General features: G+C 48.3%; 1 protein-coding gene across 2 annotated transcripts; it reads left to right on the forward strand.

Moving 5' to 3' along the window:
• Positions 1 to 6022: 6022 nt before the first annotated feature.
• Positions 6023 to 56122, forward strand: Lzts1 (leucine zipper tumor suppressor 1). 2 transcript variants are annotated; one of them, XM_038327486.1, is made up of 4 exons: positions 6023 to 6196; positions 48478 to 48843; positions 50754 to 51551; positions 54608 to 56122. In XM_038327486.1, the coding sequence occupies exons 2-4, from the start codon at positions 48499 to 48501 to the stop codon at positions 55250 to 55252; spliced, it is 1788 nt and encodes a 595-aa protein (XP_038183414.1). In that variant the 5' UTR covers positions 6023 to 6196; positions 48478 to 48498; the 3' UTR covers positions 55253 to 56122. The 2 variants fall into 2 exon arrangements, with proteins under 2 accessions (XP_038183414.1, XP_038183415.1); XM_038327487.1 differs by lacking the exon at positions 6023 to 6196 and adding an exon at positions 17444 to 17524 and having other exon boundaries at positions 48458 to 48843.
• The last annotated feature ends 15207 nt before the right edge of the window (positions 56123 to 71329 follow it).

Here is a 71329-nt window from a genome sequence, read left to right on the forward strand (position 1 = left end):
AGATAAAATAAAATGTGAAGAGTGATAGAGGAATACTCTTCTTGTCAAGTCCTGGCTTCTGCACATATGAACACATGTGCATACACACCTACGCGCACACATTTGCATGAATACATACATGCATCCACCACATACACACAAAGCAAACTGGTGTTATCAAATTTTCTATCTATTGAAAATAGATAGAAGGCAACATTAGTTAAGGTAGGTAGAGCTCTTCTGGATATAAGGCACAGCTCTCCTGTTCTGACTTAGTTTTTTGCTGGGAGAAAATACTGTAAGCAGCCTCAGAGGTTCCTCGTGCAACTACCCATTGTGTCCTCTCCTGGCCCTTCTGTGCCCTCTAATATCAGATGATCACATGACGTCCGTTTCCTCGGGATGGAGTCAGGTCTCGAATATAAGCGAAATATAAGGCCGCAAATGGGGCATTTGGTCTTTACAGTTAACCCTAGAGGTATCAGAGAACTGAGACACCAGCTCAGAGCCTAGGGACTGCGGCAGCTTTGTCAGAAGGCAGGAGAGCAGGATTCCCAAGTCCAAGACAGCCTGACTTTTCCCTCTCCTAAATGGCCACAACCCTTAGAGAATATTAGCCTCCCAGTCTGGGACACCTATGGCAGTGTGGCAGACGATACTGAGTAAATGAGTAAATTAAATTGAGGCGCACTGGGTCTCAGAACCCTCTGTTGTTTTCTTAACTCCCTTCTGGGAGGAGGAAATGAATGTGCTAACATTCCCCACAGGGGAACTAAATGCTTTCTCAGAAGCCATGGATTCATATGCGCTATTTGTGTAAATGAGTTTAGGGCACTGAGCAAACGTGAGCATGACAGGGCCTATTTGAAAAAGGCCTCCCTCAGAACTGACAAGGGTCATGCCAACTCCTTTGTCTGCATGCCATTCTTCAGCCCTGGGGAGAAATGAGCTCAAAGCCAATTAGCCCATTACCCACCAACCATGTGCGCAGGAGCAAGCTGATGTCACTGGGTAAGTGGTCTCCGCATTCCATGTTTGTGGAAAGCCTGTCATACGTGGAGCATTGAGCTGAGCACTTAAAATCTAGTAGGTGGCTGGTTCATGGTGTAATGTCAGCGCTTAGAAGGTTGAGGCAGGAGGATTTCAATAAGTTTGTAGTCAGTGAATTCCTGGGCTACACAGTGAAAAACTGTTTTGGGGTTTTTTGTTGTTGGTGGTGGTGGTGGCGGTTTTTATTTTTTTTACGTTTTTCTCTTCTTGTAATAAAACATCATGACCGAAAGCAGCTTATGGAAGAGTTCGTTGACATAATATTAAGCAACTGTGTTTGGCTTGTGGTTTCATTATAGTTGGAAAGCGGAAGGCATGGTGGCAGGATCAGGAAGCTTTAGCAGCAAGCATGAAGCAGAGCGTGACCTGGAAGAAGGGTGAAGCTTTATATTCTCAAATCCTCCCAGTGACAAACTTCTTCTGTCAAGGCTATACCTTCCTACAACCTCTCCAAGCAGTAAGCAGTATACCGATCAAGTGCTCAAATGCCTGAAACTATGGGGGACGTTTCTCATTTAAACCCCCACAAATCTTGTCAAAAAAAGAGCATGTACTCTAGGGAACCAGATGTTTGGTTTGAGAACTCTGAACTCTGTCAAGCAGTTCAGACCTTCTTGTCTTGGACTACAGATAGCTCTGGAAGGCTCACTCTGGAGGGCTCTAGCTCGGGAAGGTTGGGGAGTTCTAGAGAGGCTGTGTAGAAGGAGAGAGCACAGGCACTGGATGGACCTTCTACTCTATGTAAAGTGCCAGATAGACAGAAAAGTGGCATAGTTTGGCCAGACAGGAAGGGTACTTTGCTGCATGGCCGTCCACTTTTTTTTTTTTTTTTTTTTGGTTTTTCAAGACAGGGTTTCTCTGTGGCGTTGGAGCCTGTCCTGGAACTCACTCTTGTAGACCAGGTTGGTCTCAAACTCACAGAGATCCGTCTGCCTCTGCCTCCCGAGTGCTGGGATTAAACGCATGCGTCACCACCGCCCAGCTCGGCCGTCCACTTCTTGACAGCAAAAGTGATGATATACACAGGTATAATCCAATCTCTAGTCAACCTCCTTCCTCAAAAGACGGGATAAAGTCAATGCAGGTAACTTCCTTGACTCTTCCATTCACTTCTAGAAGAGGTGACTGAACCTGTTGGGTGTCAGGGATGGTTTTATTGATTATAAGAAATGCTGGAACAAAGACCTTTTATTTCTCAGTCCAACACAGGTCTTGAGTGTGACAACCTGATTGATAATGTCAAATTGTCATCATGAAGCTACCATTTCTAGGGCAAAGGTCTGACAACTATATAACGGGGGGGGGGGGTGGGGAGAAAGATTGGAGTCCCACCATCACTCTGAAGATAGACCCAAGCCAAGCATCGAGTTAGGTGCTTGTTAGTTCCTGATAGGTTTTCCTATTGTTTAAGCCAGGTTGTATTGGCCTTTTTAGCTACTTGTAAATGGAAACAATCCCAGTGATTCATAGCTTCAAGCAAATTTGTCAAAACCACTGCAGAGGAATACTTTGTAACAGGTGACAGGACAGGACCTTCCTGAGCTAGGATGCTGAATTACAAATAATGTACTACATCCTACTGGAAAGAAGAGAAGATGGAGAAATTTACCCAGGCCTTCCCATTTCTCTATAGTCTGGCTTAATCTTGCACTTACATGAAAAGGTTTACTGAAGGATGATCACCCCATAAACCAAGCCCCTCATTATTTTAGTCCCAATGCTTGGGAGGTGGGGCCCCGGAGAATAAGAAGTTCAAGATAACTTTCCTGACAGTTATTAGTTCAAAGTCAGCATAGGCCACATGAAACCTCATCTCAATACTAATAACCATAAATAAAAATAGGAAACATTCTGGTTTTAAGGCACACTACTCATGAACCCCCAGAGGATGTCAAGGACATACCTCTAAAGCCAGAGGGTGACTTGATATGCATGAAAACCAGCCTGTCATGTTCCTTCTTGAGGCAGCTGGGAGACAAGGGGAACACAGCCTGTGGAGCCCTTAGATACTGGCTTGCAACCTTACATATCCTCTCTTCTACTTTTGGAGAGTCCCCAGACTCACTTAAATGTAGATAGCCTTTTTCATCTTACAACACAAGGCCCCGGAGTTTAGACTTAATGTAATATTAAGTGACTATGTGACACTTTCTATTCATACCACCTTTGATTTTATTCATTTTTACAGTATCCTCATGGACAGAAAGATAGTGCAAATGTTATTAGACTTATTTTGCTGATGGAAAACTGAGTTTCAACAAGGTTATGGCAAGACTAAGATTGAAGCCATAGCACTTAGATGTGGGTCTTCTGAATTTAACTCCAACCACTCCTTTGAGATATCATCCTGAACAATACACTCTTCCCTTAACAGTATTCATATAAGAATTTTGTGTGTATGCTTGCTATCTACATATGTTAGATTTTAAAGATTTGATGCTAAATTAAACGGATGCAGTCTTAGAAGAAGAAACTTACAGATAAGACAAACTACTGGTTTAACTGATCTGGGTCCTGGTCCTATGTGATCAGTTATGGGTTCTAGAGAAGAAGAATGAGATGCCACGTCAGAACATGGAGCCTATATGTTAGAAGACAGGTGAGGTCAGGTGACTTTTCTAACCAGGTGTTTTATATACCAGGTTGGCTTAGAACTCAAAAGCTCCCTGCTCCATCCTCTTGAGCATTTGTCTACCGACATGGACTATCATGGCCAAACATGACAACAGACTTTGTGACCCACCTTTCTAGACCTGACTCAGGCATAGGACACTGTGATGGATGTTGCCTTAGATGGATGAGGAAGAGTAGGATTAACTCTCAGAATCCCACTGGGGCAAGAAAGTAGGCACATCTAATCATTCCCTTGGAATAAGAAATTTACTATTCTTTTTCTCTTGCTGAAGGTCATGTTCTTTAGGTTTTTAAGTGTGCAGACATGTTACACACATACATGCAATGTATCATCCATCACAGGTTTCCTCTCATCATCCTGCCTCCTCCACTCTCAACACACTTCCCTTTACCCCCGAAGCATCCTTTCTTTAAGATGCTTCTGTTGTCTCATGACACATTCAGTTCCAAGCACGCACCCAAACACTGCCCGCTTTCTGCCTAACTGGGTCACAGTAAGATGGTATGGCGAGCTCAGCGTTCTGCCTACAGTGTCTCTGACAGAGATGCCAGTGCTGCGGTAAAGGTCTCTCCGTCAGTCACAGAGAATCTCTTGCAATCAATCCTAGCTCTCCGAAGGAAAATCTCGAGCTCAATCAGCCTGGATTACTTAGGGAAAATAGGTCTCAAAAAGGAAAAAAAAAAAACCTGTCATCTAAACCACCCACTTTTCAGAAGAAGAAACTGAGGTCTAGCCAAGGCTGTGACTTGTACTCTAGTGAACAGACAGCGGTAGAACCAGAACCAGGAAGCTTACAGGCTCCTTTGCCCAGTCCTCTGGAATACCACATTCCATGACAAAGTTGAATTTGACTGGGGACAAAGTTGAGTTTGGCCAAGGTCAGGAACCCACTGACCCTCTAGTATACCTCCACCGTCTACAGTTATCTTCAAGTGACAGAGATTGTTCCTGTATCCTCCTATTCAGCAAGCTGCCCGAGGCCACTTTCATCTCTGAGCAGGCAGGCTTATGCGGGTTGTTGAGTGGGACGCAGAGACAGCAGGAGGCACCAGTCGGCCTGTGGTGGTTGCCGAGCTTTGAGTCGGCACTGTAGGTCTGAACATTTGCGGTGCAGGAGAAACACTTCTCAAATGGAGGGATGATTGGGATGAAACTGTTAACTCTCCTTTGTCTCAGTCTCCCAAGTGCTGGGATTACAGGCTATCTGGCTATCTAGCCTCCCCCTCCCCCATTGCTGTATTCAGGAAGCCTAGAACTAAAGAATTAAGTAAAACCTAAAATTAATCCAGGATCAAGACGAGGAGGCAGCGACAGGAGAGTGTCAGAAACATTCTGCCCCCCACCCCCATTCTATTAGTGACTTCTCCCTTCCCCCTCCCCTTAACCTGCCCCTTTCAGACCTGGACTGATCCTTTCTGGGACGCACCTCCACTTTTGGCTGGCCTATTTTTCACAGTTTTACCCTCAGTGTACCCTCAGACAGGAGGTGAAGAAGTGGGTGAATGGCTGCTTTTCTCTACTGGGGATGGAAACTAAGGCCTCAACCTTTACCACTGAACTACTTTTCCATGCCGCCCTTCTTCATATTTTCACTTTATATTTTGAGACAAGATCAAACTTCGGGGCTTAGGCTGGCATTGAACGTTGTGTCCCCACGCAGTCCTGGAACTTAGAACCCTCCTATTTCAGCCTCCCAAGCCGCTGGGATTACCGGCTTGCACCACCAGGCCCGGTTTCCGAAGTGGCAAAATTTGAATTGAAATTGTTGAGGAGTGGAGCGCAGCTGCTCTAGGCTCCAGCCTATAAGCGCAGCTGGGTGAAGCCATAGCCTCGTAAGCCTCCTAGGCCGCTAGTTTGGTCCTTGAACCATGAAATCCAACCTTTTTGCAGGGCTGGGGCAGAAGTACTGGAGAAATCACTGGTATGAGGTAGCGGTAGAGAGGAATGTAGAAAATGGGTAAAGAAAATGCGAAGGCGAACAGAATGCAGGTAGTGAAAGCGGGAACCGAGGAGATAGTGCAAGGTGGGAAAGGCATGAGAAAGGGACAGAAAGGCTGAGCAGACGGGAGCTCCCGAGTGGGGTGTGATGAAGAGAGAGCGAAAAAACTGCAACGCCGGACTCGCGCGGGCTGTGGGCGCAGGGGAGCCAGGAGGTCAGAGCAACCCCAGCTGTCAGCCGGGAACAAAGGCCGGGGAGAGAGCAGGACGGGGCGCCGGCAGCACGGGCCAATGAGTGGCTGCGACGCTGGCCCCGCCCCGCCCGTGCCCCGCCCCGCCCCGCCCCGCCCCGCCCTCGGCTGGGGACCTGGCGCTGAGGCCAGCGCGCCCGAGCAAGCGGGCGGGCGCGGGCCGGCTACGACGGGGTTCCAGTCCGAAAGTTTCTCTGCCCTTCTGCTGCTCCTGGAAGCGGGACTTGAGCGCTGGGTCCAGCAGTTCTACAGAAAAAGAGACAGGGACACAACACAAAATACACCGAAAAATCAAAATCTGCAGCCATTTGCAGCTAACCCCAAGGCTCAGGAGGACAGACAGGTAAGGTGCGGGTACCCGGGGTCCTGTTCCTCCCCCGCGGAGTGTCTGCAGCCGTGCCCGCGGCCCAGACTCAAAGAAAGCTGCGCTCCCCGCAGTATGCCACTTCGGGAGTGCGTCCGCTCGTCTGTCGGTCTTTGTCTGTCCGTGCCTGCGTCTGTCTAGGTGTCTTTGTTTTTGTACGTAACTGTCGGGTGCGCGGGGGCGGGGGGGGGGCGGGGGTCTTCTCCCCTGTCACTGCGTGTGTTGCTCATCTGACCCCAGCTGGGGGAAATGAGGTGCGTCAGTCAATCATTCTGTCTTTGTCTCTGTCAGACGTGTGTGTGTGTGTGTGTGTGTGTGTGTTTCCTCCCAAACCTGAATTTGATCTTGGAGACATGTGTTAGGTAACATGAATGTGGAGGTGAAGAATTGAGAGGTGAGGAAGTGAGATCACAGGCACTGAAGCCCCCGAAAGAGGATCCAGCGGTTGGGGACTGGCTAGTGAACTTTACCTTGCGAGTGGAACTTTGGAGGTGCGTTGTGTCTCTCTGGAAGGAAAAACAAGTAATAAACTTGTACGGAGGGGCACACAGGCTTCAATCCACTCCTTCTCCACAGCGGTCAGCCCCCCCCCCCCCCCCCCCTCGCCGCAGCTCAATCTGCTCTAGCTTAACTCAGTAGCAACAGGCAACCAAGATCCAGGTGATGGTTCCTTTCCTGCTCCAAGGGGAAGCGATTAAACCGTGGGTCATGAAAGTATTCTGCTCGCCCTTGGATTGCCAGGCCTGGGGAAAGCGCTGCAGACCTGTTGGCTTCAGTCCTCAATTTCCCAAGCACAAGGGATGTTTAGGAATCCAAGCACCTATGCTTTCTGCCTTCAGCCTTTCCACACTGCCCTCAGCTTTTCCACAAGGTCTTTGAGCTGCTGTTCAGCCAATAAGGTGTGCCACGTTCTGGGGAGCCCTCACCGGGGCTTCTCCAGCACAGGGCTTCTCCACCACAGGGGCTCCGCATTTTCCTGGAAGCACAATCTATTTAGAGTCTCAGAGCCCATCCACAGAGAGATAAGCCTCCTGCATGCAATTCTTCCAGCATGCAGACTCTGGCTGCTGGTAGGGGCATTTGAGGGTTTGTAACCTGAGCTTCCTTCAAGTTCAAAAACAATTTTCTGCAGGAAGGCTGAGGGAAAATGGAGGTGTTTGAAAGGTATACACACATGGGTATTAGAGATAGCTTTTATAGGGTCAGAGTGTTCAAGGTTGGCACAGAGCAGAGTGTGGGCAGGAGTCTGTGGGCAGAGAATACACCCTAATCAGGCATGGTCCACACCTTGTATTTATCCAGCCCTTTCTTCTGACTATTTTCTGTGCATCATAGACATTATCTCATTTGTTATCTCCTTTATCCTCACAGCGTAACTACCAGGTTAGCATAAGATATGATTTACTCTGTGTCTGCCAGGTAAGAAACTGAGGCACCAAAAGGGAAGGGTATTCCCCCAGGTCCCATAGCTAATGAGGTCCGAAGAACAAGCTCTCACCTGCTAGAGGTGAGAAGAAAAGTCTGGAAAAAAGAAAGAAGAGCATCTTTCTAGGGAGCTTCTCTGCAAGCGGAAGGACCAGACATTCGCTTTTGTTCAATATTTTATTTTTAATATTTTTAGTATTTCTACCAATCTTGGTGCACTCTGCAAGGCAAACCTGCTTTAACAATTCAGTTTGTGCACTTCCGTGACTGAAGGAGATGACCTGGTCTGTGTCTATCTACCTACGACGGTTGGCAGGCGCTGAGGCAGAAGAAGTGTGCTGGGTGGAGTGGGCTGGCTGTGCCAGTTCTCTGAGTGTGAGAGTGCACAATTGCCATGCAGTGTTAAGAAGCCACGTGTCTGCATGGATGGGTGAAGAAGTAGATGGGCTAAACTAGATAAAAATGGCCTGCTAATCTTGAAAACTTATTTTTATGTGTTGCACTTGTTTAACATTCATTTCACAAATTTTTGTTGGATGCTACAAAATGCAAAAGGCTCTGGGACCTGCAGTGAAGCTGAGGAATGAATATCATAGGCTGGAGATATAGTTTATTGAAAGAGTGCTTACTTAGCATGCAGGGGCTCTGGCTATGAGCCTTAGCACTACACAAACCTTCATATGATGGCACAGGATTATAAACAAACCTTGTCCGGGTGGTGGAGATAGAAGGATCAGAAACTCAAGGCCAGTCTTGAATATAGGATGTTCAGGATCAGCCTGGGCTACTGGAAACAATCTCAAAAGCAGAAAACAACTAAAATGTACAGTGAATAAACTAATGATAAATAACCAACTTTTAAGCAACTTATTGTCACCTCATGTGTGAACAATATTGTAACACAGTTTAACACCCTCTACTGAGTGCTGTCAGACCATTGCTTTAACCACAGGGATCTGCCATTGTGGGATAGCCCCTAACCCATCTTTTCCTTAGGTTCAGCTTTCATACCTTCTTCTGAGATATTGCTTCCATTTGGAACTGTTACCATAGCTTCCCAAGAACCACCGAGTTTCTGAGACAGAGACCATACAGTGAATCCCAACTCAGGGTATAGCGTCTGGCTGCTTGGACTAGGCCCTTAGTGATTTCTCGTTTAGAGAGTGTTAGCAAAGCGGGCTGGTCAGGAGCTCTGGTTCCGGGGTAGATTCCTACATGGCACACTTCACAAGACCCTCACTTCCCTTGCTATAAGGCTCTACCTGGACAAGCTTACTCCGTCCCAGGCCCTGGTCCTAACAGTTTTAAGAAACAAGAAAACCCTCACTTTACCTACTGTCTCTTTTTGTTTATCAAACCACTAAAGCCCATGTGGTAGGAGGAGGTACTAGACCTGATTGAGACCTGGGGTCTGGAGTTTGTACCTTCATAGCTTCAGGTCAAGTAGTTGCAGAACAATGAGGAGGGTTTTTTTTTTTTTTTTTTTTAAAGTTTTCAACTGCCTGGGGACTCTTCAGTCCATTTACATCTTAGTTCTTTGAGTTTGCCTTTGAGTGGGTCTTCTTGCTGCTGCAGTTTGGACACTCTGGGGCTTCTCTGAGGGCTGTGAACTAACTGCTGCTGTTTGGCCGAGCTTTATCCAAGGCCAAGACTAGCTTCCCATGCCATGTTCTTAGCATTGTCGTTCATTACGTCTCCTATTGTGCTGGCCACATATGCTCTCAAGGGCCCATGGTCATTGCCATTTCTCTTTGCAAGATCATTACTCAAGCTTGAAAACCTGCATTTCATTATTATTTGTTTGTTTAAGAATTGTTTTTGAGACAGGGTCTCGTGTAGGCCATGCTGGCCTGAAATCATTATGTAACTAGGAGTGACTTTGAATTCCTGTTCCTTTCAGAGTACTTTGATTATAGGCACATGCCTGAATTCAGTGTGAGGGATCAAGCCCAGGTCTTCACGCATGCTCTACAAACTGAGCGATGCCCCAGCCCTTATTTTTACCGTTTGTTAAATGTCTTGTCTGGGTGAGGTGCTAGAGAAATGAGCGAGACTTTTGAAAAAGTGACCTAATCCTTGGAGGCTAAAGTTGGTGATGGGAGTTAGAAAGAGAACCTAGCATTTACAAATTAATGACAGTCGCACTGAAAATGGGGTCACACTGTCTTTAACACAACAGTTGCATCAAGATGGAAGTGAACTGGAGATGCCAGAGAGGAGGCAGGCAGGCAGGCGCTCAGTCTGGAAGATGAACCTGAGTGAGATGTAGAGTAGGTAGAACAGTTATAGGTAAGGTCAGTCAGTCTTCCATGTCGTAGCTGAGAGCTGGAAAGAACCCTCTGGGGAACCTGCCACCTCCCTCCTGGCAGGTGAATGAAAAGTGGTGGGTACTGTCACCGGTAGGCCTGCAGCTTGGCGGGTGACTGTCTCTGGTAGGCCCACAGCTTGGCAGGTGACTGTCTCTGGTAGGCCCACAGCTTGGCAGGTGACTGTCACTGGTAGGCCCACAGCTTGGCAGGTGACTGTCTCTGGTAGGCCTGCAGCTTGGTGGGTGACTGTTTCTGGTAGGCCCACAGCTTGGCGGGTGACTGTCTCTGGTAGGCCTGCAGCTTGGTGGGTGACTGTCTCTGGTAGGCCCACAGCTTGGCAGGTGACTGTCTCTGGTAGGCCCACAGCTTGGCAGGTGACTGTCTCTGGTAGGCCTGCAGCTTGGCAGGTGACTGTCTCTGGTAGGCCTGTAGCTTGGCGGGTGACTGTCACCGGTAGGTCGGCAGCAGCTTGGTCCCCAGAGTTACTCCTCTAAGGTTTAGGGGAGTGGGCAAGAGACCTTGGCTAAACTCAGGCCTGGCTGGGCTGGCCTGCTAGACTCTTTAGCAGAGTCATTTCTGTAGGCGGCTGCTACCTCCTTTGATAGTTCCAGAGCACTGCTGAGGAGTTTGGGAGGTCTTACCAACCGAGAACCTGGAAGTAGACAACTGCCTCAGAAACAGCAGCTTATGTTAAGACTCATTGAGTGGTTTGTGTTGTTGTTGTTGTCTTTTGACTTTTATGGGATAGGATCTTGTGTAATCCCCAGAGTTGGCCCTGACCTGTCTGTGGAACCGAAGATGATGTTGAAGTCCTGCTCCTCTTGGGCCAGCACAGGTCTTGGGCCAGCACAGGTCTGCTTTTCAGCGCACCCAGACTCCCCCAAACAATTATTTTACAGATCTTTTTTGGGCATAGAAGCTCCACTTTAAAAGAGGACTTCCTGTTATTGTCACTGAAAACCTCCCATTGCCCTATGCTGTTCCTTTACCCTCTGGCAGGTGAGGGAAAAGTCAAGGAATTCACCCAGGGTTTTCACCTGAGTGTTGAGCCCGAAACCCAACTGACTCGAGTCCTCGTTGCAGCATAGTTATGAGGTTATTGGAAGTCATTGATGTTTATTTTCTTCTCCTTTTGAGGGGAGGGAGTAGTACTGGATATAGAACCCAGGGCCTTGCCTGTGTTAAGACTGTACTTTAGCCTGGAGCTAGTCTCTCAGGCCCTGGCCTTATGAATTAAACAGATGTAGGCTCCCTAAGTTATTGACAAAAGCATAATAAACAAAGAAAGAAATGTCTTTAAAATTTGGGCCAGCAGGATGGTTTAGTAGGTAAAGGTACTCGCCACCAAGCCTGGCTACCTGGGTTTCACATGGTGGAGGGAGAGAACTGACTCCCCCTACAAGGTACCCTTGGCCTCATAGCATGTATGCCCCCAACAAACTAACAAACAAACAAATGTGGTGAAATTTCTTAACTGTAAGAGCTCCGCTACTCTAATAACTATTGTAAATTGAGGATGATAAAGACCTCAGTTTTTTTTTTTAGCTTTATTGTGCTTCTCTTAACTCCTCCCTGCTATATATGTATATGTCATGTATCTGTTAAGCTTAAATCAAGCCAGGAAGTAGCTAGGAATAGGATATCTGTTCGCGGTTTACTTTAAAGAATGACTTTAATGTGTTAGATTTCTCTTTAAAATTAGTTAATTTATGACATTTATTGATGAGTCCACTTTAGAATAAATGCTTCTTTCAGAGAAGCTACATTAATCATACGTAACTGGCCTGGCAAGATGCATGTTTTACCTATTTTACCTTGGACATAGCAGCTAAGTTCCAGAATAAAACATGGCCACAACTTCTTTGCTGTGAGTCAACACCCTGTGTGGATCCAGACTCCACAGTTTATCAGCCATGTGGGCTCCCCCAGTTGAGGGTGGAGTGCCTTAGGAAGAAAGCGTGGGCGGGAGAATGGAAGGAGATGGCGTAGAGAGGGGATTGTCCCAATCAATACAGTAGAAGTCTAATTTTCTTACTAAGTCACAGGCTAAATTGTCACCTACATAGATGTGATGTGGGTTATGTCCTCTACCTGGAACAAAGGCTGCCCCCTGCAGACCACCAATGGCTTTGCCTTGTCACACTTGGAGATGACTGCCCTCTCTCTCTCTCTCTCTCTCTCTCTCTCTCTCTCTCTCTCTCTCTCTCTCTCTCTCTTTCTCTCTCTCATCCCCCCTCCAATTTATTAATTCCCTGCCATTGCCTGCTGCCCTTCTAACATTAGCTTTCCTGTGATACCATGCACAATCTCGCCATGTGACACAAGCCTTCAGTGACTCCCACGATCCTAAGACCCAAAGGTCCACACCCTGTCTTCCTGAGTCGCCACTCCGTGGCAGGACCTGAGGTGTGCTCAGTCAGCCCACTCCCTAACACCACAGAACCTCAATCCCCACTATCCCTAGAGCAGTTTGGGGGTAGCTATGGGTTCTTCACAGCTGCATTTCCTCCCAGGGGAGGATCCAGTCTGGTGGAAACCCCCAGCTTTGAGAAACATACAAGAAAGGGGTCCCTCAAGTAGAGATGAGGTCAGGGATGGGAGTGGCTTTTGCTCTTCGCTTTGAAACCCTGTGTGTGCCTCTCAGCCAGGAGACTTCCAGGTGGCTGGTGCAACCCGTGCCCCAGGCACTCAGGGCAGGGCTGTGTACTTGGCTCAGTGGCCTGCTGGCTTTGGGGGCAGCTTCACTCTCGTTGCTGTTGCAAAGCCATTTGATGCTAAACCACCCTCCTCCTGGCACCCTGGACTGCTAAATTGGTCTCGACTTGCTGTACTTCCACCCACCACCTTAGTCATTATTCGCTGGCAGCGCTCAGAGTGGGTGGAAAGCAGCCGCACATTATATTCCTGCTGTAAAAGGGAGAATTGAGTAGAGACATGCATGGAGTGGGGAGAGAGGAAAGGAGGTAAGAAGGAGCCAAAGGGGGCAGGGAAACAAAGCTGGGGGGTTGCCAGCACCTTTTCCTGGGTACCCCAATGACATTGGGTGGTGGGTGACCCACATGTCAGGGAGATAACACATCTGAGGGCCTACTCCTGCTGGTCTAGGAGGGAAGGGCAGGAGCCACAAGGAGAGACTCCCCCCTACACACACCTCCTATAGCTCTGTTCCCTGAATTCTACGGTATGCTCCTAGGAAGTATTTGTTCTCAGGTGTTAAGATTTAGCTTTACCGCTCTTGTCTTTCCTCCCAGCTGAGATTAGAAGTCCTCTGAAAGAGAACGAGCACCGTGTCCAGTGCTCTGGGCACAGGCTGGATGCAGCTGGATGACTGAGACAGATGGGGGCCAGGCTTATGGTGGCCCTCTGGGTGTCCTGTGCTATCCCAGGCACACAGGAAGAGGACAGTAATGTTGAGGAATCAATCTGAAAGAGCTTGGCTCCTGTTTCAGGGAGGGAAGGAATTACATAAAGACCAGACATGCAGAGAAGCAGAAACCCTCAAGAAAGTCCCCCAAGGCAGAGACTTCCTCCAGGACATGTCTTAGGCCCGGCATTGTTCTGGGGTTTGCAGGAACCAGAGAGCAGCATCTGGGGCTGCAGTAGACCAGACAGAGCACTCGACAGGAGTTACTCTACGTGGCTGATGGCGTGGGTTTGGTCATCTGGGGTAGAGGAACACACTAACCCAAGCAGGCTTGAGAGCTACTGTGCCCCTGGACCCAGGATCCTTCTTTCTTGCCCTCTGCTTCAGCAAGATAATAGCGTGATACTGAGGACAGGAGCCTGGACACAGCTAAAGAGCACTAAAACCTGTCAAGGGAAGGAGACAAGGAGCCCCAGGGCTGCGCCTGACCTTCCACTTGACCCCATCCTGAGCTAGGTCCACCCAGCCCTTGAGCAGCAGGGTCCCGGGGAGCAGTGTTCCAGAAGAGAAGCTGAATATACAGGGCCGCTGTCTTATTGTTGCAGCCTTCAGAGATTTATCCCCGGAGCCCCTGATGGAAGGTGGAAGGGCATCTCAGCAGTCAAGGGGAGGAGGAGGGAGGATTGTACTGGGCTCACATCTTGAGGCAACACCCCCTCTTTACTGATCAAATTCCCCCAGCCTTAATGCCTCTGTGGCGCCAGCAGACAAACCGCACTGCAGGCAGGTGGGGGAAAACAAGAGAAGCCCAGAAGCACACCCCCTCCTCCACCTGCACAGTAAAGGGAGCTGGTTACCCAAGGAGCCCGAGAAGAGTTTCCAGCTGCCTCGGGCTTCTCCCCTGGCCAGACTTGCAGCTGCGCTTGCTCAAAGTCTCAACAGCCACAGTGGCTGGTGGGCAGGTGTGGGCACAGTGGTTGGTGGACAGGTGTGGGCAGCACCCATGGCTTTTCCTGAGCCTTCATCTTCTCATCTACCAGATCAGGAAAGCTGTATGCACAGCCTCCCTGGCCCTTCTAATAGTACCTCCAGGCCTCTGTTGACTTAGAAACCTCCTGCGGGCACTTTTACACAGGACCTATCAAGGATTCAAGTCTAAGTTTCCAAATTGTTCAGAAACTAAAACACCTGCCAGACTTCAAGGATGGAAGAATTCCTAAATAGCATCCTATCCGTAGCACCCGCTTCTTGGCCTGCGCCACCCCAAAACAGTTCTTCCCCAAGTCGCTTCTCCTCTGCTCAGCTCTAAGAAGTCTTAGTTTGGACCCCCAGAGCCCAGCTGGTTTCTGTATAATTCCTTTCTTAAAATCATAGAAGAATGGAGATTCTGGAACACAGGAATATAGACATACATCTAGCATCGAAGCACCCCACCACCCCACCAGATGACAAGTGCACATAACCACGACACCTAACGTGGCGCTCCAACCGTGCCAGGCTGTGTGTCTCCAGAGAGAGTTCCCCGTGCCCAGGCAGCAGCCTGCTGTCTGGCAAGAAATGAGCTCTAAAGACTTATGTACCAACTCTGTGGATCAGGTTGATGTGATGAAAACACAGGGCGTGGAATCAGGCAAATGGTTGGCAAACCAATTGTGATATTAGTTTAATTGTCAAACGACACAGTCTGTAATCACGTGGAAAGAGTCCCAGTGAAGGATTATCTAGATCAGGCCGGCCTGTGGGCATGCTTGTGAGGGATTGTCTTAATTACGTTAACTAATGTGGGAAGACTCAGACTAGAAGTGATATATATATATAATAATCAAAGAAAAAGAGGCCATCAGTGTGAGATGGGGTGAAGAGGGACATGGGAGAGGTTGGAGGGAAGAAAGAGGGGAAGAAAGTGATGTAATTACATTTTAATTTAAAACATTTTAATAAAAGAATAAAAGCGGATGGCACCATTCCCTGGCTTTGGGCCCTGAATTTGAGATGAACAGGCAAAGAGGTCTGAGTAGTAGGCCTGAATGTACTCCTTTTCTGTCTGCTCTTGACCGTGAACATGAATGGCTGATTCGGGGTCCTGCCTTGACGTCCCTCCAATGAGGAACTGGAACTGTGAGCTAAATAACTCTTTCTCCCCGGAATTGATTTTTATCAGTGTATTTTATCACACAACAGCAATGGATCTATGATACCCGGTAGTAGCTAGTTCTGCTGCCTATTGTCTGTCTGTGTGCTGGTGGGCAAGTCACTTGGCCTCTCTGAGCCTCGGTTTGGTATTTGCAAAATATATTGTGCCTTATATAGAATTGCTGTGGGAATCACATGAGCCAGTATAACCAAAATCATGTAAGACAATTTGTTAGTGCCCCCCCATTAGCTTCAAAGGAAGCACAATGCCTGAAGCTGAGTTTTCTGTGTGCGAGACAGGGTCATGAGGTCTTCGTGTAGGTCGAGGAGGGATGGCTTAGGGTGCACAAGCATCTTATCAGCTTACTCTAGTGAAGGAATTAATGTGATGGCCTGACTGGAGTCAGTGACAACAAACTGTGACAGGAGTAATTTCTACTTTTGTCCCCTGGTCTCCATCTCACTTGTCCCTTTGACTAGCTTTAATGTCAGACTACCTGCAGAGGGATGCTGGATCATCAGCTGGCATTATTCTCTTGAAGTCAGGCCTGAAAATTAGTTTCTTGCTCAGAATGGTAGTACAGAATGCCTAGGAGAGACAGCGGATAGGAGAATAGGGTCAGGGACCATGCACGCCAGCTGGGCTTCCTTGCACTCCACCAAAGTCCAGGTACTCCACATCTCAGGGTGTGGAAAGTCCCAGGGCAGGGAGAACTATATCCCAGTTGGCCATTTTCCGGAATGGGAGTCACTCTCCTCATCTCCTCCAGCCTCCTGCTTCAAAGTCAATGGCTTTCCCAGCTGCCTAGTTCTGGAATGATGTTGGCATCTAAGGACAGGAAGAAAAACAAATACAAGGGAACTTCTCATGTGTTCTTCCGATGGAGATGGCCCAAGTCTGGCTGAGTCTCCCCAAGAGAAAGCAAAGCATGGGACGGTTCAATCCTGCACTTGGGGAAGACGAGAAGCTTGTCTCAGCCTAAATAGCATTAGACAAAGTCAGGCGGAGGCAGACTGAGTGGGCCAGGAGAAGCTGCTTCTATTGGGGACACATTTTCCTACCAAGGAAACATCCAAATGCTCCCACAGGAAATGTGTAGGCTGGAGTTGAATGCACCATCCAGGAGGGCTCTGTATTGCCTTCAGTCTCCTCCTTGGCCACCCCACCCTTAGCCCACTCCGTGCGCACAGGGGAGGCAGTTTTCCCTGGTGAAGGTGTAGCTGTGTGTTGAGGAGGCTCCTTTGGAGGTATACAGCTGTTAACGTGTCCACTCTTGGGATCTGATGTGAGACCCTGCACTGTCCAAGTACAACAACCGTTCCCTAGCATGCTGGTGTCCACCAGGGGGAGGGCGGTGTCCCTAGCCTTGCTGGAACGGCTGGAAGAGGGATGTCATGGCTGGTTGCACACGCTAGTTTGTAGAACCTTTGATTCTAGAGCGAGGCGTGAGGACCAGAGAGCCCTAGGAAGCCCAGGCATTTCCCTGTAGGCGCTCTCACCCCTCCTGCTTCAATTGTAAGTGATTCGGTGGTGGGAACCACCCACCTGTGGGCAGAGTTCAAAGATTGCCCTCTGCACAGTCCCAGGGATGACTATTAAACTCCCACTTGACCTTGCTTCAGAGAATTCCAAGCTGAGGAGAGATAGGAAACTTGTTAATGAAGCCCAAGGCAGCCTGGAATTGTATCTTACTCTTTTTTTGGGCTGCCTGCCAGAAGTCAAAATCATGGTGCTACCTTGAGGTCTCTGATCAAGATGTCTCCACCCAGAAAGGCCTGGGAAGTTGTACCCCAGCATAGAAACATGAGGAGATGGCAGCAAGCCCATTGTCCACCTTTCCCTTCCCTGCTTTTTGCCAACCACTGCAGGCTCCAGGACACAGGGACCTGGAGGCGGGCAAGGATCTCCTGGGAACTCCCAATTGTGGGGCTGCTCTAATTGCAGTGCTGGTCTCCTGGCCTTGCCCAGACCTGTGTTTCCCAGGCAGCTGGACCAGTAAGGGAACCCCCACTTTTAGCAGCCACCTTGCTTGGTCTTCTTGCTGAGAGGGGCTTTCTCCATCTGAGACTTGACAGGTAAGTCCATTTCTGCCCCCAGTGACAGTAAGGGACCTTCTGGAGGTGTCTGGCACCTCAAGGTTCTGATTGCAGGATTTTCTGGCCATGTGCACCAGATCTAGTATGTGTTCCAGTCAAGCCTGCCGTCCCAGCTTCCTGGGAAACTGAGACACGCCTGGGCTGCAAAGTAAATTCAAGGCCAGCCTAAACCAGCTTATGGAAGCCCTATCTCAAACTAAGAAACACGAAAAGGAAAAGGCGTGCAAGCATCAGATTGAGGTGCAACCTGAGTTCAGATAAGTGGTGTACACATAAGAGGCCAGTCCTTGTCGAACCCCAATATGGAAACAATCTAATTTTTTTAAAAAAATTTTGATTTATTTATTAAGCATACAATGTACTGCTGGCAAGGAAGGCACCAGATCTCATTACAGATGGTTGTGAGCCACCATGTGGTTGCTGGGAATTGAACTCAGGAGCCATCTCTCCAGCCCGGAAACAATCTAATTTTTGTCCTCCGGCTTCCACATCTACACCTGCTGGCATCCCCCAGCCCCTCCCCCAGGCTGGGGGTGTGGCCTAGGGATAGGGCACTTAACCTAGCTTGCTTGATGACCTAGGCTCTATCCTCCAAACAAGTCTCCACTTGACTTTCCCCTGTTCCCCACCGCTGCCAACCAACTCCTTCTCATTCCTTTTGGCCCATACCACAGAGGTGAGGGGACCATGCGTGCCTTCTGTTCTCCCACCCCAAGACCCAGGAGAAGAGGACACTCTGCATGTACCCTCCTTTAAGCTTCATAAAGGCTGGGGGGAAATTAGGGCTGTAGAGTGGAGGCAAGGGACTAGAAGAGGCCAGCACTCTGCCTGTTACAGTCCAGATGTCAGGGTGGGATTCAACAGAAAGGCCTCTGGCAAGAGATGGATGAGTCTGGCTGGTCTCCACCCCTGGGATTGAGGTACTGTTACCTGCCTGAGAATCCAGGCAAAGCCAGCAGAGGGAAATAGGTGGCTTCAACTGAAACCCTCTGGCTCCATTCTCTGTCCCTGTGGGAGCTATGGGGGTGACTCCCTCCCAAACCTGAAGGGACTTCTCGAGTTCCTTTCCCTGTGAGCCAGCCCTGAAGATGCCACAGTAAACCTGACAGGCAGCCTGTCCTTCGGGAGTTTCTAATCTATTTCTAGATCAGTGATTGCTGAGCACTCTCCAAGTTCTTCTAAACAATGCCTCCTAATCTTTTAGACTAAAGTACTTCCGATACTATCTTTATTTTAGTCAGGTTCTAAAGGATGCAAATGAAGATGTTCTCATTCTTTTAATTACGAAAAGACAGGAAAGAGAACCCAGGGCACCATGAACCTGTGAATCTGGAGAAAACAGGGTATGAAGAATTTGAACCTCAGCAATCCCACTAATGTCTTGAATCACCAAGTCCCATATGTTTTTTGGTTTTTTTTCTTTTTTAAAAAAAGAAAGGAAGGAAGAAAAGAAAAGACAGGAATTAAACTTTTAATTATATGCTGGTCCCTTCACAGATGACATTTCCCTTAATACTGCAAAGCCCTCTAGCCAGGAAGAACATTTAGCTCCAGGTTATAGATAGGAACCGGAAACCTAGCAAGGCCCAAGGCTAAGAGTAAAAGGGACATAAGGGTTACAACTGACCAAGGTGAATAGAGAGGAGGGCACTTAGGAAGGAAACAGGCTAAGTCTGGAGTAGAATTAGGGAAGGGTCTACAGGGATGGGGAAACCTACTGGTAAGGATCAGCCTACAAATGAACAATCAAGCCTGATGCCATTGTTTGTTGGACTGCCACTGAGTTATGTTACCCACAGGCCGCATTTGAGGCATGGCATAAAAGTCAAAGTAATGAATTTTCTACTGCTGTCAGAGGGGGTGAAAACTGCCCCTTTTGAGATGGGATGGGCTCTCCACCTTGCATACATCATGCCTTGTCTAGTACCAAAAATGCATAAGAAACCCAAGGCAGCTAACAGAAAACCCTATCCCCCTAGCTTGAAGTTGACTGATGCTTCAGGTGGGATATAGCCTCCTGACAGCCTGGGGGGACACGGGGGCATGTGTGTGTGTGTGTGTGTGTGTGTGTGTGTGTGTGTATGTGTATGTGTGTGTGTGTGTGCCCGGGGAGGGGAGGTTTGCAAGCTGCCTTTTCAGCGAGGCTCTTATCGCTCTCCAGGTTATCCAAGACTTGGTTCTTTGAGAGGCAGTGATGGAAGGATTCCCAGCTGTGTGGGGGAGGAGGAGATGGGAAGACAGTCCTGCTGAGCTGCCAGTCCAGACAGATGCTTCCCTCCTTCTTTTGGGGAAGAAGCTTGCTAGGCAAGGAGATAGCAGAGCCTTGGGGCCAGAGGGATGTGGGAGTTGGTGTCTGAACTGATACGGTGTGGAGTTGTGCCCAACACACACCTGGCACATGGTTGGTGCCTGTGCCTGAGGGGTGGGGTGGCAGTCTAAGTAGAAGGAAGGAGCCATCAGAACGACATTTCTTCAAGCTCTACATTGATTCTTTTCTACTTGGATGACTGAAGTCTGCCTGCCCCAAAGACGGCACTGATTTAGCCAAGCAGCAAGGAAGAGTCAAGAAGCTGGGGTTACTGAGGATGAGACTCAGATAAAAAGCACTTGCTTTGGGGGTACATCCTCAGCAGCACAGAGAGGTAAACAAAGTCAGGGTAAGCAGAAAGGGGCTATCTGAGGAAGGGGAAGTCCAAGAGAGTGAGCCATGGGATTTTGTCTCTGACCTCCACTCCTCACTGACCATGCTCAGAACTATGACTTCCAGCCCTGTACTGACTGCAAAAACAGTTAAAGTCCCTGACTTTGGTAGCTCTAAGCCCAGTGAGGAGCTGAGCTAGAGATGTGAAAGCAATCTAGGCAAGAGATGGTGTGTAGGAATACAGAGCCTTGGCTCGCTTTTCATCCCATGTAGCGCTGGACACATTACTTAGCCTTTTGGTGCATCTGTTTCTGAAAGATTATTGTGAGTAAATTTTTAAATAAAAAAGGCATTGGAGTGTTTATACTTGTGAGATAAAAGAAATATACATATACATCCAGAAATGTGTGCAGGACACGAGTGACAAGTTCTCGTATGAATAGAACAATCGCCAAGTCGTGGGGGCTTTAGCTGAATGTGGCGGTACACTCCTGTAATTCCAGCACTCAGAAGGGAGTGGCAGGAGAGGCAGGGAGCTTAACTTCCTTCCCAGCTACCAGTGAGTTTGATGCTAGCCTGGTCTACATGAGACCCTGTCTCAAAATGAACACAAAAGAGACAAGAGTTTTAAAATTAAACAAGACCAGACTGGTCTTTCCAAGTTGCTAGCACGATGACTTCCTTAAAAGTCTATTTATCTATCTATCCGTCCGTCCGTCCATCCATCCATCCATCATCCATCTATCTATCTATCTATCTATCTATCTATCTATCTATCTATCTATCTATCTATCTATCTATCTATCTAATGTGTGTGTCCACCAGAAGAGGGCATTAGATCCCTTGGGACTACAGTTACTGATGTTGTAAGCTGTCATGTAGGTGCTAGGAATTGAACTCAGGACGTTTGGAAGAACAGCTAGTGCTCTTAAATGTGGAGTATCTCTCTAGAGCTATGGAAAGAGGTAACTTTTATCTCTCTCTTCCCAGCAGAATCACACCATGTACTTCTTTGCAGGTGGCTGATGCTGTTGTATATAGGAGCCCCTCTAGTAATCTCCTTACTCTCTGCTCTATGAATGTACCCATCTACTAATAATAGGCATTTAAGTTTCTAGACTTTTCCACATGGGGACTCATAGCATAAAGCTGCTAGGACTCTTAATGAGTGACCACCTCTCCCAGTGTATGTAGGAATGGAACCGCTGGGTCTATGTTCAACTTGAATAGATGTTCTGGCAGCATGTCTAAGGTTGGCCAAACACATCTGTAGTGTTGTTAACAGTGGATGAGTTTCACATCTTCTTCATCCTTGTCAACACTTGGTATTATCAGGATTTTGAATTTTGCCATTCTAGTCATTATCTAGAGGCCATTACTTGTGACATTAGCTCATATGTTTCAGATAACTAAGCATGGTGAAAATCTTTCTTAGCCATAGTATATACTATTTTACAAATCACTTGTTCATATTGACTGAGGGTGTGGTGTAGGGAGGTGGGTGTAATTGTGGGGGTAGGATTTACCTGACCAGTAAATGAAGGGAAACAATATGCAGACTATCCTGAATGGACACTGAGGGAGGTTCTAGATCCACAGATGAACTTGGTTACTGCTTCTGCCCTTTACAGTGTAGAAAGCCTTTGACATTTACTGTGTCATAGATCCTCATTTTGTGTCTATGGGGTCACCAGGTAACAATAAAGAAAGGGACTCAGGGCATTGAGAGGCTTGGCCAACAAGGTCTGGCATGAGGAAGTAAACAATAATTTTCCCACATCGTTTTTAAAGCCACACATCCCAGTTCTTACCTGTAATCCTGACTGCTGAGTCAGGAGATGGAGGAAGGAGGATGGGTAGCTTGAGGCTAGCCAGCTCTACCTATGGAGACCCTATTTCAAAAGAGTAGTCAAGCACCACTTACTGATTCATGATTTCACAGAGAGCTCTTGTGAGACTATCGGGTCTGAGACTGGATGAGGTGAGTTGTGGAGGTCGGCAGGTGATAGTGACGGAGTGTGGAAATCTGTGCTCCAAATGACCTTTGTGCAGAAAGTTGGAGGCCGGGTAGCAAGCAGGCCATCCTCTAAGATGTCAGCGCTATTCATTGAGCAGAAGATTGTAGGGGTCCCGAAGTAGGGGGTGAGAGATGATGTGATACATGCAGAAGAGACTGTCAAAGGTGGCTGGGTTTTCGGAATGCAGTCCACAGATCAGTCAGTGTATAACGTACACACATGTCTGCAGAACACATCTTTGGAGTTCTTCATTCTCTATTCCTCACCCAGCCCCTCAAAAGCAAAAAGTGTAATTTTTTTAAAACTTTCTCATCTAATCTTGTGATTAAAACCAAAACAACAAATTCTTCCCCCTTCAGCTGCTCTTCTGGACTCTGTCTCGGCTGCCTTGGTCCCAGCTCCTGCCATGTGTACACTCGAAAGTCTTTATAGAAGGATCCCTGAGGTGGCTGGCCTTGGCCTTGGTTCCAGCTCCTGTCATATGTACATTCATGAGTCTTTAGAAGGATCCCCAAGGTGGCTGGCCTTGGCCATGGTCAGTGCTCATCCTGTCAGCTTAGCCCTTTCATCTGACAACTCCCTTTCATGTGCCTCAGGCATGACCTTGCACCCACAGTGGGAGACTGCACTTGGTGGTGGCTGAGTGCTCATCAATAACCCTTCCTTCCTCCTCAGAGTGGGTTGGGTCACTGAGCTCTGTACATCTACCCAGGGCACTTTAGGGAGCAGTTGCCAGCCTGCTTGAGAGGAATTGACAAAGGAATCCCTAGAGAGAACGGACTCAGTCAAAGTCATATACCCAGTGACTGGTATTGAAGGACAAGTCTGCCGCTTGGTGTCAAGTCCATTATCATCACTGTTCAGGTTGAGGGCTTAGTGAGATGAGTTGGCGGGTGAACGCACTTGCCATGAAGACTGATACCTTGAGTTCAATCCCTGCAAACCACAGAAAAGCAGAAGGAGAAAACCAACTCTGGAAAGTTGTCTTTGGACATCTCTGCTTGTGCTGTGGCTTGTGTATACCCACACCCATACATCATGGGCGGACTATAATAATATTTTTAAAAAATTAACAAAGAGAGTTTGGGGTACTAGGGGAAGCTCAGTTGGTAAAGGGTTTGCCATGTAAGCATGAGAACCTGTGTTCAATCTCTAACATGCAAGTTTATAAAAAGCAAGAAGCCCATCATGGTGGTATGTGTTTGTTATCCCAGCACTGGGAGTTAGAGACAAAAGAATGCCTAAGACTCACTGACCACCTAGCCTAGCCTGTTTGATGAGACATTATGAAAAAAACCACAGCACCTGAGGAATGATACCCTTGGTTGACCTTTGCCTCTCGTGTACGCCCATGCACATGGACACACACACACACACACACACACACACACAAACAAGAAAAAGGTTGAGCCTCTCAGATTCTCTCAGGTCCCTCTCTATCTTCAGGTTCTACATCTGTTGATTTAACCAATACCTTGGATCAAAAAGATGTAGGGAAAAACATTTGTGTCTGTACTGAGTATGTAGAGACTTTTAAAAAAAATCATGATTCCCTGGGCAATACAATATAACTATTCACATAGCATTTACATTTGAGTGGGTATTACAGTTAATGCAAATATGATTTAAAACCCAGGAGACATCATGAATAGGTTCTATGCAAATATACCACTTTATAGCATGAACTTAATGCTTGAGGTGGTGGCATAATTCTGTAATTCCAGCACTTGAGAGGTTGAGGCAGGAGTAATGTGAATTCAAGCCAGCCTAGACTACACAGCAAGCTCTCAAATGAGATGTAGCCGAGTGACAGAATTCTTGCCTTAAAGAGGAAAAGGAGGGAGAGGAAGATGAAAGGGAAGAGATTTAAGTATCTGCAAATTTGGAACTTTGAGTGGATTCCTGGACCAGTCCCTGCAGTCCAGGGATGGTTTTGTTGTGGAAGAAGCTGGTGCTGACTTGGAAGGTTTCCATTGGTTCTCCTTCTTAAGGAAGTGCAAGTTCCAGACCCAACATGCCCTGTGTACATGCAGAGGAAGCCTGGCCCTAGACATGTAGGATGGGCACAGCATGAGGCCACATGTATAGTGGACATTCAGGGCAGGCAGCTTCTCCTCTGTGGCCTCGACTTGCAGCTTGCAGAGGCTCAATCTTTCCTCCTTTGCCCTAGCCGTGCCAACAAACTCTCAGCGACTTCTCCACACTGTCCTTGTCATCTCATCTACATGGACTCTGTCCTCTGAGAACAGCAAAGGGGAGAGAGAGAATTGAGACGGAAGCGTACCATCCACTTTGAAATGACTCCTAAGTTGCTGCAGTCTCTGGGCCTTCAGAAATGTCTTACTCTGTTTGAGCTACTATTAAAAAATGTTATAGACCCCATGGCTTCCACACAAAAGATATGGTTTTGCCAATTTCTGAGGGCTGAGAAGTTGAAGATGAAGGCATCAGCACACTCAGGGTCCGGTGAGGGTCCAGTTTCTTCTTCATGGTGTGTGTCTTCTTGCACTGTTTCTGTGTGGTAAGGAGGGGGGATAAGGCAGCTTTGCGGGGCCTCTTTCTATAAGGATGCTAATCCCGTTCTTGAGGGCTCTACCTGCATGACCTAACTACTTCCCAGAGGCCCTCCTCCCATTGGTGATTAGGTTTCAGCATGAGTGTGTTTATCTAAATGTATCCCAGCTACCTGGGATTAAGACTGGATTAAGAGGATCATAAACTCAAGTTCTTGCTGGGCTTCAAAGTGAGTCTGAGGCTAGCCTGGGAAACTTCTTAAGACCCCCGCTCAACTAAAAACAAAACAGTGAAAATGTACTGAGAATATAGTCTAGTGCTTAGCTTAGGCTAAATACTAGGTCCAGTACCTCAACAAACAAGGCACCAATAACAAAATTCTAGACCATAGCAAACTACAACCCCCTTTTCTCTTCACATGGTTCCCAAATACACCCAAGCATCTGAAGATGTCTACTGGTCTTCATCCTGAGATTAATGAAGCCATTAGTGATACCACTTGGTTTGCATACCTCCTCCAAAGCCCTTCTCTAGGGATTGTCTCCGGGACTATCCCTGGTGAGTGAGCATAGAAGGATAACTTGCGAAGTATTAAATAAACTAATATATATGGGTCATCACTTGTACTAGATTGCTATGTGAGATACCTACATATGCTAGTATATCATCTAATCTTTAGAAAACAAACCCAGGGTGGTTCTATCAATGGCTTTCAACTGAGGAAAAGTCTGCTCCCCAGGGAATATATGACATTACTTAGAGACATTTTCAAATGTCACAACTTGGGGTGAATGAGTACAAATAGCATCTGGGGATGTTCTAAACTTGCTGTATATGTAGGACTGCTTCTTCTACAAAGCATTATAGTCAGGCATTGTCTGTTGGCAGGGACATGTCAAGACATTTGTCTATAGGTGAGTTCATCACAGAGAGATTTATACAAACCTAACAGTACAGGCCAGTCATTCCACAGGGTTTTTTTTTTTTTTTTGCAATAAAGAGATGTATAAGACTGCTATAAATTGTCTACAGTGAACTTTCTCTTTCTAGGTAGTAGATATCTACTCTAAAGTAGTGATAAAGGTATTGTATAACACACAAGCCAATCTATTAGCTATTAGCCCTTGATATAACAAAGCACCCGATAAAAGCCTTTAAGAAGGGGAGGCTTTATTCTGGCAGGGAGGTGTGGTCTAGGCGTGTGAGAAAGCTGACCACAGGCATCTGCAGTCAGGAAGCAGAGAGAGACGATGCTGCTGCCCAGCTAGCTTTCTCCCTTCTATTCAGCCTGAGAGCCCAACCCACTGAGTAGTACCACACACGTTCAAGGCCTATCTTCCCACCTCGTGTCTCCTAGGTGCTTCTAACCTCGTCAAGTTAACAATGAAGATTAGCCACCATAACAAGTAAAACAGTCATTTACGAACAAGCACTGGGTACCACACATAGTTGTGTGTGTGTGTTTTTCATATAGCAGTGTCAGCAAACCCACTCCAGTGATGTGCCTGCCGCATCTTTACACTATTACAATGTGGTCCAGCATCGACCAAACATTGTTCATGTGGAACATGAAAATATCCAGTCTAATTTCTCAGCATCCCAAAGCTGAGAAACATGCAAATGTAAAAGAGAAAACTTTGGTTCCAAGCAGTTTAGAGGCTTCCCCAAGGCCTTCTGTCAAGGTGGGTCTGGATTCAAATCTACTTCTATGTGATCTCAGAGTCTTCTTGTCTTTTTAGTTAACAAAACACCCCTGTTAAGGACCAGCTTCCCTCTCCATGGGATCTATCTCTGGTGTTTCTCACCAGGCAAGCAAACATCAAACAGTGTCTGCTGAACAGGATCCAGGCAGGCCCCAAAATAATCACTGACCAGCAAAGTCTTTCCCATCAGGTGCTCTGAAGTTTCAGCGACTGGAGTCTGTCCTTTTCCTCCCCAACACTGGAAATCTTTGAGTCTAGGAAGTGACTTTGGCAGCACTGGCAGATCATTGCTAAGAAGCCCATGGCTTCTGAGTCTGTGGGTCCAGTGGGAACCAGGGAAGGCTCCCTCAATGAAGGGTTGGATTAGAATAGGCCCTGACGCTCTGCAGAGATGGTGAAACCCTAGTATCAGGGAGAATCAAGGCTGGGTCTGTGGACCTGTGGCCAGCAGGCATCCTTCAGTGCTCAAGGAGAATCAAGGCTGGTTCTGTGGGCCTGTGGCCAGCAGGCATCCTTCAGTGCTCAGGGAGAATCAAGGTTGGTTCTGTGGACCTGTGGCCAGCAGGCATCCTTCAGTGCTCAAGGAGAATCAAGGCTGGTTCTGTGGATCTGTGGCCAGCAGGCATCCTTCAGTGCTCAGGGAGAAGATAAACAATGACAAGGTCCAGTTTCCGGCTATTTCTCTGATCTCCTATTTCACGAGCCTAGTTTCGCTTTGCTTCCTATAGTTATAAGAATCATCTACCAGTCATCATCTTTAAAGTGTTATGAAGAGCTGGGGGCCTAGCTCAGTGGTACAGCATTTGTCTGGCACTCTTGAGGCCCTGAGTCCTAGCACCACCCCCACAAGCAACACCGAAGGAAAAACTGCCGGTTAATGAAAGAGGATTCAATGGAGGAAGTGGAAGAAGCGTCTAGGAAGTGCGAGCGGGTCGTGCGTGGTGGAGCAGGTCCCCAGAATGGGCTGCCTGAGGAAGAATGGAGCCTGCTGCAGTATCTGGACCCAAGTTCCTGACAGTGCTTTAAGAAAGTGGCTGCCAAGATTGCCCTGCTCCTCCTCCTCCTCAGCTCTCAGCAGCCATGCATTTTCCTGGTATTTCTTGAAATAACTTGAGTACAGCAGACTGGCCACCCGTTAGAGGGGGGAGCACTTCTGCATTCAGGCGATGTTGCCTTTTATTTCAAGTGTGATCAGTGCTAATGGGGACGTGGGGTCTCAACACACGTGCACACGCCCCTGCGCATGTGGCTGCTGGAGGAATTATACCCATGAATGTGGATGAATGGCCAGGGACAATGAACTCCAGTGAATGAGCAGTTGTAAGGGAGCCTTTCATGAGGCCCGGATGGCAAGTGAACTCCCAAGGAGGGGCCAGCGGGAACACTAACTACATCCAGAAAACCAGAGAGGATGTTTCTGCCTGGCAGAACCAGGCTGCCAGGGGAACCAGAGTCCCTCCAATTAGCAAGATGACTGGGCAGATGGAAGCAGGAAGAAGCACAGCCTTATTGTGTGACACCTCCGAGAGCAGGGCTACTTCTTCCAAAGAAAGGCTGAACGCAGGAGGCAAGCACGACCACGTCTTCTCTGGTGAAACCCAGGGTTAGCTGAGGGGGACAGTGCCTAAGAGAACCGGTCTTTTGACCCCAGGAGATGCTATAAGGCTCTTTCATCTTCTTCCTGTCTCAGTGGTACTTCTGCTTCTCAGTAGGATGAGTTAGGAACAGGATGTTCAGTTTCTGAAGCCACAATTTTGTTGCCTTAACAGCAACCCACGAGCATTTCCTCTGCCTCCTTCTCTTAATCTTTCTGACACCCCTCCTTCCACCATACCCCCACCTCTGCATGGACAGTTTAGCTGGGTCTATAAAGATAAATAAACCAGGGTTAACCTAAAAGGATCCCAAAGGCTTCTAAAGAGTGACACATGGATAAAAAAGCAAGCCACTTTAGAAATATCTGGTTTAATGAGAAAGATAAGACAAAGCAGCAAGGTAAATGTAAGGTTTCCTGGGGCAGGGGGGGTTGTTGACATGAGTCAGGAAGACTAGGCTTTCAGTGGAATACAGGTGTCAACCCTGGAGGTCAGTTGTGCAAGAGATTCTAGGTGAGCCAAGCCTTAGCAAGGTCATGAGGGTGGTATTTGCAAGTGTTATCGGGAGGGTCTGGAGAGGTTTGATGATAGATGAGGGACTGACCAGAACTGGAAAGAGCAAGCTGCTGGGATGTGTCACATACTCTGTAACAAAGTATCTGACAGATCAACTTAAAGGAAAGTGACTTTGGCTCCTGGTTTCCGAGGAAGCAGTCCATTATGGCTGGGAGGGCAAGGCAGCTAGAGCAGTCCCATACACAGTGCTGGCAGCTTGAAGTGGCAGCTGCTATACTGGTGGATTAGGTAGAGTATCAGACCAGAGCCGGAGGCTGGTATAACGCATGGGTTAGCGACTCTTCTTGCTGGACCATAAAATCCCTGACAGATACAGTAAAAGCCACTCCTTTAGAACGGAAACAAAGGTTTACTTTGGCTCCCAGTTCAAGGGTACAGTCTTCTATAGTGATAGAGGCTGGGGCAGCTGGGAACCTTAGACCCACAGGTAGGAAGCAGAGAGAAATGGACGCTGGTGCTCAGATAGCTTTCACCATTTTATGTAGTCCAGGATTCCAGGCCATAATTGTACTACCTATATTCATGGTAGATCTTCTCGGTTAAATAACTAGGTATGGCGGTGCACACCTTTAATCCCAGTACTTGGGAGGCAGAGGCAGGCAGATCTGTGAGTTCAAAGTCAGCCTGATCTGCAAGAGCTAGTCCCAGGACAGCTAGGACAGTTACACAGAGAAACTCTGTCTCAAGAAACAAACGAACAAAAAATGTATCTGGAAAGCCCCTCCACAGACATGCATAGACTTTTGTCTGCTAAGTGATTCTAAATCTTGTTGGCCATTCTTAAACATTAAGGTCTGCAAAGGCCAGCTTGTAGTGGCTAAGAGCATCAGCCAGGCCTCACACCCCAAAGGTTCCACAGCCATCAAGACAGCATCATTAGTTAGGGACCAAGTGTTCAAACACCTGAGCAGGGGACAGCATGTGTTTCCGCCCCAAAGCACAGCTCGGTTATGGAGTGTTGTGAGTAAGAACTGATTTCTGGAAGGGCAGTGGTTTCAGAGAGGCTGCCAGGCTTCCCCGCTGAAAGGACTGGGTTGGTGTTTTACAAATGTAACTTGTAGTCGCTGAAAAGTTTGATCCGTTTGCTCAATGAGCATTTGTTGAGCCCCAGCTGTGTGCCAGGCTCTGTGCTCAGTGGTATAGTGGTGGCTGCAGCAGTCACCAGTACTTACAGTTGGCTGGCCTTTCTGCGTTCATTGTCCTCTACCCGCTCTCCTCCAGTACCAGAATTTCCAGATTGCATCAAGCTGGAGTTGGCAGTAGTCATGGACAGCACCCTGGGATGGTGCCAGGATGCTGGCAAACTCTGTTTCAGACTCTAGCTCTGTGGTGGTAGGAACACAAGAGGGTGCTTTGGGGACAGATCACACCCTGGGGTGACTGGGAGTTTAGATTTACAGGTCGTGTTCTTAGAGCATATCTTTCATTAAGGATAAATACCATTCTCTTATTCTTACAATAAGTTCTGGCATCCAGTATTGGAGACATCTTTAATACTTGAGCCGTTGCACCTTTTAATGAGTCAAACAACACAAATCTAGCCTAAGATTACATTATTTCTTTGTTTTGCTTTTCCACCATGGATGGATTCTCATTGAGTAGCTTTAATTTTGTTGCTTCACACAAACACCTGGGTTTGATCTCTAACCTACAGTGCATGTGCGCATGCATGCATGAGTGTGTACATGTGTGTGTATGTGTACGTGTGTGTGTGTGTGTGTGTAGATGTTTCTCATGTTGCTCGTTTTAAAAACACCACGTGTGGTGACAGCACTCAGAGGCAGAGGCAGACTCAGAGGCAGGTGAATCTCTATGAGTTCAAGATCAGCCTGCTCTATATAGTGCCAGCCAGGGCCAAAGAGTGAGAGCCCCACCTCAAAAAATCAGTATGTTGATTATCATTTCTTTTTAAAGCTTCTTTACATTTTTTTAAAATTTAGGCCGTGGTGTCATGACACATGACTTTAATCCCAGTACTCAGAAGGCAGAGTCAGGCAGATCTCTATAAGTGCAGACTAGGGTGGCCTAGATAGTGAGTTCTAGTACAGTTAGAAATAATAGTGAGATCCTGGCTCTAAAACCTTTCAAAATTTATTGTTATTTTAGTTAGTATACAAGAATATGGTCTGCTTGGTTTTTTTTTGTGACACTTTTTTTTTCGAGACAGGGTTTCTCTGTGTAGCCTTGGAGCCTATCGTGGAACTTGCTCTGTAGTCTAGGCTGGCCTTGAACTCACAGAGATCCATCTGCCTTTGAAGGTGTGCACCACCACTGCCTAGCCTGACATTTCCAAATGTATATAACATAGCACCTGTTCATATCTTCCACCTTCTTCCTTACTATCCCTCCCATCCCCTCCTTTTCTCTCCAAATAATCCCCTTCTACTTCAGTATCATGCATATGTATGTATGTATGTGTATGTGTATATATATATATATCTTTTAATACCATATATGTCATATCATATATATTTAAATCTAGATTCCACATAGAAGAGAAAATGTGTTTGTTTTTCACTTAACGTGATGATTTTCAATTCCATCAACTTTCCTTTAATGTCATTTCGTTCTCTTTACAGCTGCGTAAAAATCCATTGCATGTATATACCACATTTTCTTTACCCAGTTACCTAGTAGACATACAGTCTGGTCCCAGGCCTTGGCTATTGTGAATGCTGAAGCAATAAGTGCGAATGTGCACGTCTCTCTGTAGTTGTGTTGCCTTCGAGTCCTTCTGAGTCGTGTACTTGATGCGTTTTTCTAATTTTCGAAAGTTATTTTTGTTGTGTTGGGTTGTATTGTGATTTGGTTTTGAGACAGGATCCTGCTCTATCTCAGACTGGCTTTGAACTCACAATGCTCCTGCTTCAACCTCCTGAGTACTAACTACAAGCAGGCACCAGCACTCCTGGCTGTGTAATTTCTTGATAACAGGAAGGCCTATGTATGTCTTCTCTTGGTCTTTGGAGGTGTTTATAGTGAGGAGTATGTAGGTGGCTATACCTGCTTGTATATATGCAGCCTGTGTAGACTTCTGTTACCATTAGAATATGTATGTTCTGGTCCCTGGAAGCAACCTTCCTTTCTGCAGTCTCTAGGATTACTTCTACAATGGCCTCAACACCACACCTTCTTGTTCTGGTCACAGTTGACCAGCATTGTGACACACAAACAAATAAATCCATCAGTATCCAGCAGCAGGGTCCTGTGATGCTGTTCTCACATTCAGCTTACACCTCTGCTTCAGCCTTGCATTATCACCCTTCCTGGTCCTCTTCATCACAACCAGCTCCCTCTTCTGAGTCCCAGACTAGCCCCCCTCCCTCTCCGGCTATTTGTCCGCACCCAACCAGCTCTTTCCACCTTTCCCCTGTTTTCCTGCTCCTCTCCTCAACCTCTCTCCAGTCTTCCTTTCACTCAGAGGAATCCCTTTCTCCCTTCCCTCCCACTTCTTAGTCTTCTCCCACCTACTCAGGTTCTCTTTCATTCCTCTGCCCCACCCTTTGATGTCTGCAGGGAGGCTTCTGCATGAGACACAAGGATGGGATGGTGTATCCCTTCAGGTACTCCTTAGTCCTCCTGCCCCAGTTTCATGAATCACTCATCCACTCCGTACAATACTGTGTTGCCTACAAACAGACTCAAGATCATATCTTGAGAGGCGGCTCTGTGGAAACATATATGCAGCTACTGGATCTTTCTATTTTCTAAATTACCTTCCCTCAGCAGGCTACTTGATGAGGGTCCAAGGAGCTGATCAGCAGATCTTTGTTGACTAATTTAATTTCATTTTCTGCAAATCCCAGCTTCCTGCTGTGTCGGCCCACCCTCTAGTTCCAGTGACTCTCTGAGTTTATCATTACTTAGTACTGCAGCCTTATGCTCCGGGAATCCCAAGATGCCAGGCAAATTAGATGAAAGAGGAAAAAGCGAACAGAGAAAGGGGTATGTGCCTTCCAAACACACAGTCATCTTCCCTGTGCCATCTGAACAACCCCAGTAGGCACAGGAAGAATGTGCAGAAGCCTGGGAGGCTCATGGAAGTGAAAGAAAGGTTTACAGAGAATTCATAGGGAATAGAGTGGGAAGAGAGGAAAGGCAGTGATGCTATAGGACACAGGGTCTTGAACTGTGCACTGCAAAACTGTAGGAGGATATATAACTGCATGCAAGGGACAGTGGTCAAAACAATTGTCAACAGTAAAGAATTTGTGAAAACGCAGTTACAAATGACCCCAGATGACCAGTCCATCCTGGTAGTAGCAGTGACTCCTTATACTATGGTTCAAAGGCAGGCGGCCATAATGAATACAGCTGGGATAATGGGAGACGAGCTGGGAGGGAAGAATGGTCTTGTATGGGGGCTTGAAGAGAAACGACCCTGCCATTTTCTCATCTAACTTCTCGGTAAAGGAGTACTCTGTCCTGCTCCCTGCTGTAGTGACAGGCTTCTGGTGGCGACCACACATTTGGAATGCTACGACAATGCAGTGTTTCTCCTAAGACACTCTGTCTCCCTTCAAAAGTTGCTATGATACAGGTTCTAGAAGGAAGAAGTCAGTAGTGCCTGCCCTACCAGGCACATCGAGCCAGACTCAGCCTTGTTCTTGGCTAGGCTGCCCCACGAGGAGGCTGTGTCCAGGAAGAGTGAGCCTTGGCCTCAAGAAACCCTGTGTCGAATGCTGTGAGTAATGCCTACACAGGGTCGTCGTAAAAACAGATGACATAAGGACCAGGCGTGAGAGCGCATGAACAACCGATGCGTTGGCTGTGGCACCTAACTTCTGGGTTGCCTTCCGAGTTCTTGTAGTGGACAGAATGTTAAATGTGGGGCTGAGGATGCGGCTCAGTTGGTAGAGTGCTTGCTTCGCATGCGCCAAGTCCTGAATTTATTATCCAGTATTGTATAACCCAGGCATGGTGGCATAAATATTCTATAATTCCAGCACTCAGGAAGTAGGAACAAGAGTATCAGAAATTCAAGGTCATTCTCAGCTATATAGGAAGATCAAGGCCAATCTGTGATACATAAGCCCTGTCTATTAAAAAAATGGCGATGCTAAACTTCCTCTGACATCTTCACCCATGTTTGGCCCTTATTGGAAGAAACATGGCTGACCTGTGACCTACATGGTAAGGTGACTATGCATCCCAGCTTTTGTCGGTTGTCCTAATGGAGTTGATTATTCAGGTGAAATATAATTAAAGACACAACCAACTCAAATTCACATACTTATCTAGTTTCCTGAGGAAAGTAAGACAAGATGCCTACTCCCAAGGAACTGCTCAGGCCGTGACCCACAAAGATAGAGATGCAAAGCGAAGACCTGAGCAATGGGTCTCCAGTGTCACTGGGCATCAGAGGCCTCAGCTCTGAGCATCCTGACAGCAGCCTATGTGCACCGGCCCGTCCACCCTTTCCAGCCCCCAGACAATGGAGGTGTGTGATCTGGGATTTGATTTCACACAAGATGGGCCATGCTCTTTTCAGACACAGCCAAGCCAGGCAGTGGTGAGGGAAAGGGACCTCTCCACCTTCGCCACACCTGCCTGGGAAGGTCATTCCCGCAGAAAGATGAGCATGCGGAAAGTCACTGAGAAGTCATGATGGCATGTGGCAGGATCACTGGAGCTGGAAGTGCACAGAGGTCCTGGGGTGTAGGCAGGGGTGAGTCCTAGAGGAAGGGTGAGGGCAGAAGGCAGGACAGAGGTGGCATTCCCTCAGGTACATGAGATGGTGTAGAGCGAGGTTTTTAACTCAGGTCATGTAGAGACACCAGGAGTAGCCCATGCTATGGAGCACAGGGTATAACGCACTCGGTTACACATGCTGATTAATGTCACCTGCCTCGAGGATGAAGCCAAAACCTAACAAGCCCCAGGGCTGGAGTCTGAGCTAAGCTCTCTGCCAGGGCTTCGCAGTGCTTCCTACATTTTGTAGTTTACCAGTTTTCTCTCTTGTGTTCCCCACTCCAGAACACCCAGCCACTTCCGCCTGGCACAACACAACATAAACACACACACACGTGGCAAGCATACCACACAAATGTCATACCCACCTCACCACATATCCCCAACACTCATGCACATGCCAACACGCGCGCGCGCGCACACACACACACACACACACACACACACACACACACACACACGCATGCACACACACACACACCATATCAGGTATGAAGAAGGAGCCAGCATACTGTAGCGATGAAGGAGCGGCAAAGCAGGGAGAAACGGAACCTTTTAAGGCAGCTCTCATTGCTACTTATTTCATTTCCCCCACGCTTCTCCCACGCCTGCCCACCGTAGGAGTTTCCCTTCCTCCCCGTTTAAGACAGAGCTCTCCTCAGGATCTTGTAAGTGGCAAAGAAATTTCTACCTTTTCTGTTTCATCTCTTGTTACAAGTTACAAGTCTCTACCTGACCCTCACCAGCCTTGAGGACTGCTGATGACATTGGAAGTCTCAGGTTGCTGGGGAGCAGGCTAGGCACGTGATCTCATCTTGAGTCTGATTGGAATATTTTCTTAAATGGCACCTTTCTTCATGGAACGCTGTTCCTACCCAACCCTTTCTTTTGACGTTAAAGAGAGACACAAGCAGGAAGCAGGCTTATGGCGCTGACTACACTGCTACCTTCCTGATGGCCCAGGTAGTCAGAGGCCTTGCCATGGCTTCTTAGTGTGGCACGCTGAAATACTTCAAAGTCCTTTCAGAGCTGGTGATATAGCTCAGGGGATAGAGTGCTTGTCTAGATGGCTAGAAGTCCTGGGTTCCGTTCCTAGCACCACGTAGAGGAGGTGTGATGGGGAGAACCTATAATCCCGGCACATGGGGTTTAGAAGTGGGAGGATCAGACACTGAAGGTCATTCTCAGCTGTCTAGTGAGTTAAGGCTGGAAGTTTAAGGTCAGTCTGAGCCACATGAGACTGACTCTCTCTCTCTCTCTCTCTCTCTCTCTCTCTCTCTCTCTCTCTCTCTCTCTCCCTCCCTCCCTCCCTCCCTCCCTCCCTCCCTCTCTCTCTCTCTCTCTCTCTCTCTCTCTCTCTATTTCTTTCCTTGGGAGACATAATTTCACTTTTGTAACCTTGGCTGCCTGGAACTTTCTATGCGCCCATCTGCCTCTCCTCTCCAGTGCTGTGTGTGCCACCACACCCAGAAAGACCCTATCTTAGAAAAAAGAAAGACCCAATCTCAGAAAAACAAACAAACAAAATTATTTCTCCATCTGTCATTTCATCTACGACCTGGGGCCAATTCTTTCTGTGCCTGCCAACTCCTGCAGCCTCTTAGTCCTGTCTGCCAATGAGGCTCAGGCCCAGGTTGGGGAGGGGTTGCCTCTGTGATGGCATAGGAGGGACCCCAACATCCTCTGTATTCAAGGGATGCCATTAGAAAGGAGCGCTTGTCTCTGGCTTTGGGATGGAATGGGATGGGTAGGTCAGGAGACACGATCTCCTTGTGAACTTGCAAACAATGACTGGAAGTCAGAATTTTGAGGACACAGAAGCGCTCCTCAGAGTCATTAACCTTCAGGATTCAGGGAGCTTGAGACATAGCCAGCCTAGGTGGAGACCTGGAGACATCTGATTGGCCAAATGTTGACCTAATGCCAGCTCTAGTGCCCAGAGCCAGGAATGTCACGGTGCTAACCGTGTGTCAGTACCCTTCCCCAAACCCACTGCTGTTCCATCACTGAGTTTCCAGATTCTTACCAACCTGAACTTTGCCTCAAAACCATTTGTGTCTGTCCACATAAGGTAGGGAAGCATGCAGCCAGTTGTCAAACCCTTCTTGTTCTCACACATTCTGTTCTCTAAGATCAGCATCTCTGTTCTTTGGTCCATCTGTCCAACTGTCTGTCCCTGTCGATACTGCCCAGCCTGCCAGGCATTGGCACCTAAGCGCTGAGAGCCAGGCACGTGAAGGAGAATGCCTTTGGCTTGCTTTTGTAGAGCCATTACACTGGTGGCAATGGGGTGAATTTGCATGCAATAGGGCTTTATGTTTGAAATGGGGAGGTTGGGATTGCAATCATATTCCCGAGGAGAGATGTCAATCAGCTGCCAGTGAGACACAAGCTGCCCACCGGTATGGAGGAAGGCTCAGCTGGCAGCAGAATGCTGCCGACCTGCACAAAAGGCTGCCAGGCAGAATGGCTTTTGGTTCCTCCAGAGCCATGAGAAGCAGAATTGCTTCTGATTGTGCGCTGGGGTGACTCAGCCTGCCAGTGATTACCCTTTCACTTTCTGCCTTGTCTCTGTATCCAAGCTCACTTAATTGAGAGCTGTGTGGGCCCTTGCTCTCAACCCAACTGCCTGCTCCCCATTAGCACCTCCGGCACCCTCAGCCTTGCCTCTCACCTCCCACGCTCCCCACCCCTTCCTCCTCCATTCTTGCCTCTTTCTTCATTCACTTATTCACTCAGGAAGTATACATTGAGCTCTGCACATGGAACCCTCCAGGCATCTGAAGCTTGCAAACCGGGCTCACCCCTTCCCTAGCCTTGCTCCCTATCCCCAGCCCAAGCAAATGAGAGAGGGGTCAAGGACAGGGGCTGAAACATTGGGAGGAATTCTGGGTAGGAAAAGTGGAATCAGGCAGAGCAAAGTAGGTGGAGGGCAGGTCATCAAAAGGTGCTCAGTTAGCCCTGGGCACATGCCTCTTTGCCCCCGAAAGACCTCTTTCAGTGAGGTGCCTGGAGACCTGTCGAACAATGCGGTACAGCTGGCAGATGCTTCAGATTACTACCGTGGGTCTGCATGATTGAGCAACCTTCCTACTGGAGGCAGAAGCACTTCTGCCTAGAAGATGCTGTAAATTCATCCCTAGTAGCAACTGGGAAATGCATAGGTTTCTGAAGAGTCTGTGCATGTGTGTGTGTGCTGATTCATGTATGGGGGGGGGGGATGCTTGTAGAGTCCAACAGCTGATACTGGCTGTCTTTCTCTATTGATGTCTACTTATTTTATTGGAAAAGGTTTCTCAGTGAAGCTGGAGCCGGCTAGTCTAGCTAGGCTGCTGATTCCTGACTCCATGCTGGGTTTACAGGTGATGGCATGTTTTTATGTAGCTCCTAGAGACCAAACTCTGGTCCTCACACTCACACAGCAAATGCTTTATCCACTGAGCCATTTCCTCAGTGCCGGGCGGGACTCACTATTCTGACTGCAAGACATATGAGCATGGAGTTCTTGCATCTTTCCACACTCCCTCCCAATTTCAGAAGGTCTGGTTGGCAGTTACTGTATTGGTTTCCATTCCCATTGTTGGGGCAAAGTATCTTGGCAAAAGAAACTCCGGGAAGGGAGAAAGGGCTTATTTTGGCTCCCAGCTGGAGGGTTCAGTGAGGTCTCATGAAGCAATCCACGTTCTTTCTAGCTGCTTATGGGATGGGGCAACTGGGTTGCATATCCGGGTGGGAAAGAGGGAGAAAGTGGCTCCCCGGGCTGTGTGTGAAGGGCAAACCATGGCAGGCGCCGCATGAGACAGCTGTCACATTGCATCTGCAGACCGTCAGGAGAGACAGACAGCACTGTGCTTAGCTCACTTTTTCCTTCTCATATCGTCAGGGGTCCTGGCCCAGGAAATTGTAACGCCCACATAACCCAGGCCAGAACTCTCTCAGACGCCTGGCCCCAGGGCCTTTGTCCTAAAGCCTGGAAATTCACAGTTTCTGTCATCTCACCTGCCAGTGCTTTCCTTCCTTAGTGTTGGTCAACTTATAGCTATACGGTTTCCTTCGCTGGTGGTGACAGTTGGAGTTGCTGTCAGCTGTGGTTCTCTGACACTCACGGGAATGGAGATCCTGACTGATAATGACTCCTATACCGGATGGGAGGGAGTCTGTCTATCTGTGGCCCTTTGTTGACCGCAGGTAAGGTGTGTGGTGATGCGGCTGACCTGATGGGTGGAACAGAATGCTCTCTTCCGGTGCACTGCTGCTCCCTGTCAGCCAGGAGCCACAGCCACGAGCAGAGTCCAGACACTGAAATGAGGGCTGCAGAGGTGGAACGAGGCAGACCCCGAGTCAGCTCAGCTTCCGTCCATCCTGTGGCTCCTCACAGAGAACACCTGTCCTTCGCACTCTGAAGCACAGGGCAAGAAATGGCGACCTGGCCAGACAGCCTGTTCTGCCAGGGTGTCTGAGAGATGGGCAGACAGCTGCAGTCTGAGCATCACCTCCTCCACACACTCATGAAAAAGCGTTTCTGTACTAGGCCAGAGGGGGCCCTGGCTCTAAGCAACCTGGCAAACTCAAGTGTCTTGGCCTTTGAGCTAACCCTGTGTTGTTTAAACTCCTGTGTACCTGGCATTGCTCTTGGATCCTTGGACACAGAAACCCAGGCTTACATTTCTCTGTCCTGGATGAAGACGCTGAACAGGACTACTCTGGGGTGGTAGGGGGTAAATTTGTCAGAGACCAGCTTTGACAAAAATACCGCTTTCCATGGGGATCAGGAAAACAGTAAAGAGGACGAAGACACAATGAAAATAAGAAACATAGGAGAGGAGCGGGAGGGAGTTCCGGTGAATCCTGACACCCGTGTTTAATTTTCCATACACTTTTATACCCCAGTACAAGAGGGGGAAGAAGACACAAGACTGCTTTAACGCGATACAAAGGACAACTCGAGCAGTTGTGAGCAACCTCAAACTCTCTGTCCTTCAGACAAAGTAGAAATAGGCTCACATTTTTGGGCCTCCACATAAATTCACTTCTCTTTGGGGTGGTCAGTTGATCCAAACATCTACCTAGAGCAGGAAGATAAGCTGTGAGCCCAACTAGGCAGAGATTCCATTTATATTCCTTTATAGAGGAAATGGCTTCAAGTAGATTCTAGTTCTTCAGGAGAACCTTGCTGTCCACCGTGCTTACCCATAGTCTGCCCCAGGGAACTGTGTTTCTGGAGGACTTAAGTTGAGAGAGCTCATTATAGGAAAAATAAGGATGTGGTTCCAGGAGCTAAAATCAGACAAACGGGAGGCTTGGGGCATAGCTTTTACCCTACCCAGAAGCTGCCAGCCATACCTGGAGACAGGACTCACAGAAACAATCCCACAGCTCTCCCCTCCCACAGACACACTCGCGTAATGAAATACACTCAAGCTCACACAATCAATGCTCTCATTCTAAACTCATATATTCTCACGCATACACACTTGCCCACGTACTCTCATGGTCATGCCTGCGCTAATTCATGTTTGCACGGGCACTTATGTATGGAATGCACTCATACACACAGTCGGACACGGTGTTGTCTACAATCACACACTTTCTCACACACTCGTGCGGTCCCATTTGTGCATAGACTCATAGCCACATACTTGTATATGCTCTCATACATTTTTATGTTCTAATAGGCACAAACACATATGCCTATCCGCATATCACCCATAGAGAACAGTCAATGCTACTCTGGCTGGTTCCATCAATAAATGGAACCCAGCTGGCCTTGTCTCGTTAGTGTCTAAAAAGTGTGTTGTCAACCTGGAAGTTGAGGTACATAGCTGGTATAGCCCCTTCCCACCCAAGCCTCTACATCATGAAGTAGCCTCTATATCATGAAAGATTTAGGCATAGGATGTCCAATTAGGCTCCCATGTTACAGGAGGTCTCACAGACATGTTCTTTGTCCCATCTGACTGATGCAGAGTTGCAGAGATTCTTCTGATTGAAGATTCTTTACCCTCAGGACTCTGCCCACCCCTCTACAGTGATAATAGCATCTCTTAAAAAAAAAAAAAAAACCCAGTCAACGACTCTGCCCTGCCATAAAGTGACTGACCCTGCCCTTGCCTTCTTGTGACTAGGCAAGTGTGATTGGGGGCTTTGAGTGCCATCTTCCTGCCTTCCCTCTTGGCTAAAGGGGGGGGAGGGGGGATCAGGTGTCAGCTGGGCTGGAGGGATTTAACTAAAGACTGGAGGTTTACAACCTAGATAGCTTTCAAGACTTCAATAGAAGAAATTCAGAAAAACTCTCATGGCTGTGCCAAAGTTGTCATATATAGGAGAGTTTTGTCAACACAATGGTTAAGTTTGAGCAGAGAGCATTTACAATGTGAAAAACAGCTCCCCAGAGATGTACCCAGGCAATAGTCAATGCTAGCCCTTGCCCCCCCCCCTGACCTGAAAGAACCTCAAGTACAGGAGGTGAAGTTAAGCAGCATAGCATTTGTATGAGAACCATATAGCATTAATATAGAATATGTTAAAATGATTTATGAGCCAAAAATGTTCCTGTCAAATCATGGGACTGGCTTCCCTTGGGGAGAGAGCTTGGGGTAAGGGTTTGAGGAAAATGCAGGATGGGGTGTTTTATTTCTTTAATCAAACGTCAGCATTTAATAACTGTCAGTACTTCATGGGATGCTTGAGCTATTCTTTTTTTAATTATAAGATTTGTTTCCTGTGAATTAATTTCCTGTGAATGTGTGTTTTGCATGTGTGTGTGTGTGTGTCTGTCTGTCTGTCTGTGTGTCTATCAACTTTGAGCACCCCTGGTGCTCTAGGGGGTCAGACAAAGGTATTAGATCCCTCAGAACTGGAATTACAGGCTGCTGCAAGCCACGATGTGGGTTCTAGGAACTGAATCAGGTCCTCCACAAGGGCAGAATGAGCTCCTAGCCTCTCCAGCCCTTGGATTAGTTGTTAGGATTTCAGATGTAAAAACCTGTGTTAATATAGGAATGAAATACAAGAATGCGGATGGCAGAGTAGATTGCCAGGCGCCCGACCAGTATTCTGACACAGTATCCTGAGCACTGCTGCCCTAATTAGGGGGCCTCCCACTCTAAATACCTGGGAGTCCCATCCCCGTCTTATTTCTTTGAGACAGGACCTCGCTGTGTAGCCCAGGCTGCCTGTGTAGCCCAGGCTGCCTGTGTAGCCCAGGCTGCCTGTGTAGCCCAGGCTGGTCCCTGGTTAATTATTCTCGTGGCTCAGCCTCCTGAGGAGTACACCGCCATGTCCGGCCTGGACGTTCCTTTGGAAGTCAGTCTCAAACACACCCATATCTTGGGAACTAGGGCAGCAGAACCTGAAGTTGTGAGGGGACTGAGGTCATGCCGCTCGTTTTCTATGCTTTTTCACCCTGTCCTTGCTCCTATTTCCCATCTTCTAGTCCCCAGAGGGAAATAGCAAAGTCAAGTCCATAAGCCAAGGCCAGACTTTCTCCCCAAAGTTCATGTTGGAGTATGTATTCATGTTTTTGAAGTAGGCAAATCTAAGGTCAGGCACTTGTGGACAAGGAACCCACAGAAGTATTAACCAAGAGGTTATAGGGTGCATCTTTCTGATGAAGGAGATAGTAATCTGTTTATTTAAAATTTTTTCATTTTGCATACCAACCCCAGTTCTCCCTTCCTCCCCTTCTCCCTCCCCCCTTCCTACCCCCTCCACTGTTTAGAGAAGGTAAGGCCTCCCTTGGAGAGTCAACAAAAGTCTGGAATACCAAGTTGAGGCAGGACCAAGCCCCTCCTCCCTGTATCAAGGCTGAGCAAGGTATCCCACCAAAGGGAATGGGCTCCAAAAAGCCAATTCATGCAACCAGGATAAGTCCCAGTCCCATTCCCAGGCTGCCCTCCCCCATCATCCCGGCAGGAGATCAAGCCACATAACTGTCACCCACATTCAGAGAGTCTGGTTCCATGCAGGATTCCCCAGCTGTCAGTCCAGAGTCCTGAATTTTTAAGAAGTCTTAAAAACACAACAGTGAACCAAATTCAGCCTCATGTTGTGGTTGGAAACTGAGCCCAGGGAAGATTGAAGGCTGGGCACTCATGAAGGTGTTGAGCTGTGTGCTGTGGTCTCTATCTGCTTTCTACCAAGTTTAGATCGATTCAGAAACGTAGGACTTCACATGTGGGGGCTATGTGGGAACCCTGTAAGGGGACTGCAGCACTGGGCACTTCTCACATGAACAGCATCCGTGACAGCTGTTCCTGAAAACAGTAAGGGGGTCTGTGGCATTGCTCTGAGTGCCAGACCAGAAGCCGGTTTTCCTACCTACCTCACCTCCTCCAGCCAAGACCCCCGGTAAGAAGAAGTTATAGAGCAAAAGAAGGCAGTGGGACAGGAAAGGCAAGGGGGCAGCTAGGCTGCTCCTCCTGAGCTTGTGACTTCTCTGGCTGTGTGGGAAGAGAATCAGGATAAGAATGCACGGATACCCAGAACCTTTCCCCTAGGCCTACAGCCTATGTACGTTATGGACTAGGGCAACTACCTTGCCCCATGGGAAGGAAGAGCATAGGTTTGGAATTCAGACAAACCCCTTCCGATGCCATGCCTCTCCTTCTACTTTTTTGGAGGGGATAAAAAAGAATGTTATTGTCACATCTGCTTCAGCCCTGATTTTCTTTGGAGATGACAGTGTAGAACAGGAGTGGAGACCGAGTGGCAGAGGCATCCTCCTCTTCCCACCTAAGGGTCAAAACCGAGGGCTTTGGTGATCTAGCCCACTCCCTGGACTGGTGCAATGAGTGAGTCCCAGCTCCATGCAGGCTGGACTTGGAGGAGGGGTGAATACTGGCCTTGCTGTGGAGCAGGGATAAGGAAGTCCTGAATTTCTCCAGTAGGCATTCTGAGAACCTGAGGCTGCTTTGGGGTCCTGTTCTGTTTGGAGTTCCTCAGACATGACATCTGCTGCTAATGCAGACTCGTGTGACGTTCCTAAGAGCGTGTGCAGCCTAGGCTACCTTACCACCCTCATGGTGCCCCCCTTTCCCCTTCCTGGGCACAAATGTCTTAAGAGTTATATGGCTTCCCTTGGTCAATGAAAACTTGTTTCCCAGACATGGGAAGGTGCCCTTAGAGGAGAGAGCCATCAAGTCTGATGGGGGCGGGTGAGAATAAGACTGAATTATAGCCACGTTTGCTGGAATGCTCTCTAATTGATGGTGGAGTAAGTCTGGACACTTAAGGAGTGTTAAGCTTGGTTACAAGTGGATCCCAGAGAAACCTTGAACTTCACAGCTCCCTGGATGTTAAGACCTGAGGGTGTATGGAGCAGAGGTGTCCGTCCTTTGTGCACCCCTCCTTTTACTCCTAATGCTCTTTGTTTTCTCCCAATTCTGGGCTCCCAGCATGAAACTTGTGCACAGCAAGTCACCAGGCTGCTGCTCAGGGCACCTGGAACCTTCCTGGTATTTGTACGGAAAGGAAATGAAGGTGTAGCTGGAGGCTGTGGTCCTTGCTTTTCCCTCTAGGTTCTCACTCAACCTTACTGACCACTGGCGCAGGAGCTAAACATCTCTGAGTCTACATCCCATCAGCATGTGACAGTGTGGACCTGTGTTTATCTGGCAGATGGTGACGTGCAAATCTAAGGTCAAGGGCCCCGTTGCTCAGTGGTGAGCTGACTGAGGCCACAGCATTACAGTAGCTCTCTGAGCTGCTGACTAAGCATCCTCAGTTTTGCTCTGGGAGCCACAAATACACAGATACAAAGTATTTGTTGCCACAGAATTTAAATTCTGGTGGAGAAATGTGCAATTAACTACATTTTAAAGTAAGCATACTGTGGGCTAACGGAATTATTAGATGGAAAATAAGTGTTTGGTGGCAGAACGCAGTGGAGGAGCTGAACTTGTCTAGGGTAACAGGAGATGAGTTGAGAGTAAAGGGTGAAATAGATGGAGCCTTGAGAAGGTGGGTAGGCCAGCAGCAGGTGGGCTTGTCCTAAGCGGACAAAGCCTCTTGCGCTCAGTGCACAGAGAGAAGCAGTGCGCCTGCGGCTGCTGCGGCGTCAGTGAAGGACACAGGATTGGAGCGGCGTCTCCACAGCGATGGGAAGCCTGGAAGGGTTTGCCCTGTAGACATCAGGGTTTGTGATGTGTGTAACGAACAAAAGGGGAAAAGCATTGGCCTTCTCACCTCTCATTCAAGAGCCAGGGGGGAGGAGATGGCAGGCACAGCAGAGCCCTGAGCACATTTGGTTAGTTTGTTTATCACTTACCTTCCTCGGTGCTGTACTACAGTGCCTGACAGAAGCAACTTACAGGAGAGAGGAAGGCTGCCTTCACCTCAGAGTTCGAGAGGGTCACAGCCCACCAAGGCAGGAAAAACTTGGTGGCCAGAGCATGCAGTTGGGGCTCTTCACATTTTTTGGTTTTTGGTTTTGTGTGTGTGTGTGTGTGTGTGTGTGTGTGTGTGTGTGTGCACGCGCGCACGTGCATGCTCTGTGATATGTTCACATGTATATGGGCACACAAGTATGTAGGTGCACATGTATCCATATGTACATGGAGGCCAGAAGTTAATGGCAAGCATCCTTCTTGTCCACGCTCTCTACCTCCCTATTTTGAAACAAGGCCTGTAACTTGAACCTTGGGCATGTTAATCCCAGGCAGTTTGCTCTGAGGATCCTCTTGGGCACTAGAATTTCAGGCACCATGCTGGCCCTGTACTTCTATGGGCTCTGGGAATCTGAATTCCAGGCCTCCCTCTTGCATGGCAAGCACTTTATCGGTGGAGTCACATTGGCAGCCCTGCCACTCACGTCTTGTGGATCAGGAAGCAGGGAACTCTGGGTGAAACTAGAACTGGCTATAGCCCTCTTTCTTTACTCATGGCTCTATCTCTGCCTGTTAGATCCCCATCTAAAAGGTTCCACAACTTCCCAAAACAGTGCCACCGGCTGGGGACCAAGTATTCAAACACATATGCTTGTGGGAAGCCATTTGCATTCAAACGTAAGACACACATGCCCCGTATTGTAGATACACTTCATCTGTCACGGCTTTTGAAGGCACCATGCTGTCACAGGCTTCTGTTTGTCCTAGACACATCTGTAGGGGCGCATTTCCTGTGCTAGCATGACACTGCACTCCGTAAGCAGGCTTTAGTCTCCCTGCAGTTCCTACTTAAGAGTGGACATTTCAGTCAGGCTTGGTGGTTCACCTGCAGTCTCAGCACTTGGGAGAGTAAGGCAGGAGGATTAGGGTGAGCTTGAGGACAGTCTGGGCTATCTCGTATCAAACCAGCCAGAGCTACTCTAAAAACAATAAATATTTCTGCTTTATAATAAAAAAAATCGGAGAAGTTGGTTTTTATATTGGAATCTTTCTCAGTCAAAGCCAGGGGTCTGGCCTTACAATGCAGCATTGTATAATCCTCACGAATGTGCACTTGGTGTGCAAGAAAGAAGGGGCCACCTGCCCAAGGGATGTAATGGGAACAGCCAAGAAGGCTCACTGGGTAGAGGCACTTGCCACCAAGCCTGAGGTCTTGAGTTTGATCCCAAGAGTTCACACAATAGAAGAGAGAGCCCATTTTTAAGTGGCACAATGTGCAGAATGCAGGAGGCCTCCCAACCAGAAGTCCTCCTGTGCACGGACAGCCTCCGCCTCTGTCTTCCTTCCTGCCGCCTGAACTTGCTCTTGGAAGGCATCCTTGGTCTTGTTTTTCTTTGTCTGCAGCTCCTCTCTCATCTCTTTCTGCACACTAACATCTTTGTCCTGTAAATCTGCGGCTCCATTGCCTTCTCCATCAAGCTCAGGTACCCAACAGTTTCCACAAGCAGCTTTCACAAACTTAAACCAAACCCTTGCTCTTCAGCTCCGCTCCCCTACAGTGGCTCAGCTTGTGGTCTTTGTTAATTCAGTGAGTGACAGATCCCTGCTTCTGGCTGCTCTATAAAAGAACATTAACATTTTAGAAAATTAATTCTTGAAGTTATTTATTTGCCCTTTCTCTTTATTTCTCTCTATATTTCTTCTCTCTCTCTCTCTCTCTCTCTCTCTCTCTCTCTCTCTCTCTCTCTCTCTGTGTGTGTGTGTGTGTGTGTGTGTGTGTGCTCACACACTCATACACACAGAGTCACGTACATGCTTGGGATGGATGGAATCTAGGTCCTTGTGCATGCTAGGTAACTGCCCTACTGTTAATAGGATTTTAAATAAAAGCTTGGGCTTGGCAGCCCCAATAAGCTAGGCTCTGCCATCCATCCCCAGCATACCAATGAAAGGAACCAGCACTAATGAAAAATCAGAGAAGGGAGATTTAGCTCATGTGGGCATGCTGGGAGGACTGGTGAGGAGTGGCTCTCCTTCTCTTAGTCCATCTTCAGAGTCACTGATCCTAGGCTTGACCTGAGGGCTAGGGCATGCATAATTAAACAGTACCAGTCAAGGTCCTGTCCATTGTAGACTCAGTCTCTCCTGCAGGATGCTCCCATGAGCTGTCAGAACTGGGTAAAATCTGGGAAGCAGCACCCCCTCTGGCTGCCAGGAGAGCTGCAGATCCTGCCCCCAAGATTCCTTGGGAAACTTTAATTCTTTGGGATCATTTATTACAATGTCTCTCTAGAATATCATCTCTGTTGCCAGGGCAGTCCCATTACCAATGAGCTACACCCCCCAGTTCTCCATCCTCCCAGACCCCACCCCCAGCCCTCCTTGCCTTCTCTTTCTCTCTCTCTATCAAATCCTTTTTGCAAATCCTATCAGAACAGCCCTGAAAGTACAACTAAAAGTTCCCAGCCACTCTGGCCCAATTGAATCAGTCACTTAAACAGCTGAGCCCCCTTTATTGGGTTGTCATGGTGGCCTTTCATAGCACAGGACATGAAGTTGTCCCTTGCTTACATTCCTCCTCTCTGTGTCAGTAAGCATCCTGCTCCCTGAACCAACCTGCGGGCTCTCCCTTACCAACCCGGTGGCTTTCCAGTCAGGATGGAGTCCTAGCTGGTCCCAAGAAGCACAGTCTACCACAAGCTCTCAGGCCCTTTGTCCCTATAGCTTCTTAAAGCTTTGTCCTTCCCAGATTCCCATGGCCTGTTTCTCAGTTTCTTGAGATCTCTTCTAATGCAACTACGACAACGTCGCTGTTGCTATGACAGAAGGCCAAAAGCAGAATAATTTATAAAGAAGATAGGTTGGTCAACAGTTCTGAAGCTCAAGAAGTTCAAGAAGGGTTGGGCATTCATATCTGGTCAAGTCTTTCTTGCTGTAGAGAAGGGTGGTCTTTAGCCCCACCCCGAGGGGGATTGTACAGGGCAGCACATTTCCAGATAGAACAAGTGTCCAACTGTGTTTCTTTCCTACTTCTCCTCCTCTTCCTCCCTGTTCCCTTCTTCTTGTCTAAGAAGACAGGTATAATACTATAATGAAGCTTAGGCTTTCTCTGTATTTAATATGCTGCCCAGGCTAGCCTTGAACTCTCCATCCTCCTGCCTCTACCCTCTAAACTGGGATTATAGGTATGTACAGTCACACCTGGATTTACTTCCTCTTACAGAGCCACTAATGCCATCACTAGACTCCTTTGCATCATGATCTCACCTAATCCTAGTGAGTTCAAATCACATTCCCAAATGCCGTAAACATATGACACTGGAGACTGAGTTTCTAAAACATAAGTACTAAGTGATTCATCTAAACGTTAGTACTCCCTAGGCATACAGAACTCTGTCATTGCCCACCCCCCCACACACACCAGTATACACATAAACATCCTGATTTCTCTTTAGCATAGTACTTGAAACAGGTCCTGTAGATTAGGTATGGGCTGCCTCTCCATATGACACTACATACAGGTCCCATGATCATGCACAGTGTTCAGCTTCCGCTGGGAGCCCAGTGCAGAGAAAGATGCCTCCCTCTGGCCTCCTCGTGTCATCAGAATGCTAGAGATGCTCACACAAGTGGAACTGGCAGTGACTGACACCCTTACTACTACCCAGGTTCCATGGTTAAAATAACTCTCCTGATAACTCTCATCATCATAACGTTGCTGTGTCTAGATCTATGACCTCCTCCATCTCTTTCCAGGTCCATGGCTTGTCCAGGCTTTGAGAGGGTTTTACTCTGACCACAGTCCCCTGGCTGAGCCAGGACTACATTTTGCTGCTACAGTGTCTTTAGGTCCCTGTTCTACCCTGCAGGCCCTTAGCCACGCGGTCAACATGGGCAGTGTCAGCAGCCTCATCTCGGGCCACAGCTTCCATAGCAAGCATTGCCGTGCCTCGCAGTACAAGCTGCGCAAATCCTCCCACCTCAAGAAACTTAACCGGTACTCGGATGGGCTGCTGAGATTTGGCTTCTCCCAAGACTCAGGACGTGGCAAGTCCAGTTCCAAAATGGGGAAAAGTGAAGACTTCTTCTACATCAAGGTCAGCCAGAAGGCCCGAGGCTCCCACCGCCCAGACTACACAGCCCTATCCAGTGGGGACATGGGGGGACAGGCTGGGGTAGATTTTGATCCAGCCACCCCACCTAAGCTCATGCCTTTCTCCAATCAGCTGGAAATGGTAAGTGAGGTTCTCTGACAAAGGTGTTTGGGAGGGTTGGAACGGGATGAGAGGGAGTAGGGATGAGTACCTAATCTAAGCGTTTAAGCCTTCAAGAGGCCAGAGCAGTATGGTGAGAGCATTTGGCCTCACTGCAGAAATCAAGTCTGTCCCTAACCCAGAAATCTTAGTTTTCCCTCAGCAAAGGGCAGAGGGGAATCCAAACCTGCCTGGGCTCTGCTGGGATATAACCTGGATGAGGATTCTCACTCGTATCCCTGCCCTACCTGTGGTTGGCTTCCTGGTCCCCTTGGTTGGAGAAGGGCTCTGGGATTTTGTTATCGAATGAGAAGGATGCCCACAAAGAGCCCTAGGTGTTTAGAAACCTCGCCTGCAACAGCTCAGGCTTCCACAAGCCTCACTAGTGCACACTGGAAGTAAGCCAGCTTGTTTCAGTTCCCATACCCACTCTACAGCACTCAGTGACTAAAACACAGGTTAAATACCCCTGCTCTGAAGTGCCTGGGAACAGGAGTGCCAGAAGTTTCAGGTCCATAAAATATTTGCATGAAGATATCTAAGCCAACCGTCATTTGTTTCGTATATGCCTAACACACAAAAGTGGAAGATGATTGCATAATATTTTTAAATAATTTATACACAAAACAAAATTTTCTAGTGTGCGGACTTCCTCTCTCGGCACCTTGTCTTGATTAAAAGCTTTGCAGATTCTGGAGCATTTCAGATCTGAGATTATAGGACCAGGAATTCTCAGCCTAGACAGAGAAAGATGCCTGTGTTTGCTCAAAGTTTTCCAAACAAATGCCTTGTAAAAGGCAAAGCCCTCCACTGAGGGACACTGCAAGCTTCAGAAAGGATTGCTATTCTAAATGATCTTCCTGGACTCTAAGTAGTGATTGACAGTCTCATGCTAGGCCCATTGGAAGAGGCAGAGGGGAAGGAGGTGCTGAGCTCACACAGCCTGCAGTCCTAACTGAACAACACCCCTGGTCCCCATCTAACATCTCCAGCGGGCTGGGACCAGGTGGCAGCAATTGCTTGCACAATGCCTAGGCCACAACTAAAGACATTCTTAGGAACAGAGGTAGTGTTTGTTTGTTTGTTTGAGACAGGGTCTCATTATGTGGCCCTTGGTTACCCAGAACTCACTATATAAAACAGGGTGGCCTGGAACTCACAGAGATCTGCCTGCCTCTGCCTCTCAAGTTAAAGGACAAAGGTGTATGACATCCTGCCTGGCCTTAGAGTACTTTCTTCTTTTAATTTTAAAGATTTGTTTATTTTTATTTTATTTTTTATTTTTTTGTATATGAGCCTTTGCCTGCATGTTATGAATGTGTACCATGTGTGTTCCTGGTGCCCACAGAGGCCAGCCAGAAGAGTGTGTCAGCTTCTCTGGAACTGGAGTTTAAAAACAGTTGTTTTTAACCTTCTAAGTGTGGGGAATCAAATCTAGGTCCTCAGGAAGAACCACCTATGCTCTTAGCTGCTGCCTCCAGCTCCCTCAGAGGGTTTCTTAGGAACTGTGGGCTGAGGTGGTTGAGGCAGCTCAGCAGTTAAGGGCTTGCCAGCAAGCCTGACAACCTGACTTCCACATGCTGGAAGGGGACAACTGACCCCTGTAAGTTGTCCTCTGACCTCCACATGCATGCTGTGGCATGTTGTGGCATGTTGTGGCATGTGTGTACACACACACACACACACACATACATGCACGCAAAAAAAGTGTTCTTTGCCCAGCTGGTCCAGAGCTAATGACAGGGTTTGCCATGGCTACCAACCAAGAAGGGTTCACTTGGGGTCTGAGCTCAGGGGGACTCACAAGGATGGCGTATGTGCACCCGAAGTGAGAAAAGGTGAGATTGATGTGGGACGGACACTCAAGCGTGTGTGTTCCTTTGTTTCCCCAGAGCTCAGACAAGGGGCCAGCGAGACCCACTGCCTTCAAGCCTGTGCTGCCACGGTCCGGAGCCATCCTGCACTCCTCACCTGAGAGTACCAGTCACCAGCTTCACCCCATGCCTCCAGATAAGCCCAAGGAGCAGGAGCTGAAGCCAGGCCTGTGCTCGGGGGCACTGTCCGACTCGGGCCGGAACTCCATGTCTAGCCTGCCCACACATAGCACCGCGAGCAGCTACCAGCTGGATCCTCTGGTCACTCCCGTGGGGCCTACCAGCCGTTTTGGGGGTTCAGCCCACAACATCACACAGGGCATCATCCTTCAGGACAGTAATATGATGAGCCTGAAGGCTCTGTCGTTCTCAGATGGCGGCAGCAAGCTGGCTCACCCCAGCAAGGTGGACAAGGGCTCCTCGTGCGTGCGCTCCCCGCTGTCCACGGACGAGCGCACCATCCAGGAGCTGGAGCAAAAGCTTCTGCAAAGGGAAAGTGCCCTGCAGAAGCTCCGGCGCAGTTTCGACGAGAAGGAGTTTGTCTCCGGTCAGACCTTCGAGGAGCGCCCAAGGCGTCCCAGGGACGAACTGGAGTGCCTAGAACCCAAGGGTAAGCTGAAGCCGGCCTCCCAGAAGAGCCAGCGCACACAACAGGTGCTCCAGCTGCAGGTGCTCCAGCTGCAGCAGGAGAAACGGCAGCTTCGACAGGAGCTCGAGAGCCTAATGAAGGAGCAGGACCTTCTGGAGACCAAGCTGAGGTCCTACGAGCGGGAGAAGACGAACTTCGCCCCTGCACTCGAGGAGACCCAATGGGAGGTAAGACTCCACAGGTCCTTCCTGGGCGTTGCTGACAGCGACCACATCTGCATCGCCAACCGAGTGCTCGGGCCTGTGCTGCTAAGGCAGCTTTATGGCTAAGGAGGGAACTCTGGAATGAACTGGCGTTTTGAATGCTCAGAGTCAGTTCCATGTTACTTGCTCTTTCCGTCATCCTCATGGCTCCCAGTCATTGAGTTTGCTAGCCGAGTCTTTGGCGGGAAAGTCAAAACCCAGACAAGGGAGGCTCAGCCAGGCTGCCATAGGGCTGACCTGACTTACTAGACTGAAGCACAGTCACAGCTGTGTTTGCTGGATATGAGGACCCTAGAGAAGGAATGGGTCTATTTGGTGCTTTGGGGGGAAGGGACCCTAATTACTGTCATGAGTGGCAGGTAACCAGTGATGGAATTGCCCCTACTTGCTGAGGCATTCGTTCAGATTCTACTTGATCAGCTGAGACTTAAACATAGGGGAAAAAGAAAAAGGGCAGAATAGACACATAGTTGCACTTTGCAGGGACTGATTTGTTTTGTTTTGTTTTGTACTGGAGCTTAAACCTAGGACCTCACGTTTGCTAGAACAACTCTCCATCACTGGTCTGGCCTGGCTGTGGAGCAGGTCCCTTCAGGCATCCTGTGCATCGGAAAGCAGCTTTCCTCCCTGAGCCCAGGCAGGCAGGCAGGCAGGCAGCAGGCAGGCAGGCAGGCAGGCAGCAGGCAGGGCAGGCAGGGCAGGCAGGGCAGGCAGAGCAGGTGGGCAGGCGGGCAGGCAGGGCAGGCAGCAGGCAGCAGCAGGCAGCAGCAGGCAGCAGGCAGGCAGCAGGCAGGCAGCAGGCAGGGCAGGCAGGGCAGGCAGGCAGGTGTGTACACATCAGTGCTGTTGCTCACTCCCGAAGTGTCTATGTGAGGAAGGACAGCAGGTGTTCTCTCTGGAGGGACTGGTGTCAGGCCTGGATGGAGTCACCCACCATCAGCGGCATTGCCCTGACTGCTGCAGCTTCCTGTCCTCGCCCTGTGAAATGACAAGAAGTCACAAAAGGGGTGAAGAAAAGGACCTGTTGTGCATCTCAGAGAGAAGTAGTGAGTGTTGGCCTTTGTCACCCATCCTGATGGTCGAGACTGGAACTAAGGTGGATATTGCAATGATCTTGTTCCAACCTTGGCTAGTTAGGATACTTAGCAAAACAATAAAAGAAATAAGTAATAAATAGTGACAGAAATATTACTATAAACCCATCTGATTTACAGGGCGTTTAGGAAGTGCCATGTTCTTCTATCTAATCCTTATAACCATACTACGAAGCAGGTATGTTACAGTTTTTCAGTTTATAATTAAGGATTATAAACAGATTAGTTACCATAGCAAATAGCTGGCCAAGTGACTTGGCTGACCTCTGATACATACGGAAGATGGGTCCTAGGATTTACCTGTAAAGCTGTGGACTGGAAGTTCTCATTTTTATTATTTATTTATTTATTTGGGTAGTGGGCATGTGCATGCTGCAGTCCAAATGTGGAGGTCAGAGGTCAGCTTTCCAAATTGGTTCTTTTCGCCATGTGGGTCCCAGGGACAGAATTAAGCTTGTTGGAGACAAATGCATTTCACCTTAGAGTTCACACCTTTCATTGTTGCCTCCATGCTAATGTGTGCCAACTTCACCTGGTACATAAGTGATCCAACCAGGATTCACAGCCCGTGCTCTAATGTGCCTGTCCTAACTCCCTCTATCAAACTAGTATAGGCTTGGTATGTGACTCAACTTTTCGTCATCATAACAAAATGCACAAAACATGCAATTCATGAAGAGGGAAGGTTTGTTTTGGCCCACAGTACTGGAGGTTTCGCTTTATGACCAGTCAACGAACAAACTTGCTTTGGGCCTGTGATGAAGTAGCATGTCATGGTTGGGCCATGTGGTCATGCAACTGTCAAGAACAAAGAAGGGACCAGGATCCCACGGTCCTCTTCAATGACCTGAGTGTCTTCTTCTGCGCCTCACTCCTAAGAGGTTCTACTACCTCTGCAGTGTTACCACGCTGGAATCAGGCTTTAACACGTGGTCTCTGGGAGACATTCAGGGTCTGGACTCGGCCTTGTCAAGAAATTCAGGTTCTAGCTGTGTGTGGTGGCAAGGCTAAGTGTTCTCCTTTACATTGCTCAGTGTTTCACTGGGAGCAAAGGGGGAGCTTTACTGGGAGAGGAAAATGGAAATACAGGAATGATGGTCTCTAGTTTTGTTCTAATAGTTCATTCTGGAGTGCCAAGCCCTGGCCTTCACTTTCCTAGTCTAACTGGCTTTGGTCCCTAGGCTTCCTCTTTGGGTTGGGGCAGGTGCGTGGTGGATACCAAACCCGGAGCTTCATGCATACGAATCATATGCTTTTTTTTTCTTTACTTTTTTTTTTCTTTCATGCTTTCTTAGAGGTGGAAGGGGGTATCTGAGACAGGCTTGATATGTATGGACTAATGTGTACCACCTCTTCAAACCATACCATGGCCCTAAATAATGCTTAGGATCCCCAAAGAGACAAGACCCCAGAGCCACAATGATCTGATTTCATTGTGTTCTTGGCTCAACTTTGATGGCCAGTGACAGTTGAACTGGATGGAGAAGCCAAAGAGGAGAGGAAGACCACAGATCATCATTTGGCAGATGTGTTCTGGACACTGTGAGCCAGACTGCGTGGTTAGCCTTTGGGGTGCAGCAGGGCAAAGTGAAATGGTCTCGCCCCAGAGGTGAGTGCAGGGGTGGGCACATGCAGGAGTGAGGTTTCGGTATTGGCACCTGGAACAGTGGCCAGAGGAAGACAATGATTATGGAATTGCATATAGCCTTAGGTTTGGGCACAGACTTGGATGTGGAGCCTAAACTGGAGGTGAGGTAGGCTTGGAAATGCAGGCAAGAAAAGTAGATTGTCTACATTCATAAGAACTGTGTTAAAGGCACCCTGTCAGGAGCACCCTGAGCCCTTTAGAGGTGGAGATGTCATCTTGGTTAGGATGCCAATCACCTCTGCACCGTGTCTCACCCTTTCTCACCTCACCCTTGGCAGGTGTGCCAGAAGTCAGGCGAGATCTCCCTTCTGAAGCAGCAGCTCAAAGAGTCCCAGATGGAGGTGAACGCGAAGGCCAGTGAGCTCCTCAGTCTGAAGGCACAGCTGAAGGACACCCGGGGCAAGCTGGAGGCCATGGATCTGAAGACGCAGGACTTGGAGAGCGCCCTGCGCACCAAGGGGCTGGAGCTCGAGGTCTGTGAGAATGAACTGCAGCGCAAGAAGAACGAGGCAGAGCTGCTGCGGGAGAAGGCGAACATTTTGGAGCAGGAGCTGCTGGAGCTGCGGGCCCAGGCTGCCTCCCTGGGGCCTCTAGGGGTTGGGCCTACTTTCTCAGAGGACATCCCTGCTCTGCAGCGGGAGCTGGAGCGGCTGCGGGCTGAGCTGAAGGAGGAGAGGCAGGGCCATGACCAGATGTCCTCCGGCTTCCAGCATGAGCGGTTAGTGTGGAAGGAAGAGAAGGAGAAAGTGATTCAGTACCAAAAGCAGCTGCAGCAGAGCTATCTGGCCATGTACCAGCGCAACCAGCGTCTAGAGAAGGCCCTGCAGCAGCTGGCCCGTGGGGATGGGGGAGGGGAGCCCTTTGAAATTGAACTGGAGGGAGCTGATATCCCCTATGAAGACATCATAGCCACTGAGATCTGAGGGGCTGCCTCGGGGATGGAGGGTTGGGGACTGGACCCCAGAAGGCAGGGAGGTCTGAGCCTGTTCAAACAGGCATTTTGAGCGCCTCTGAGAGAAATCACCTCTGGGGCCCAGACTCAGGAGTTCTCAGTGGTGGGGACATAGTCTTTCCTCCCTTCTTGTCTTTTCCGATCTAACTACCCCTGCTGCTTATTGGACCTTGATCTCTGAACCCCAAGTGCTAGTGAACATGTGTTCAGGGGCTTCCTGTGCTGGTTGATGTTTCCTTCAACTTTGTTCTCATTCACAGTAGTGGTAAAGGCACTCCAGAGATGGGGACAACTGCCATAGGCCAAGTGGCCACCCAAGGACAGAAACATCTTTCCTGTCACTCCCAAACCCCATCATTCCCTAGGCATATGGGGATGCCTTGAGATAGAAGCCATGCATAACCAGAAGCCTTGGACATGCCCCTCACTACAGCCTGTTCTTCTCCGACTGTGAAGGTGGAGGAGTTGTGTTGCCACACGGTTTAGCCAGCAAGCCATGGGAGGAGGGGTCAATGGAAAGTCCTGCATTCCAGAATCTTCATGGGTCTCACAGAGCTCAGAGAGAGGGGTGAGGGGAGAGAACCATGGCAGACAGTGGGATTCAGAGTCTAAATGAGGTGCACAATCCCTCCGCCCCCAGTGGTCACTCCGTTTAAAGCCATAGATATTGGGGTCCCAGGTGCAGTACCTGGAAATGACATACAGCATAGCTTCACTCTTGTTCCAGGGGAGCCTCCTGTGTGCTCCAGCCCAGGCTAAGGCAGGGCGTTCCCTGAATGGTTCAGTTGGCCAGCCGCCAATATGGAACCCTCCTCCCCCCAAACATCAGGCTCTTGCTTGGGTCCAGAGTAGCTCATCCACTTAGATAGTGTGCATGGGAGTGAGGCGCTAGCCTCCCTTGCCTACAGCATCTTCAGAGCTGTTATAACTCTATATAGATTGGGCGGGGTCACCCATGCCGACTGGGTTGCAGTCCAGGCAGGCAGAGGGGAGTACAGGGAACATACACAGAGCCTTCTTCCTCCATGTGAAGCCCTACGCTGTAAAGATTCAGTCTGGAGAGCAGTACGTGAACCCATGGGAACCTGGACTTGTCCTCTGCTAGAGGCAGAGGGAAGTACAGTTGCTTAGTTCAAGAAATTATCTTCGACTCTTCCCTCCCGCCTCCCATTCTGTATTTTCCAAGGCAAGCCAGATTAAGCAGGCAGCCAGGCTGCTCCATATTCTATTTTTGGTTCTTACCACAGCTGTTGTCGGTAGGACACCCAGCCATGTGCTGCCTGGTGGGCGGGACCCAGGGGATGGGAGATGGGAGGGAGGCTCTGGGTGCTTGGCAGTCCAGGAACCAACTCTAGTTCTATGTTCTACCTCCCTAATGCTGGCCACTAGAGTTCCTGGTGGACCCCAGCCTCCCTGACCTTGGCTTTCCTTGGACTTTCTGCCCTTCCTAGTGTCTGCAGGCTGGGTGCCTCCCCCCTCCCCTAGATGGCTCTGCTATCTGATCCCATGGTTAGGCTTGGCCTCTTCAGCTGACTTCCAGTGTCACCCTGTCCTCTGGCCTCCCATTGCCCATAGCCACATGCTCAATTTAAACCTGGAATTGACAGGCCAAAGATGACACCCCCCACTTGCAGGGTCATACCCTCCACTAGGCACAGTTCATAGCCCAGTTAAAAAAAAAAGATCCTGGCCCTCAGCCCTTTGTTCTCTACCGGTCTGTGCCTTGTTTGAGTCCTTCACGTTGAGACTGTCCAACAGAGGGGAGCAAGATGAGGGTTAGCTGCCTCTCCTTAGGCTGAAGGACTCCACCTTCTGAAAGAACAGCCAGAATCCCAGTGCTGTGCCATAGAGCTCTTGTTCAAAGGGAAGTGGGTGCCATGCCTGGGCCTTGCACTCTGTATCTGTGCTGGGTGCCTTCTACTCACAGGGAGTTCTTCCCACGACACTGCCCAGTGACCCTGTTCCAAGTCATCTTTGAGACCTTTGTCTGGGATTTACCCAACAATCAAGGTGGCAGATACCCATTCAAGACTGCTAAGAGCCCATGAGCCCAGGGTAACTCAAGATACCTGTAACCCAGTAGCCTTGCCTGTCTGTGGCCTTTCTTTCCATCTCTTCCCTAAAGCATCCTGTCTGTGGTCCATGCCCATGTTGAAAGGCTCAGGTTGAACAGCCATTGAGTAGGGCTGGGATGTGTGCATTCAGGACAGACAACCAGCCTGCCATGGGCTGTCTCTGAGATCCATGCGTTCCTCAGAGATGCCTGGTCTGGGAGTGCTGCTGCACTCTGAAGGAAGACGACCAGCCAACATGGCCTCGCAGGAAGGGCTTGCCTCATGTCTTGCAATCCCAGACTCCCATGGGGTACCTCCTTGCTCAGTCCTATTCTCACAAGATTCAGCAGGGGACCAACCATTTGGAGGGCTTAGCATCTCTCCTCTGAGAGACATTGCTAGTCCTCTTGTCCCTGGCTCCAGCCTGACTGTGTCTTGGTTGAGAGAGATGTCCAAGGGAAAGCCAGGCTGGACCAGAGATTTCCCTAGGACCTGAGCCCTCCTCAGATACCACATAACAGAGCACAGCACCCTTCGGTGGCACCTGATTTCCCCTTTGACCACCCTGGAGCACTTGGCGGAGGCTGGCTTCTGAGGGGCTGGCATTTTGAAGACGATGTATATAGTTATTTTTCTCTCCCTTGTTTGTGGTTTGCTTTGCTTTTGATGGCTTCATTTTGTTTTATTTTTGAAGTTCTTTGTTGGCCCTGTAAACTATTTCTGGTAATTTTATGTTTTTATTTATGAATAAAGAATGCTATTTCTCATGTCTTCACAGTTACTCTTGTCTCCTGAAACTAATTCCTGCTTCTTTGTTACGACGTGGCAGGCAACTCCTGGGGACCTCTCCCTTTGGAGCCAGAAAGGCAATGTCCCTCTGCCAGCTGGGGTGGCTCTCACTTAGAGGCCTTGAGGAAGGCATCTTTGTGACCTGGGGGAACCCTGCCTTTATTAGTCTGGTGACCTTACTTGTGACATGTGTTTTGGGCTGATCCAGAGGAAGAAGGGAGGGGACCAGGAGCCAGTGACTTCAGAAGCAGGCCCCTTCCTAAGCCCAGTCTTTCGCCTCCTCCCTCTGCCAGCTGCTCACCGCATAGGCAATATTTGGTCCCATACATATGGTCTTTTGGCAAGAGGACTGGGGTAGCAACTGCTGCCACTCTTCCAGGCCCCTAGGTGTGAATGCTGCCACCACAGCTGCCATCTGTCCTGTCTGCCTGGGATTAACTATTCCACCTGGTTCACCTTGAACATTGCCTGTTTAGGGTTCAGATCCTAGGCCCCAAAGATAGCCAGTATGGTGATAGGCGACAGAAGGGTTGCACAAAGAGAGAATTAAAGGCCCATGGGAATGAAAGAATGCCTCTGGGGAAAGGAAGGCCATTAGAGGCTGATGTGAAGGAAGGTGGCCAGGTCCTCCTCCTAGACCCAGCTAGGAGTGTGCTACTCATAATAGCCCAACTAAAACAAGCCATTCTGGATGACTGGCCCCTCCCCTTCCCTGGGGGCAGACCCAGGGGAATTAGGCAGGAGAGCCATGCTGCCAACTTTAGCATATGCTTGGAAGTCTTGGCAGCTTCCACTTTAACATTCTTGAAAGCTCCAGGCTGCCACGTCAGAAACCTCTTATTCTGCTGGAGAAGGAAGGTAGCTGATCCCCCAGCTAGAACCACCCTAGGCCCAGCCAAAGTAACATGCAGCAGAGATTTGTTTAGAGACCCTGCCAGTATCAAGATACCCCCAGAACCATGACATGTAAAAAGGTTTTAAGATTTATTTATTTTTAAGCCGGGTGGTGGTGGCGCACGCCTTTAATCCCAGCACTCGGGAGGCAGAGGCAGGCGGATCTCTGAGTTCCAGGCCAGCCTGGTCTACAAGAGCTAGTTCCAGGACAGGCTCTAGAAACTACAGGGAAACCCTGTTTCAAAAAAAAAACAAAAAAAAAAAGATTTATTTATTTTTATACACAAAAGCTGCCCCACTGAAGAGAGGCAGCAAAGTGGGAGCAAGGATGTCTCCCCACACCACCTCCTCCTCCCATGCTGATCCAAACAGGAGAGAGTGGAACAGACAGAGTGCTCTTCTGAGAGCCAGCGGCTCAGGCCTTGAGCAGCCTGCACAGACAGCACCCAGCGGCAGCAGATATTGTTATGCAAATGTCTGAAACCCTGTGCACAGGCTGTGAGAGGAAGGAGTGGACCAGTCCAGACCAGTCCATGATTCTCCCTGACCATCTCCTTCTGGAAGGTCATGCTCTTCCCAAGGTTCTCCCCAACTCAGGTGTTGCCTGCCTCTGTTTCCAGAGTGCTCAGATCAAAGTCACGGGCCACTACTCCCAGCACTCAAGAGGCAGAGGCAGGTGGCATTCAAGGCCAGCTTGGTCTACATAGTGTTCACTGTATAGAAAGACCCTGTTTCAAAAAACCAACGAAAGAATCCTTTCTTCTGAGAGAGTTTGCATTCTCCAAGCAAAAGAGTTTCATATAAGCAGGGTCATAACCAATGTGGAACTTGCTGGCTATGTAGCCAGCGATGTGTCTGAAAAGGATGTGGCAAGGCCATTGGTACAGGAAAAGGAAAGTCCTTAGCTTGGATGTCTCCTCAAATCCTTTCTCTTGAGAATCTCTTCTCTCAGAGCCTGAGTAGACAACTGCCTATCGAGGGGACCGGCAGCTCTCTGCAGACTGCTGTGTCCTGTGTTGCTATGCCACCCCAGTCCCCACCCGGGTAGCCTATACTCTCACCTGCCTTCCATCTAAAACTAGTTCTATCATCTGATAGCCGTTGGAGAGCTGCAAGCATCACACGTGTTCTTCCACGCATGAAAGCGGAAGTCTCGTGAAGTGATGCGATCCTTGCAGTGATGCTGAAGTCAACATGGCTTCTTTGCTTGTTTCTAGGTAAGTGAATTTAGAAAAAAGATGTAAGCACTGGGGATGAATCCCAGGGCCTGGCACACACGAGGCATGTGCTTTCTCACTGAGATTTACCCCAGCCTTCACTGGGTAGCTTGACAATGAAATGTTGGGCTTCAAGCAATTTATCCGTACATAGTATTGCTATTATTTGCTTGGGGAGGCATTAGTCACACTAGGAAGATGCTGTTTTAGCCCGTTGTACAATCCATACTTCCTGCACAGCTCTGTTCCGCCAGCCTTGCCTTGCACTGTGGAATCAAGTCATAGTTAACCAGCACTCTCTCATCTCCCTATCCAATCAGATCCTGGATCCTGTGGGTCCCGCCCATTCCTTAAAGCTCGTCCCCCTCCTTCCTACAACTATTGGTCAATCAGAGGTTATCAAGGAGTCAAAGAACACTTCAGTATCCTGGAGAGTTTGAAGTATAGTCCCCTCTCTAAAGTAGATGTAAGCAGACACTGCTTTTGTTTCCTAACTGCCCAGACCCAAACTATATTAATTACAACACTGTTTGGCCAATGGATCAGGCATATCCCTAGCTATAGCTCTTACATCTTAAATTAACCCATCTCTATTAATCTATGTATCTCCATGAGGTTGTGGCTTACCAGTAATATTCTGGCATCTTTCTCCTTTGGCAGCTACTTGATGTCTGCCTGATTCTGCCTTCTCTCTCCCTGCATTCAGTTTAAGTTTCCTGCTCTGCCATAGGCCAAAGCAGCTTCTTTATTAACCAATGGTAATAAACCATTTGCAGCATACAGAGGGGAATTCCAGATCAAGTAGAGATATGAAAACAAAGTCCAGATGCCTGGATGGTTTCAAGGTCAAAGAGGCTGGTTTACTGTAGATCAGGTTGCCTTTGCCCCATCCCATGACTGTCTCCATTCATTCTCTGGCCCTATTCTAAGACCATTAACCCCTGCTGTGAAGGCTCCATCCTCACACCTTTTCTCCATCCCTCAGTGGCTGCCACCGCTCTCATGGCCCTCTCAGCGGTCTCTAAGGTCTTCCTGCTTTCCGAATCTAACATGTATCAGAAAAAAACAAGTATGGGGTTCAAAAGATTCCCTAAAAGAGGTTTCATCAACCCTGAGAGATTTCTCTCCATCATCATCTGCCCTTCAGTCCTATCCCTCTCAGGATCTGGGTTGGTGACACTCACCTCTAGACTGGTGCTGAGCAGTGTCACGTGAGTTACTTAGCCTCTCTGTGACTCCAAGAGTGCCTGGACCATTAAATGTGATAAATGCTCTCTCAAGTATTGCTTTGATTGTTCTCACCACCAGAGTGTTAGTACAGTCACTGGAGTCTGTTGGTGTAACATCACTGCTGCAGGGCCTGAGGAAGCCCCGCTGCACCCATGCTCCTGACGCTGCTGAATCTCTCTCAGTGAGAACAGCTAGTCTCATCTCCAGCATCCTGCAGTCTTCTCTCTCTGCTCTCAATTCTAGAAGACTGGTTTGGTGGGGACAAGGCTCTAGGCGAGAGGATATAGGTGGGAGAAGAAAAGAACAAAGAGGGACTTGCTGGGGGGGGGGGGAGCAGTGAGAGTTAGTGACATGTGACCTAACTCAAAGGAGCAGCCTGTGAATGAGCACTGAAAAGGAGACGGTCAGAACCTCACTCACCACCACCCTGAGCACAGCTTCCCTCCCTGCTCTGATATTTCAGCTCCACTACACAGTGCCAGCCTGAGTGTATCCACATGCACACACGCGCATGCACAAACACACACACACACACACACACATACACGTACACTCTGAGCATACCCACATATATACACAATACACAAGCACACACAGAGACAGAGCATACTCACATGTGTGCACACATACACACACACTGAGATACCCACATACACATATACACACATACTCTGAGCATACTCACATGTACCACACATACACAAGCACACACACAGAGCATACTTACATGCACGCGCGCGCGCGCGCGCGCGCACACACACACACACACACACACACACACACACACACCTATGTGCTCCAATTGCCTCTACTGCAGCTAAATGAGAGCTAAGAAACTCATGACAGAATTTGTAATCAGTGGCAGGTGAAGCAAATCAAATTCCTCAGTCTAAAAACGACAGGGTAATATGCCAGCATGGCTTGTCACTCAGATGGTTCCCTCTTGGACTACAGGGCGTCAGGAGTTCCCAGTTCAAGTGGAACTCTCCAGCTCAACAGGTGGGGGTGGGGGCGGGCACTGTTAGCATTCACCAAAATGACATGGATGCTGTCTGGCTGAGGCTGGGGGATTGTCCAAGGCTCTTACTTGCCTTTGGACCCTCCATCCATTTTCCATGTAAAGAGAGGTCGGGTGTCCTTGTTGATCCAGTCCTGTGGTTGAGCCACAGCACCAGGCCTGCTCCCTTGCTGGCGGCAGAGTTGGGTCTGTGCACAGTGAAGTGGGGAAGGCAATGTCCAGCGATGTTCAAGGTCACTTAGTTTTTCTCCCCCTCCTCCACACTCATCAGGGCGACCTGAAGTGCTCCTGGGCCACCATCTTCTGAGTCCTGAGAAACATCCCACTGGAGCTACGGGTCTTGACAAGCCTTGCCAGGCTTTCAACTCCGCCATCCTGGAGGTGCAAACTGCCACACAGGGGAACCCCAAGGATGTCTCTCCAAGCCTCCACTGTGTATACAGTGAAGGTCAGGCTCTTTGTGGATGGACCCCTTAACCACTGACAACCCCAACAGCACTGTCAGATGGGTGCCAGCCCTACCCTGTGGAGTTAATGCTTTCTAGGGACATGTTGGCTCCGGAGCCCACTTGGCTGGGTCCCAAAGACCAACTTAGCAAACAGAACAGGCCACAGTCATGCCAACTGGCCAGCTCTGAATGGGAGCTGGCATCACAGGGTGACACAAACTATAGAGAAAACCAAGTCCCCAGTCCAAAGTCCTGCCTCTGCTCCCTGCCATCTGGTCACCAAGGAAATGGGAGTTTTGGGCACAGTCCCACGGGACAGCTTTGATGTGTCATAGCTAGGCAGGGATTTTCCTTCTCATAGATTGCCAGAGGTCCAGCCGCATGAGGACAAGAAAACCGTGTTTTCGAATTATGCCTTGCACACAGGCACCCCATGCACACATATGTACACACATGATGAAAATCAATCGGGTTTATTCAGCTGTCTTAAGTAAAGGTTGAAAACTGGAGTAGAAGAGGAGGTGGTGTATATTTTATTGCGTGTGTAAAGTGTGAATGTGTTGCATATGTGGTTGTGGGTGACTGAGTGTGCGTGTATGTTTGTGGGTATGTGTATTATGTAGGGGCCCACAGAAGTGGGTCCGCTCTACCGTGACTGAGGGTTTAAGCCTACTCTTGCTCTTTCAAGGCTGTTGACAAGAGGTCTGACCGAGGGCATGGCTACAACAAAATATCTTGACGTAGGGTGTGGTCACTTGGTGTTTTGGGTATTGAGATGGCCCACAGAGGTAGATCTGTTCCTCCCTGACCAGAGAATTCAAGCCTATTGCTGCTCCTTCAAGGATATGACAGGAGGTTTGACCCAGGGAGTAGCTGCCTACAGGATTCTTGGTTTAAGATGTAGTTGCTGCATGTCCTGCCTAAACAGCAGAATGCTTAACCAGGATATAGTGGTTTGATGCTTCAGGTATTGGAGCAGGTAATTACTCTGTTTGTTCTTTGTGTCATGCTAAAGCTGTCTTTTGCCTTCTTCCCCCCACTTTTTGGACTGGGGTTTATAAGCATGGAAAATAAACACGGGTGAATTCAGTATCTACTGGATTGCCTTCCCGGTTCTACTGTGTCTCTGTTCCTTCTCTTTCATATCTCTGTTGTTCCTATCTAATGTTTCTAACCCACGCACCCCTACCCTGGAACATGCAAATCCCATCGAGGCTGGACCCCAACACTTGTCACTCCAATGTGTAGCCACGGCAATATTAGTTACTTTTCTGTTGCTGTCATAAAACAACATGACCTCAATGACTTATGAAAGAATTTATTGGACAGAAAGTTGACATCCTTGATAGCAGGGGTAACATGGGAGCAGGTGGTAGACATTGCACCTGGAGAAGCAATCTGAGCTCACATTTTGAGCCACAAATAAAAAGCAGAGACATTAAATAGAAACAGCACAAGTCTTTAAACTCTCAAATCCTATCCCTAGTGATGTACCTCCTTCAGCAAGAAGCCACCTCCTAAACTTCCCCAAAAGCACCAACAACTGGGAACCAGGTATCCTAAGACTATGGGGTACATATATCATTCAAACCACCACAGTATGTATGTGTTTAGATGTATGTATGAATATGTGTGGGATATATCTATTGTGTGTGGATATTTATGTGTGTATATGTATATACTCATGGATGCCTATATATGTGTGCTAAAGAATATGTGTATATATGCATGTAGATATGAATATGTATAGTTGTGGATACATATATGTGAATATACATGTGTGTCAATGTGGATGTATATATCCGTATATGGAGGTATGGTATATATTTAGAGGTACACACACACATGACTGTGGATATAGATGTGTGTTTTTATATGTGCCTATGCCTGTGGATATACATGTGTGCCTCAGGATTTTTCTAGGATGTTCTGAAGAGCACAATAGCTTAGAAATAGATTCCTCCTCTGCCAGCCACTGCCTCGGTTGGCATCACAGGCAACTAGGCTATAAGAGACTTGGTAAGAAACCCCATTTGCTGGGAAAAGGCAGTTCAAACTCCCTTGTGTAACCCCAGTAACTCTTAGTTTTATTTTATCAGATTATAATCCAATTGCAGACATTCTGGGAGCCACCTATATATGATCTCCATTATGAGAAACAGAGATAAAGAAGGGCAGGGTCACTTAGGAGCCTACTGGACATTCCAAAAGTGCCCACAATCCTCTGTTCTGTCATCACTGGGACCCCTGCAGCGTGACTCTTTTTTGAGAACTCCACACCTAGGCAGCTGGGGTGGATCGTATTCTTTCCCCCAATTCCTCTCTGTTTAGAAACCTTGTACTTCCAATCTATGCTAAAAATGTGCTTGGAAACTTGACCTCAGCGTCACAGTAGCTCATCGGGACATTCCTTTCTCCAGCCTTACCCGTCTAAGTGGGAGTCTCTAACAAGGAACTCCTCAAGCTGCTGGCTGTGGACTTGGTCGCCCTGACCAAGATTGCTTATGCAAACCTCTTGCATTCTACTTAAATCTAAACGTCATAGTAATAAAATAAAAGGCAGACTTGGAGGCCATTGGCCTTTTTGCTCTTTGCAGTGTGACTTCACTGGATAAATCTCCTTTTTCTACATTTCAGTATTGTTACTTCTCTCTTCACTTGGCGGATTGGGATGAGAGGCCCAGCCTTACCTATTGGGGCCGCCAGGATTCAGGACTGTACCCTAAGACCTCTGGTAATATCACCAGCCATGTTGCCAAAAGCTGGCAGAGGGTCAGGGCAGGATTTAGGGCTTATCCTGGACTTAGCAGGATTTATCTAAAATTTGTGTTCGATCACTGCAAGGAGAATCCCAGCATCTGTGAAAGGGAAGAGCCTTAGGAAGCTGGAAGAGCTGAGGGCTTGGAGTGGAGCTGGGGACATTTACCCTCGGGTTCCCAAGCATTCGTTTTGATCCCAGCTTCCCTTGCGGTGTCACAGCGCATGCGTTATAGATTCTTCCAGCCGAGGACCAGGGATGCGCAGAAACTGTCACAGAAGCTTCTAATATGGGCAGGCTTTCTGAGGTGGGAACCAAACCGGCAGCAGGCCCTGTTCCTGCGGGACAGGTGCCTCCTATTGACTCACAGACGTAAGGAGGAAAGAACATAGCTTTCCTGGCTGCCGGCTGTAAGAATCTAATTCCCTTTGTGCTGATTGCTTTTGAATTTCCAAACACTCTACAATGCAAGAGGCTCCCAAATTAAATTGGTATTTGCTGAGGTGAGGCAAGAGGACGAGCTCCGGGATTCTACCCTCGGAATTAGCTGTCTGGCTAAGACACAAACACATGTAATTATAACCCAGCCTACTGCGCAAATGCGCGGAACGGAGGAGGGAAGCTGGCAATCGCCCAGAACCTTTCCGTTTTATTACATGACTTCAGGGCCCTGGTCAATTTTAATTACTGTAAGCTTCGTGTGTGTGTGTGTGTGTGTGTGTGTGTGTGTGTGTGTGTAAAGATGTGTGTGTGGGGGGGGGAAGGATGGGGAATTGGTAGAGGAGGGACAATCAAGGCTGGTCAACAAAAGATAGCTCTCTGTAAAAGTCATTTTATAGTGAGGTACTAAAACCTGCCCAGCTATGGGTATGTGAACACAGCCCTTAGCTCCCTCTGAGGATAGGGAGACCAGGCAGTCCTGACTTCAGTTTCAATGAAATAAACCAAGTGCTTCCTTACTTCTCAGGGATCTGTTTTGTTCCCAGGCCACCAGATGCACTGCAGACTTAGCTGCCCTACAACAAGTTGGCTCTCTCAAGGTTGTAGAGGCCAGGAATCCAAGACGAGACTTTGGCAGGGCCACACTCCCTCACAAAGCTGCTGGGGCATGGGGCGAGAGGATCCTTCTTCACTTTTCAGACCCCCGGGTGTCGCTTGCCTTCTGGCTACACACACGGCTGGCTGGCCTGGCTTCACAGGGCTGTGGTCTCCTCATCCTAACCAGTCTCATCTACAGTCTCATTGGCAAGTTAGACCACACTCTGGGGTGCTTAGGGACTAGGACATAAACATGAATTCAAACCCTAGCAAGAGATGTTGAAGGGACGGAGATAGTGGCAGGCTAGAGGTACTCACCTTTAATCCTAGCATTTCACAGGTGGGTGCAGAAGGATCTCTAGGAGGGCCACATGGTGAGACTGCTTTTAGAAAGGGAAAAGATAGCCAGTGTAAATAGAGCGGGGTTTGCTGTGGCCCCGAGAGTGACCAGATGGAAATACACTCTTCCGAGGAGAGCTGCTAGACGGGGAGGGTCCCAGGGGACGTCTAGCGAGTGGGCATTAACTTCTAGGGGTTGTTTAAACCCGCCCCCCTGTTAGGAAGGGGGTGGGTAACTCACTCAAAGCAACTTGATTTTCCCCAGAACAAGCCTGGGTCCCCAGAGTGGGGCGCTGGGGCCAGACCCCTTTGAAGTGCAAATGCGGGTCTCTGGTGCAGCCCGCCCCGGAATAATCAGTGCCTCGCATCTGCCGCCCCGCTAGGCCCTCGCCGGAAGTGCGCCCTGCCAGCTGCTCCGTTCTCTGCGTGCAGCTCAGGCTAAAGTCAGGTGGTTGGGAGGATCGGGGCCCCAGGCAGAGCGGGTAATCAGCACTTAGCAGGGAGAGGGAATTAGAAAACAGAGAACGCTGGTGTGCTCAGCGGCAGCTGCGGGCCCATTTCTGCATCTGCTTAGAAACCTGCTGTTGACAGGCGGTCCCTGCTGCTTCGCCTGGGCTTTGGGAGAGGGCGTGGCCCTTTGTTTAATACAAGCCTTCTGACAGGAGCCCTGGGGCATCTGGGCAGGTCGCAGAAAGGGATGGGGGTGGGGGGCAGATGGGATTCGAACTGAGAGTGACTTGGTGGTGAGGAAGTACAGGCTCAGCTCACTGCACCATCGTCGTCCGGCTGCCTGCACTAGCTCACCTCTTCAGTCCCACCTCAAACCACAGAGGTATCTTCATCATCATCATCATCATCACCACCACCACCACCACCACCATCATCATCATCACCATCATCATCATCACCACCATCACCATCATCATTATTATTATTATCTTTTTAAACTAGACGCCCAAACCAGCACATCAGACTGAAGGGGTCTGCTCTAAAGGCCAGATCTTGGGAATCTGAGAGAGCAGAGATGACTGCAGGGCATATGTGCTCTGAGGGGTGGCTCCAGTTATCCATTTCATTTCTATAAATTGGGAGTAGTTGTTTGCTGAATGGTTTGCCCTAAGAAAACAGCATTCATATATGTATATAAATGAATATATATTCATATAATATAGATCTTATATAAATATAGTTATCTGGCACCAGGTTGGAGCCATTTCCTTGCTATTGCATAGAGAAGCAATAAACACAGACTGCAGATATCACTGTGGTAGGGTATGTAGTTCTCTGGGTAGATACCTGGGAGTGAAATCATGTCATATGGTAGTTCTATTTTTAATTTTTTGCAAAATCTCCAAACTGTTTTCCACAATGGCTATATTTATATTTTAAAGATTTATTCATGCATTTTATGATAGGAGTGATCTGTCTTCATGCACACCAGAAGAAGGGATTTGAGCCCACTATAGATGCTTGCGAGCCATCTCATATGGTGACTGGGAATTGAACTCAGGACCTCTGGGAGAGCAGTCAAGTGCTTTAACCGCGAACCATCTCTCCAGCCTGGCTATATTTATTTGCACCCCCCCCCCCGACAATGAGTAACAGTTCCTTTCTCTCCACACCGTCCCCAACATTTGCTGTCATATTTGCTGATGACAACCTTGTGACTGGGAGTGAGGTATATCACAAAGTAATTTGAATTTATGTTTCTCTGATGCTTAGGGATACTAAATAGTTGCTTCAAAAATAATTGGCCATTTGGGTATTGAAAATTTGGGATGTATGTAAAATGGAACACTACTCAGCTCCAACAAATGGACTTAGATTGTGTAATATTAAGTGAGATCATACAATGGCAGGAAGAAAAAAGCCACGGGTTCATTTTTATATATGGAATGCAGACAGTAATATATTTACACATGTGAAAAATATGCATGTAGGTACAGAATAACATGAAGAAAAAAATGGAAACAAAAACTACTTATTCCCAATATACATTCCCTAAATCTAAGGGAGGAGGAAGGACCGAATGCAGTGATGGGCACAGCTGTGAAGGACACGTAAATTTAGCTTATGGTTTTTCTAGTTCTAACTCTGCTATGGGTTATTCTTTGTTTTTTGACTAGTTGTAGAAAAGTGCGTGAAATATATTCAATACTGGAAGTGTAAGATTTAATGTGCAGTTCAACAGCTTCTGTTCAAAATGCATAGGCTATGTGTTCACTGAGTTGTATAGACTCCGGTCTGGTTAATTTGGTGTGTGATGTTTTTATTTAATTGCAAGTTTTTTTTAAACAACAAAGTTTATAAAATTAAAAAGTAAACAGTAACATTGAACATGCCCCACTGGCATCCACAGACCTCTGGGAAGGTAGCACTGCCCCTGGCAACGGGTTGGGCTGTCACTGAGAAAAGCAGCATCCAGCCTTATGGTAGTTATTTGTGATGTCCCTCCCCCAAGATCAAACAGAACTGGGTCTGGAACATAGACCTGCACTACCGACTCGGAAGGCTGAGGCTGGAGGATCAAGTTCAAAGTCTGTCTGAGCAGCAAGTTCAGGGCAGCCTGGACAACTTAACAAACGGTGTCTCAAAGTAAAAGTGATTCGAAGAACTGGAATGGAGCTGAGTAGTAGAGCTATATCCTCTAGCATTTGTGAAGCTTCCAGTTTAATGTCTAGTATCACATACATGAGCACACATGCACACACAGCACACAGATACATGTACACACACACACACTCCTTGAGCTTTAAATTGTACATCCCTCTGGGTAGCATAATACAATCTGACACCATCTTCCTCGCACTCAGAGCTGCCATCAGCATCTCCACCCTGTTCACTACAGGAAGCCTCTTTAGTGCCTGCTGTATTGTCCAGTTGATGGTCACAGTACCAAGGTGCTTACAGTCAAAGTCCAGTAGTAGGAAAGCCAGCAATGGGATAGGTCAGTGAGAGTCATAAGGTGGCCAGGCTTCCTGTGGGAATGAAAGCTGCCGTCCTAGGTTCAGGCATCCTGCAGTATCTTGTAATGTATGCTTCCAGGAATAGCCTTGTTCCCCATCTGCTTGTTCTGCACTTGGGGAAAGATGCATGGTCAGCCATTGGTTCTTGTCATGGGGTGGAGAGGAGAAAAGGCATCCTTTAAAGCCAGGTGACTTCATGTAACATGGAGGGGAAGGTAGCTAAGGCTTCACCTTTGGGGCACGCAGGAAAAGCCCCGGTGGGACTACTTTTGGACTCTAACTCTCCTTATGCAGCTTCCTCATCAGAACTCATGGCTGCTCCCATATAATAATCAAACCTTGATAATCAAACCATTGGTTCCAGTAAACCTTTAGATCCCTGCCAGGCTCATAGTAATGCAGTCCCAGCCACCGCTCTCCAACCCTAGGGGAGGAAACCTTGGTGAGGTCTTCGGTGTAGAACAGTTGAGACTATAAAGTCAGACAGGTGGAAAAAGAGCAGGGGGAGGTAGAGAAAAGAAATTCTAGGAACATTTCATTCAGGGACTCCTGGATGAACAGGAAGAACCTTCTTCCGCTGCCCCAAAGAATTCTACTGCTCTTCTGCATGATCTACTGACACCTGGTGGTGAAAAGTGGAAATGCAGCAAGTGTTAACAGTTTTTTTAAAAAAGAATTTACTCTTATCATGGAGTTAAAAAAAAAAACAAAAAACAAAAAACAAAAAACTGACACCCCTGAGAAACTATTGGCAACTAATGGCTTGTGGGGAAGAGAGAATCAGCTTTCTTCAAGGATGACTGGCTGGTCCTACAGCTAATAAGAGTAGCACTAAGTGGACTTACTTTAACTTGGGAGGGAAAGTGTGAGGAGGTATGGGAAGTATTGGAGAGAAGGGAATTGGGGACCAGTTTGATAAAAACACACTATATGAATGTATGAATATTTCAAAATATTTAAAAAATACTGACACGGTCATCCATCAGTCCATACAGCTAGACTAAGTGTACCCGAACAGCTCGCTGATTAAGATATACTTCAGACTTTCAAGGGCTTCAAGCTGTGACCAGTGGTATAACCGCTAAAGGGCCTCTTCTCCCTGTTCAGGGACAGGCCAACAACAGCGCAGAGCACGCTCCAGCAATGACAAGAGCAGCAAAGAGGTAGACAAAAATGTCTTGGGACTTGCTGAGATCCTATGACATGGCAGCCGCCATTGTTGAGAATATTTCCCAGTTCAGGACCAGTGTGGTGATGAATTGTCTGACTGGACCTTGGGGTCTGAACAGGCCACCA

Source organism: Arvicola amphibius, chromosome 4 (genome assembly GCF_903992535.2).
Source record: "Arvicola amphibius chromosome 4, mArvAmp1.2, whole genome shotgun sequence".
NCBI lineage: Eukaryota > Metazoa > Chordata > Mammalia > Rodentia > Cricetidae > Arvicola > Arvicola amphibius.

What these genes read in the sequence shown, in the direction of transcription:
- Lzts1 (XM_038327486.1), top strand. Translation starts at nt 48,499, where the DNA reads ATGGGCAGTGTCAGCAGCCTCATCTCGGGCCACAGCTTCCATAGCAAG. An exon ending in TCTCCAATCAGCTGGAAATG is followed by an intron (nt 48,844 to 50,753) that starts GTAAGTGAGGTT and finishes TTGTTTCCCCAG; the next exon opens with AGCTCAGACAAGGGGCCAGC. An exon ending in TCGAGGAGACCCAATGGGAG is followed by an intron (nt 51,552 to 54,607) that starts GTAAGACTCCAC and finishes CACCCTTGGCAG; the next exon opens with GTGTGCCAGAAGTCAGGCGA.